At 45.9% G+C, this 72,089-nt stretch overlaps 1 protein-coding gene, 2 long non-coding RNA genes and 2 pseudogenes across 7 annotated transcripts in view; 1 reads left to right on the forward strand and 4 right to left on the reverse strand.

The window, feature by feature from the left end:
* LOC125511476 overlaps positions 1-2,480 on the reverse strand; it is a 4,142-nt gene extending 1,662 nt beyond the window's left edge. Inside the window, exon 1 of one of the 2 annotated variants that reach the window (XM_048676864.1) lies at positions 2,021-2,480. In XM_048676864.1, coding sequence (XP_048532821.1) covers positions 2,021-2,338 — 318 coding nt within the window. In that variant the 5' untranslated portion in view covers positions 2,339-2,480. Of the gene's footprint in view, positions 1-302; positions 1,926-2,020 lie in introns of those variants that run through there. The other variant, XM_048676865.1, reaches the window with a different exon arrangement.
* A 6,465-nt stretch (positions 2,481-8,945) lies between these two features.
* Positions 8,946-12,877, reverse strand: LOC125511475 (annotated as a pseudogene).
* An 18,074-nt stretch (positions 12,878-30,951) lies between these two features.
* LOC125507586 lies at positions 30,952-33,128 on the reverse strand (annotated as a pseudogene).
* Positions 33,129-35,737: 2,609 nt separating this feature from the next.
* On the reverse strand, positions 35,738-37,756 carry LOC125511478. 2 transcript variants are annotated; one of them, XR_007285007.1, is made up of 2 exons: positions 36,336-37,756; positions 35,738-36,240 (listed from the first exon to the last, which is right to left on the reverse strand). It is a non-coding gene; the product is annotated as an uncharacterized LOC125511478 (long non-coding RNA). The 2 variants fall into 2 exon arrangements; XR_007285008.1 differs by having other exon boundaries at positions 36,325-37,756.
* An 11,584-nt stretch (positions 37,757-49,340) lies between these two features.
* On the forward strand, positions 49,341-52,254 carry LOC125511479. Of its 3 annotated transcripts, XR_007285009.1 has the most exons (3): positions 49,341-50,217; positions 50,358-51,084; positions 51,810-52,254. It is a non-coding gene; the product is annotated as an uncharacterized LOC125511479 (long non-coding RNA). The 3 variants fall into 3 exon arrangements; XR_007285010.1 differs by having other exon boundaries at positions 49,341-51,084; XR_007285011.1 differs by having other exon boundaries at positions 49,341-51,084; positions 51,815-52,254.
* The last annotated feature ends 19,835 nt before the right edge of the window (positions 52,255-72,089 follow it).

Here is a 72,089-nt window from a genome sequence, read left to right on the forward strand (position 1 = left end):
GCAATGCAGTTTGTGAAGCCTAAATGTTTGCTCTGAATCCTCTGACCAGCCAGATTGCAAAATTTATGCATCCTTGAATAGCAACATGACAATTTCTAAGAACATCCAAAAAAAAAGCTAGTATGATCTTCTCCAGCGGACGATCCCCAATTCGGCAATCCAATCCGCTGGAAACAAAATCTCCCGGTTTGGAAGCCTACACGTGCTCTGATGCTCGCCATTGTCGCGGCGGCTAAAGCTGAAGTCGCTCTACAGGGTAGCTTAGCGGAGCGCAGGGGAAGCGCGGACCGACGTGTACTGACCAGCGAGGGGCGGATGGTGTCGTGGCGGGAGCCGGTGAAGCCGTGGGAGAAGACGACCTTGTAGCGCGCGTCCTCCTTGCGCGCCCCGGACTCGGCGTAGGCGAGGTGGCGGCCGTCGCTGAGCCGGACCCTGGGCGCCGTCACCGGGGGCCCGCCGGGCGTCCCGCAGATCCGCGGCGGCGGCGGCGGCGGCTTCACTGCCCCGTAGATCCACCTCCCCAGCGCGCCCGCCAGCGGGCCCATGGGCGATCCCGTTCCGCCCCCCCGGACCCTCCTGGCGCCGCAGCTCAGCACCGGCGCCTTGCACAGCAGCTCCATTGCCGGGCTGGCGCGGTGGATGGGGTGGAGTGGACCTCCCTGCTGCCGGCCGCCTCCCCTCCTAATTGGGCACTACTAGGAGGGAGGGAGGGAGGGAGGAGTATGACGTAGTATCGGCTCTCCTGAACTCAAAAACGGTCACGTGTGAGGGGAGATGAGATCCACCCTCGGTCGCGGTGAAGCGGCCGCCATTAATTGTTGCTCCTCCACGCGTTCCACGGGATTTCACAGGTCACCGTCGTGTCTAGGAGATGAAGCTGGGGGAGGTGGGGAGCAAAGCTGGCATCTTTATTTTCCCTGGTCGTCGCCGGCTGCTCCTCCTCCAACCACACGCCGACAGACAAATCTGTGCTCCTACCACACCGCACCGAACAGGTTGAGTCAGACCGGCCGGTTCGAATCCTTGAGACTCCGTCCAGAATAGAACTGCTACTTCTCCATCTTTGAACAGTCCGGCCAAAGACACGGAAGAAGGTTACGTGGGGCTCTGCTCAGCTCGGAAAGCTAAGGCTCAACAGCTTGCCTCTCTGCCCGTTCATGCAGACGGCAACGTGTGCGGATACGGACAGTGATATACTCCTACTACTGTACTAGACTAGAAGATGTACTGTGCTGTGCTGTGCTGGGACGCAAAGAGGAACACGCTGCACCTATCTGGCTCAACAGGGACGTGCCCTGCCTCTGGCCAGTGGCAGTTTGGAACACGTATTAGTCGGCCACCGAGCACGTCCTTTTCTTGTGTTTGTTGAACCAAAATGTTTATCATCGGTTCATCACTGTGCTGCAGATGACGGGATGCTTAAGGTGGCTAAGCCCTTTCTTTCTTTCTTCTGGCCTCGCTTTCAAATTGAGAAATGACTTCGACCTGCCTAAGGAACAAAGTCCCACCAAACATCAACGACTTTTTCCCGGGGAGTTGGGCGCATACGTGCCCGCCCGTTGCCATCGGCGACCGCGCTGGCTCACCCAACGAACGAGCCAACAAGAGAATTGATTCGATTCGATCTCCCACCCAACCCAACGTGCGTCCAGCTTCATTTGATTCTTCAGCTTTATGCACCGACGGCGACCGTCTCCATCACCGCGGACACGGCCGGTTTCCCGTCAGCTAAGCATTAGCTAGCGTACGCGCTAAATCATATCTATCATCGCGGCCAAGTGAGCTGCCAATCATTCGTACAGTTCGGCCACAGATAACCGTACTTTAATCAGTTGGATGCTAGTAGTAGCTAGCTGTGAATGACAGCACAGTTGGATTGGGTTCCTGACCCGATCAAACGGAGACTAATGCATTATTATAGTAAGTAATCGGCCGGCGCCGGAGAGAGATTAAACTAGACATGCGACGCCGGACGGCTAGCCGGAGCTAGCTAGCTAGAGGCACAGAAGGTGAACGGTACCTGGGTGGCGCGGACGCTGTCCTCGCGGGAACCGGTGAAGCCGTGGGAGAAGACGACCCTGAAGCGGGCCTGCTCCTTGGGAACGCCGCTCTCGCAGTAGGCCAGGTGCCGCCCGTCGCGCAGGGAGACCCGGGGCGCGGTCACCGGGGGCCCGCCCGGCGAGCCGCAGAGCTTGGGCGCGGGCGGGTCGGCGGCGCGGGACAGCCAGCCGGCCAGCGACCCCAGCATGGCGGCCGCGGGCGCCGGCGACATCATGTCGTCGCCCTTGCGGCTCCTCGCCTCCTCGTCCCACACCTGCGGCATCGACGTCACCCACATGCTGGCTGCCTTGGTTTCTTCTTGTTGCGTGGGCGGGCGGCGAAGTTGAAAAATGGAGCCGGTGATGGTGGGATTGCTTGTGGGCGAGGCGAGGCGAGGTGGCGGTGGTGGTTCTCGGTCGCTGCCTAACTCGGCACGGGCGTGGCGCTACTTATAAGCACGGAGGCGTGGCTGACCGGAGGGAGAGTTGGTGGGTGAGTGGCCGGGAGGGAGGCAGCTTTCTTCACCTACCGACTACCGTGGCGTGGACGCATCGCACGAACGCGGATTGGACTCCGGCGTCGATGAAATTCTCGAGTGGAATACTATGCGGGGAAGACTCCACTAGCTAGCTAAGCTAGGTAGCCGCTCGTGCGGTCGTGGCATTCTATTCGTGCGCTCCAGTGGATGGAGTGGTGGTAGTGTTTCACTGTTTTGGACAAACACACGATAACGCACATCCCGACCCTCGCACAAACACATGACAAGGCACATCCCGACCCTCGCGTCGTCTACCCAGGGGCGCCGCCAGAGACCCTTGCGCGGCGGCGGCGGGCCCAGCGTCGAAGGAACCGGGATATGGTCGCGGCGGCAATCTCTTGGTGCGGCTGGAGCGTGGCGCACAGCAGCCAGGGCGCGCGGCAGCCACACTACCCTTGATGATCCGCGGGCAATGGTGGGCATGGCGGCAGCCGCGAATCTGGATCCCATCCAGATCAGTCGTTAACTCAACTCTTCATGTGGATGGTCGGCGGCGCGGTGAGGGCTCCGGTAAGGGGATGGAGGATCTCCGCTAGAGAACCGGTGGCGCCATACGTCTTCATTGCGAAGCTTCGGGTGTTTCTAGGCTTCCAGCCAGCCGCGAGATCAGGACGATGCGGCTTCCGGTGAAAACTGTGCCTGACTGTGGTTTTGGTGGACGATGGCGGCGTCTCCGGCGTCGTTTTCTTCTCGAGGCATCATTGTTGCAGGTCACGTCAACTCGATCAGGATGTTTCGGGAGAAACCCTAGATCTGGGTCTACCGGATTGGACAATACGGCGCCTTCGGTGTTGTTCTCTCTTCTAGGGGCATCATTTTGGAGCAAGTGCTGGTTGAAGATGACAAGAGGAGGAGGGGTGTTACATCTATTGCAAGGCTGGCGGCGGATCCTGACGGCATGGTGCGGTGGAGTTTCAGCAACGGGCGCGTATGGATGGATATACGCAGAACAATGGCGTTGTCTGACGCCGTGGTGGCGTTGACGGCAGGCTTGACAAGGTTGGTGTGTCAGTACCTACTCTGGAGATGGATCAGTGGAAGATGGCGGCGGCGGCCTCTGAGAATGCGTCGGGCCGATGTATGACTCAGTCCCGGCATTGTGGCTTGGATGGGGCATCCGGTTTTAGATGCTAGCCTTTGGTGCGTTGTCTGTTTGGTATGGCTCGGACATTCGGCACCCCTTCATCAAGGGGATAGGAGTAGTGACAGGTGTTTCCAAGATGATGGTGTCTTTATGAATAATTAATAAAATAGATATATGCATCGTCCAAATGCAGAGGTCGGGGACATATCCTCCTTTCTCAAAAAAAAAGAGAGTAGTGTTTTCGCCTGTGTGGCGCCATTCCATCGCCGCTGGTACGTACGTGCGCGTGATGTGACAAAAAGAGCCAGGGAACAACCGTGTGTGTGAGTGGGTGGCCACTGGCTAGTTGCCGCCCGCGTGGGTGCGCGACCGGCCGGTGCGCACCACGGCGATCCACGGCCGGAAAAGAATGTCACGTACCAGGTTCCATGCATGCATGCATGCCGTGCATGCGGGCGGCGCGCCAAGGCCACGCTCGTGCTCGTGGAGGCCTGAAGGGAAACAAAACAATCGAGTTCCTCGTTTCTCGCCCCGCCAAGATTAGTATATTCGCCGGTGCGGCGGTGACCATGCGCATTGCCCGGCGAACGGCAGAGATCGATCATGGCGGTCCACCGGCCGAAAAATATATGTATGCAGCCGTTGTGCGCCAAAAGCGGACAACACTCACTCGCTTCCCTCGGCGCCTTTTCGTCGTGCGGGAACCGTGGAAAGATGATCGCACGAGCGCGCGTGATGAGCGGCGCCTTTCCATGATGCCGGGTGACTGGCTGGTGAGCGACGGCTGACGGCGGACGGGCGACACCGGCCGGCCGGGTGACCAGTAGTGCATGCAGTGTGTGGTGGACAGTGCGCACCATGTAGGCGTCCAACACATCAATTGGCATGGAAAACTGTCCGTCTCCGTATGAGTATGATCCCATCCGACTGTTCAACCGGGACCGGCCGGCCGGCCGCCACCACCGTTAGTGAGCAGCCGGAGGACCGCACCTCACGTTATCCACGCGTAGGGTCCGGCGCGCCACCTGCATTATGGGGCGCCAAAGCTGCCGGATATTCTCCTCCCTGCTCATCTCACTTAAAATTGCAATTTTATAGCGTCTAATCGCATCAAAACAAACGAAAGGCGCGCAAAATATGGTGGCAACGGCCGCCGACCTGGGAGCCACCAGAGTGGTGTTTGAGACAGACTCGCAGCATTGTTTTAGAGCAATGCTACACATATGATACTCTTTGTATGACTTTTGTAGGACGATTTACCGTGGCCTTTCATCGCGTCGCGGGGCTGGACCTTTGGATCATCAACCGTACAAGGATCGGAAGGTTAAACATCGCGTGCAAAGCAGCTACTTTACTTTTATGCATGCACATCATCGTACCAACATTTTCCTCACGGCTCGTTGGAAAACATGCAAAAGATTTTTGAAACATTTCAAACATATGCATGTAGTAAGAAAGAATTGTCTAGGAGCATGCCAGGAGACGAGTGAAGCAACATAGCAGCATGTCTTTTTTTTTTGCGAGAAACATATATAGCAGCATGTCGAAGGACGGTTGGATCGACACCCGACAAGTGTCAAACCAACGGCCAGGTGGATCGGTCTAATCTCTTCCTTCTATTGCTTTCTAAGCAAGCCTTTTACGTTTTTTCTCTCCGTGTGAATTTTTTCAAGCCTTACGCTTTGTTAGGGGAGTGGGTGAATGACTCAGCCACTCGGGCTCAACTATTCACAGATGTAAAACACGTGTTAAAAGCAAAAAAAAAACAACTATAAACCCTTTAGTTGAGTTTATTTTTCATTTCACATTTTCCCTTTTTGCCTCGGTTTTTCTTGGGAAGTAAATTGTGATGCCTAGCTCTACAACGTTTTGGACCTTTCAAAGTTGCAAATCCAAAGCAAACCATACACATAGACCAAAAATGCTACACCTAGTCACCTACGTATGAATCCTACCCTTTCTTTTCTAAACAAAACACCACCCACTTTATTCATTAGATAAAATAGATACATCGTCTGTGAGGAAATTCACAATTTCATTCAACACTTCCTCAAACCAATCATAAGTCGCAGAAAATCTCGCTAACCTAGCTAGTTCGTGAGCTACCTTATTTGCTTCTCTATTACAATGTTCAAACCTAGAAATAGGAAAATCACAAGCGAGATAATAACAATCATCAAAAATCACCGCTGCTGCAATCGCATGACCTCCTCCATTGTTCATTGTCTCGATGACCTCTAGATTGTCAGAATTGATAACTAGACGGTTGCACCCTATTCTTTGCGCCAGGGACAACCCATATCGGAGTGCCAAAGCTTCAGCTGCCAGGATGTCTGCGCACCAGTCTATTTTTTCATTCGCCCCTGCAATAAATTTACCTCTGTCATCCCTGAGTACTGCCCCAACAGTGCCCCTGAGCTCATCATGATTAAACGAAGCATCAACATTAAGTTTTACAAAACCCATAGAAGGTCTGGTCCAACCCCCCTTTTTTATCGTCGCTTTTGGAGAGCAAGCAGTAACAAAATTGGTTGTAATTGCACGGATCCCCTGTGATATCTGAGAGACGCTCTGGGTTATTTCCTCACGGACCAATTTATGTCTTTCCCACCAGAGGTACCAGGTAGTAATGGCAATCGTATCTCGAACATTCCTAGTTGCCACTGAGGTCAAATCCTGTTCTGGCATAAGAAGTAAGAACTCCAGAACCGCCTCACCTGCTCGATCAATTTCACAGGCTCTCGTAATGATTTCGTTCAAACCCAGCCTTCTCCAAACCTCTCTTGCTTTGTGGCAGAGAAATAAGGCATGCTTTGTATATTCTGGATTAGAAGAGCAGGTAGGACATTGAGGCGATACCTTGATATGTCTATTGGCAAGCGTAACACGACACGAAAGCGTCCCATGCAGTGTACGCCAAATGAAAATTTTCACCTTAGCCGGACACGAGAGCTTCCAAATCTTATGCCAAATAAGATTTGCATTTGTTCTTCCTCGACCATTCACATGTCGTAGTTTTTTACCGTGTTGATGTTCCCATTCCATGAAATACGCTGACCAAACTGAGAACATACCATTTTTTGTATAGCTTCATGCAACAAAATCCGGCATATCATGTGGAGAGAGAGGGATAGCAAGTACTCGCCGTGTGTCAGTGGGCCAAAGAGTTTGTCTCACCAGTTCCACATCCCACTCATTAGAAATAGGATCAATAAAATCAGCAACCCAAGAGATTAGATGGTTCCCTCTTGGCGTGCTGACTTTTCTATCCGCACACTTTGGAATCCAGGCGTCCACCCAAATATCAATATTCTGACCGTTCCCCACTCTCCATATATACCCACGTTCAAAGAATACCTATGAATCAACTTCAAAAAAAAAGAGAATACCTATGAATCCTACTTAATCTTACACACTTTCCTTTCTCTACCAATCAAAACTTCCCCCTGATTTCAGGGTGGGCCCGTGCGCCCCTAATAACTAATGATAGTCCTCCAAATCAGCCTCTGCATAACATTACGTAAATAAATTACATAGTTGTAGTATTGCTTGACATAGACATAGACTAACCGAAAGAATGGACATAAACTCTCGCGTAAAATCAGACGGTTAGACAAAGTCCAAGACGCCGACCGATGATTGGTGTCATCTTAAACATGCACCCTAGAATTAAAGAGCTGTTGCTGCTGGCCTTCCGTGGACAGGGCACCGGTCAAGAGTGTCACGTCCTTCTGTGCCTGCCTAGCAAGCTGCTCTGTTGACGTGACGGAGATACTTACAAACGGTGTGGAAACGTGTTTGGTCAATCCTGTGAGAATAGACCACTTCTTCAGGGAAAGAAGAAAACAAAATTATTCGTTAGGAAAGAGGATACCACGTTGTTCCTTCCTGACTACCGTGGAAAACTGAATGGTCCTTGCAACAATGACCGGAACCAACCAGCTAGCTAAAGGTTTAATCAATGATACTCTTTCATCATCTTATAACGACAAATAAAAAAAAAACTCGACTGGAATGATGTGTGTGTGTGTGGGCAACTCATGTATGCAGAAGGAAGAAGACTTCGACATCCTAAAAACTCGGGTGTGTTTTTCGATATTAGTGAAGGTGTTTTTGTACATGCCTATGCTACTTACTTAATACTGCGCCGCCCGGAATTATTTGATATATCTAAACGTGCTTGTAGTTCTAAATACTTTCATTTATATCCATTTCTTCGACATGTAATTCGGGATGGAGGGAGTATATATGATCCTTTGACTTTTCAAAATAAAGAAATAAATAACTTGGATAAAGTTGTTGCTTTGAGTTGCATTTTTGGCTCATCGCACTTCGCCAAAGAGTGGTGACCAACCGAACGACTCGTCGGAACACATCTTCTTTTTTTTTTAGAGAGACTTTCTATCACATCTCCGGTAGGTGAATGTCAAATTCATGTGCCCTGTGATGGCTCTCATGAGTCATGAGAGATAATGACCAAAGAGAAAAAGAAAGAAGCGCTGCGCAGCCATGGACAAACACACAAGGTCGCGTCACCAAAAATAGTACGTAGTACTACCAGTGTGTACAAGTCAGCTCTAATCATCTTGTCAGGGTGGGATGGGAACCATTAATTTCGGTCACACCACGGGTAGGTGAATGATAGCACGACACATGAAAAATGAACCGAGGATATATGAATAGGAGCGCAGCCAGGGACAAGCACTGAAGAGGGTCGCATCAGCTAGCTGCCCCACGATGCAATTCAGTTTCTGTCATCGTCGTCGTCTACAATGACACTAACCTATTATGAGCTTGCTACAAAGATCGTCTCCGGACAACTGAGATATAAAAAAGGGAACGTCTTGCTCAACCAGTCGACTGAATCTCGTTTTGAATCAGTCGATTTGGCCTGGATGAATTTGAAGCGTTGGATAGAAAACGAACGGCTCAGATTGTTTCTTCCTCCTCCCAACAGTTTCTTCTTCCTCCCGCACGCCGCCTCCTGCGGCCGGCGGCGCTCCCCGCAACCGCCCCGCCATCCCACCCCCCACCGCCGGTCTTCCGTCGCCCCGGCCATCCCTCTAGCCCCCCCCCCCCCCCCCCACCGAGCTTTTTCTCCGGCCACCGCCCCCACCCTGAACCCTAAGATAGATAATGGGATGATGGCGGCGAGCCCATTCCTTCTCTCTGGCAAGGCCCTTCCTTCTTCCTTCTCCTTCCATGATTCAAAAATCGACTGACCCGAACTCGAAAAGTCAGCTGACTGAAATCTAGCTAAACTGTACAAAAATGTCCAAAGAATGAGTGAAACAACGTGTCATAGTAGCAAAGTTAAATTTGGAACGGCCTGAGAGTATCACAACGCAGCATCATACTTGTCTTTTGGCTAAGGAACGCAAATGAAAAACAAACTTTAAATCCCATCAGAAATTGGAAGCGTAAATTTGCACATACATACCAGCTTGCTTGCCGCCGAGTCGTAGCCACCATACTAGTCATCAGAAAAACCAAAATTCCAAACCTCTTCATAGCTGACTTTGACTAGAAGATGGCTTGGAAACATGTCGATGGCACTCCTCAAGTCAGAGTCCGCACTTCTCTTGTCGGACTCTGAAGCACGGTGGCAGCAGATTTTTGCAGTCAGCTCTTCAAGTGCTAACAATTGCTCGAGGCCGGCAGGTGCAGCCCCAATCTGCTCCGATCCATGTACATTGAATTTTAGCTTCAGCCTTTGGAGCCTGGGCATTGCTCCGGCCTGGAAGGTCAAGTGCAAAGCACTACTTAATAGAAGCTTAAAACTCTTTAGAGCAGGGAATGCTCCTCTCTCGATGGAAATCACTTTGTTTGTGGTTTTTCCGGTCTCTACATCGAGGTGAGTGAGGGCGGGCAGCTCAGCAAGGATACCAACACCATCAGTTAGCAGCTGACCAACTTTGAATTTTAACTGGCAGAGGTTATGGAGTTCCCCCATCCAGCTAGGGACCCTGGAAAACCAGCACCTCCATTGCATGATAAGTCTCTCAAGGCGGTAATGAGTTGGGGGAGGAAACAATGGCATGAAGCCATCTATGCAGCCGATGAGATCGACAAACAGGTTCTCTAGGTGACATAGGTTTCCCAGAGAAGAGCATAGAGCATCCATGCGTCTCTCCCAGTCATCCTTACGAATGCCGCACGTGAGATATAGAAATTTCAGATTGGTAAGCTCTCCAAGGCCCCTGATATTATCTAGCTTGTACAACGTAAAATCAAATCCAAATAGATGACGCAGGGATTTCATATTGCCAATCCCATCAGGGAGCCTCGTCCAAGCTTTCAGAAACATCAAACGGGGTAGATGAATTATATCTGACGGAACCCTGTCACAACTAAACAGCTCAAGTGTCTCCAAGTGTTGAAGCACTCTAATCTGTGTTGGTAGCTGGTATGAACAACCATCACTAATGCATAAATACCTCAGCTGATAAAGTTTACACAATCCAGTGAGGTCAACTTCAGCATCATCAAGGTCAATATGAACAACTCGGAGGAACTTGAACTCTGACAAAGGAGGTGTAATCTGAGAGCTCCCAAAGAACATAATCGACCGAACCTGCGACATACTATTATTTGTCGATACTATTTCTCGGCCATTACTTGCACCATCCAAGCGGATAGACAGCCGACGGACCTTGCATTGCAGTCTTGTAAAGGCATGTGGGTCATCCACTATAGTGAGAAAATTCTCCTGTGCTGACTTAATCAAGATAAGATTAAGCAACATATCATGAACCTTGCATTTTGTCACCGACCCTCTCTTATCGAATTCTACAGGTTGAATAAGGCTTCTATTCACAAGCTCATTGAAATAATTTCTTGCAACCTTCTCCACATCTTGTCCATTTCTATACTGATGAAACCTTCAGCCATCCACTGGCGTTCCAGATTAGACCTCTCTATTTGGTAGTCCTCCGGATACATACCAAGATACAACAAGCATGTCTTCAGATAAGGAGGAAGATCTTTGTAGCTGAGGTTTAAGATTTGCCTCATCCCGTCAAGCATGTGATTGCTTTCCGAGCCCATAGAATCTTGTACATATTCCCACCTTTCCTTTTGGTTGCAATTTTTATTTGCTAGCATACTAGATATACTAATAACTGCAAGAGGTAAACCACCACATTTTTTGAGAATTTCAACCGAAATATCTCTAAGCTGGGGAGGGCAAGCTTCTTTCGAGCCAAATACCCTACCAAAAAACAGCCTTGTTGAGTCTTCGTTGGTGAGGGGCTTCATTTGTAAAATGCAATCACGGGAGCAACATGTCATAGCCGCATCTTGCTTTCTTGTAGTTACTACTACTCTGCTAGCAAGATCATTTTTACTAAAAACACATTTAATAATATTCCATGCTGATATATCCCATATATCATCAATTATGATCAAATATCTGCCAAACATTCAACATAATGTTAGGTCAAGTAGCAGAAATTTATCAAATAATGTATAAAGGTCGAACTAGAAAAACTCAACTTTGTTCATTCAAATATTAGTTGTGATTGAATAACAAAATAGATCTTTACTTAGATCATGGTTCTTGGTAAAGTAAATTTATGGAAGCATCATAATATCTAGAAGTGAAAACTATTAAACACGTTTTGTTTAAGAAATGTTCTTCACCCATAAGAAATGTAGCAACCAATTAGAAGTATAAAACTAAGTTGATAATCTGGTACAAGTTTATTAAATGCAACTAACTAATGCATTTTAAACAATATTTCTTCTTTGTGTTTCTTACGTCATCTAATGATTTCCTCCCATGTTTTAAATTTTTAGACTAAATTATGCATATACACTATAAATGTATCTTTGAGAAATCCTATTATTGGACACAATAACAAATCTCAATACATGAAGCAAGAACTTGTACCTCTTAGTTTGGAGATGTTCTCTGAGCATTTCGATAAGACGTGACTCGCAAGTGTGAATAGATGTCTCTGTGCCAAGTTTGGATAGTAAAGTGTGGAGAATTTTTTGAATGTTAGGCTTTTGAGACACCGTCACGAGAGCATGAGTGTCAAATTCTCCCTTGACCCTACGGTATACCTGTTGTTTTTCCCAGACCTCCAAATCCCACAATTGATACAGCCTTCAACTTCTTCTCCTCATCCATTAACCAACTGACAAGCTCATTCGCTGGTCCTTCTATACCGACAAGGTCAGCCACTTCTGTGTAGAGTGCAGTGACTCGTGGGTCAATGTCAACATTACTTGATGGGGGTATACGAAGCTCATACCTTCTTTGACGTTCACTTGTCTCTAGCACAAGTTGTTTGACCTCTTCGATTTGTCCAGCAATCCGATGACGATCCCTCAAAGTTTTGAGGCGTCGAACAGTATTGCTAACAAGCCCAGTAGTTCTATCATTTTCACCAATGCTTTGCATGAAGTCATCGATGATGTCCTCGATCTCATAAGACATCTCCCTCACCATGTCTCTCCACCTCTTGGTTTGTGGATCTAGCTCATCTAGATCTGAAAGCCCATCAAGAGCATACTTCATGCTGATAAGCTCATTATTAATGAACCTCACTTCTTTTCGCAGGTTCTTCAGCCTCGTAAACTCCTTTCCCACGAGGGTTGTCAGCTTACCCAACAAATAGTTCATCACACCAGTAGAAGCACTCACCATTATTCCAGCCATCTCTTGATGAACAGCTTATCTTGGCCCCAGGTTAACTATACTCCTGCAGAATGGGAATTGCATGGGTCAGAACTTCAGAATAGTTTTCTTCCTAGATGACCCTCATTGGGACTCCAGAGCATGATAACCAGAGGGAATGACGATACCAACCAATCCAATAGAAAGCAATACAGTTTGATGATTTGAAAGCAATTTCACAGCAAATGAGCTTGAGTTTGGAGAGATTTAGTTACCTGAAATTTGCAGCGTGTGCTTGGACTATTCCATGGCCAAAGCAAGCAGCACCGAATGCCGGCTGGTTCAACAGTCTATCAAGATCTGGTCTGTGAGAAAAATGGAATAGTTCGCACCTACTGGTTATGGAGAAGATGGCATTGAATTGCAGCTGCAAGTGAGGTAGACGAAAGAAAGAAGTGAATAACTTAACAAGATACCGGCCCTCTGCAATAATGGAGTCTAAAAAATTAAGCATGTGCAATACTTAACCCAACACGAGACACGCATTCCAACAGGTCTCTCTCACAGGATGGGCCTGCACTGAACTTACCCTACAGAGTTAGTTCCCAGTTGCTTTCCATTTTATACTTTCTTTTTTCCTTGCGAGCTACTAATAGAGACTGGATCACCTCTACGTTCACGCTAGGGCCAACAATTGGCAGGATATTATTAACTATAGTTGTACTCTAGATTCACCCTGCCTAATGTTAACGAGGCTGCATGAATGCAGTTCATAGTTAATTAACTTAGATTAATCATCTAGATCCACGCCAAACCCACCGCAGAAAATAGCCATGCTCATTTCCATGTGCAAGCCAGTGAAGACTTGACCATGCACATTTCTACAGATCATAGATTAATCAGAGCTTTCGCTCTGCATTGTTTCAATATTTCCGAAAGAGCTTACAAATCTCATCAGAGAGAATGCATATGTAGATTGGCGGCCAGGTTTTCTTTTCACTCATGAAATGACACCCATGCTGCTCCTCACTAGTTTCTACCGAAAAATTCTTGGTTTTGTTAGGATTGGTAGCAACAAACTGATGAGGCTGGGCATGCGCTGCAGCTAGCTCTGAAACTTGGTGGGCTTTCTTCCTTCCATTTGTACATGCACCTCCCTGTGTAAGTATACACACACTACTATATCAATATAATACTTGCAAGTCCTGCAGCGCTTTGTAGAAAAGATCTCATCAGCTACTCCGTAATACTAATATGATGAGTTGACCAAGATGGCGTATCAATACCAGAATGCTGATTATCCCTGAGATCAAGGTGCGGACTTGCACAAAAAGGGCAGCCCCAGTGCATGTAGCTCCCGCTTGCGCAGGGTCTGGGGGAGGGTCCGACCACTTTGGGTCTAGGTGCGGACTTGCACACATGAGACATAAAATTAGTGAAGGACATATTGTTTGGTATAGCTCAAATTGCTGATCCATGTGTCATACTGACAGGGCATGTATCTCCCAGGAACTGTACAATACTGGCAGGCTAACCATCACCGGTAACCGTCAGGGAAGCTTTCCATGCCAGTCCAGGAATAATAGCTCTCCCTGGATAAGGATCTGTGTCAAGTAATGCGTCAGGAAACCTCACAAGAAAAGTTTTATGGCGGTTTTCAGTACCTTAATCCGTCGCAGCTTTACACCATCATGAAAGAAATAAGGATTCTGCTAGTGTATAAGCTCCTTCGCCTAACGGCAATCTTTCTTAACATACAGGTCAACTCTAACACATGACATCAGGGCATTCGTACGTCTCAAAACACAAATTAAACAAGGTATCAGATACCAAGACTTGCTATCCTATGCCAGGTCCTCCTGTCATATCCAGCCAACTCTACCATTACTCCACTATGACTGTACATACAAAACAAAAGCAACTTGTTTAGGATGCCTAAAACAAATGCCAGCTGCAAGCATCTATGTCCTATCCACTGTACTAGCACAGATAAAAATATGGCTCTAAACTAACGAGCAACTTGATTAACTTATCCAGGGTCTAACTGTTCCATTATATATCTTCACAACATTCAAAATTTTGATATATATAATGTAATGACACACAAATGACACGATGACAACGATGAAGCAGGAAGCTGCGTTCTGGCTCTACCCTATCATGCAGCAAAAGCTTAGCTTGTGAACACCTATACACGATCCACAAACATCAACAAGTCCCTGGGAGCTCACCTCCACTCAAACAAATACGGCCCATCAGGAAGGAGGATCGTGACCCGAGCTAGAGTAAGGCCCACCTTGTTCGCTCAGCATCTTTTTCCAGACAAGAAAAGTTATTTTTGCCGACGAAGACATGAGAAAAGGTCGATCAGCATCGTCGCACTTGCATTGGCATATTTCATTAAAACAATCAAGTCTTTTCAGGACCGATCAGGAGAGTTGTATGCCAATCGCAGCGACGAGGCAGAGCAGAAAGGAGAAGGAGGACATTCGCGCACCTTGGGAACGCCATTGCGTCGCGGCGGCCGGGGTAATGCCGTGGAAGAAGATGCCCACGCGGCATAGTCGTGGTTAGCAGCGTGCGCGCGCGCGTGGTCCAGGAGAAGAGATGGCGTCTAACGGCGCGGCTGGCATTCCGTCGAACAGCTGCCGCGCGCCGCGGTGTGGATGTGGACGCGGCTGGCAGGCAGCCGTACGGGCGAGCGCCACGTCGGGATGGCTTGGAGCGGATCCCCATGGTTGGTGGAGAGGACAAGGCCCGCTGGACCGGACGGGGTCGGCGGCTGCGGCGGCGAGCGAGCGAGAACGGAACGGCAAATTCCGGCGCGGCCGGCCGACTGACGGGGAGCATTTTGTTTGCTACCTGCAGCTGATTGAACCGGTCGGTGTCCCACGCTGGCCGGCCACGGAGCCAACGATGGACGTCAAAACGGGAATATGATTATGTGGCACCTACGTGTACGCCATGTCATGTGACGTGGCAGCTACGTTTGTGCCATATCACCCCTATTTTTACTTGTTCCCAAAAATTGTGAGATAAGAAAAAATATAACCTCTCACGAAACCATATGTTCTAGTTTAAAAAAAACATATGTTCTACTTTTTTTCTTATCAATATTTCATAATTTTTGGTATCATAATGTTTCCATGGTAAATATTGTAACTTCTCCCCAACGGAAGTTGGCTACCTCATCCGCCTCCCACGACGCCCACACACCCCATGATGTAGGTACACCAATTGTGTGGTTTCACATTTGAATTTGCAAGTTGTTTTTACAAGCCTTAGGGCATCTGCGTTTGTCAAAACAGACATCCTCAAATGTCCACAAACACCCGACCGGCCAAAACAGTTCATAAAATGCCTAGAGGTTAATGACTACCGTGCCAGTCCCGTTGGCCTCATCGTCGTTGGCGGCTGGAGCGAACCCGTTGGAGCCGCCGATATGTGCCTCTTTGGAATCCTCGTCATGTTGCTCCGGCACCTAGTTGTCCTCGCCCTCTAGCACCGCGATAGGGCATCGTGTCACATGTCATTGATGTGGAGCTGGCATCACTTGAGGTCGACCTTCTGTGTGCTCTGCACGGACGAGTACACTGCTTGGTTCTCGTCGATGGGGTCCGGATCCATAAGAAGCTTCGCCACGCCTGCATCATACTCACGCTTCGCCTCCAATTGGGCCTCTGTTGCGCAGTGCTCCTCCAGTAGCGCGAGACAGACTTGCTACTTCACCTCCGTCATGGAGAAGAGGTTGTCTGCCCTTGTAGTCGCGGCGTCACCTGCCATCGCCTCCTCCTCCTCCTCCCCGGCGCCTCCTTCTCCGTCATCGCCATGGAATCATCCTTCTCCTCCTCCTTCACCAGTGCCATGGGATCATCCTCATCCTCGACCTCCTCCTTCTCCTCCTCATCCTCCCGAGCTCGGCTTCGGAGAGCTTGGAGGTTGGCCTGCCTCAACGCGGGCCTGGCATGGGGGCTCCGTCGTGTTTTCGGCGCGGCGCTGCGGCATCAACATCTTATACCACGTGAACTTGGAGCGAACCATGGTGACGACGACTGATGGGAAGGTGGATGAGGAGGGGGGCTCCACTAGTGCAGAACCGGGCAATAGCACCGGTTCCTAAGGCCCTTTAGTGCCGGTTTGGTAACTGACGCTAAAATGTAGGCACTAAAGGCCCCCCCCTTTAGTACCGGTTCAGCACGAACCGGTGCTAAAGGGCAACCACGTGGCACGAGCCAGCTTCGGGGGCAGGGAACCCTTTAGTACCGGTTGGTGTCACTAATCGGTATTAAAATGTTGGGGGGGTGGTTTGGGTTTATGATTTCTTTTTCATTTAATTTTGTGTTTTTCATTTAATTCTTTTTCGTTCGCTGGTATTTTACGATACTACATATTGTACACGTTATGCATATATATATAAATAGAATTTCTAGTAGAATCGATCATTATATATATATATATCATCGAATGTCTCACAACCACCATTAATTAATTCACACATATATACACACATGTGTATATATATATATACACACACACAATTTCTCTTAATTGGTGCCTTCGGAGCCAGTGGCATTAGCCTAGCTAATTGGTGCCTTCGGAGCACGATAACAATTGGAAGTGGTTCATGGGGGCGGTAGCGGGTAATACTATTCTCCTTTGGGATATATGACCTGGTCGAGCAAAAATCCCGCTATTTCCTCTTAAATTGCTTCTATGCGGTCCTGTGCTAGGAGCTTGTCCCGCACCTCTTTGAACTGTTAAGAAGGAGATCAATATGCATGTGTATTAGTTGTGTGACTAGATATCGATAATAGTGTAAAAATTGTGAATAGTATTCTGACAATCAATATCGTACCCACTCCTGTCTTTGAGATTTGCTCCTTTCGGACGTCATCATGCGAATGTTCTCGCAAACGTAGTATGCACATAGATCATTTCCTGGCGCCTGCTTCAGGGCCTTTACGAGAATGGAATTTTGATCAGATAATAATTAATCAAGCATGATAATTAAAGAGATGGCAGCTAGTTAGTACTACTTAATTACTTACCTTGGGTCGATACCATTTCAGACGTTGTTTCCATGGGCCTGGAGTGGCCCTGATGAACTTTGCCCAAGCCCTGCCCGCCGACAAAGAAAATGAATAAATGGGTTATTAAATAGTTGTTATCAGGAAATGACGAACTAATTAAATAGGCTGAAATATAGTTAAAAATGATTGAAATTACATGTTGACTATCCCCTTCACGATGGTGTAGTCACTTGCTTTCTTAAGTAGCGAGTCTAGTACTTTAACTGTTCCTTCATCAACTTTAATGATTAACAAGATCCAGTAAAATCTGCATGCACACACGTTTGCATGTCTTAATTAAGCGTGCATATGTAAGCAAAAACATGTAGCTATAGCTAGTAGGGAAAAACAGAATTTGTAGTACAAGACGGTGTGACTCACTGGAAGTTGTAAGGAAATAGTATATCTTCATTGTATTTGAGTTCCTTAAAGAACTGTAGCATGTTTTCCTCTACACATTTTGCGTGATATGGATCTATTTTCCATGTGTATTCATTAATGGTATTTGGGTCAACGAACCCAATGCCATAGCGTCCACCTTTTTTCATTTCATAAATCTTCATCCTGCATAATACCACAGAAAAGAATATAGTGAGGATAATTACAGGTAATGATTGATCAAAATGATCAGCTAGCTTGAGACTTAAATTACAGAAAGAAATCACTTACAGACAATAGCAACTGACGATAGATTTGTCGAGTGCGTCTTTATTGTATAGCTGAAAAAGTTCTGAATACTCAACGGTCACAGCTTTCTTATGGTAGTAATGCTCCTCGTTGACATTCACCATGAGGGACTCTCGATTGAAAATCTTGGTAATGTCCATGTACCATTGATGCAATTCATACATTCTCGTTGGGAGCTTATTGACCTCCTCTGGCTCGACCAAAGGTTGGCCTCGGGCATATTTCCGTTTTATTTCCTCCTCTCTAGTCGGAGACATGGGCTCGATATCGAGGAGTTGTCCAACAGTGATCCCGATCGATTCAGCCTGCGCAATATGCTCTTCGGTTATTACCACATCGCCCAGCCCGGGAACGTTAACGGTTTGCCCACAATAATATTGGGCGCGCCTACTCTCATGTGTTGTTGGCACAACAAGTGGGGGGATTGATTGCGCCCCCTATTCTCCCAGCTGGGGAACGGTTTTACCGCATTTTTTGCCAGCTGATTTGCTCGAGCTCGAGCTCGCCTCTTTCTGTAGACGTGCTCGATTTAACTTCCTGAGGTGGCGCTCATAGTCTGTGTCAACAGTCTTGGGAGCTGGTGGTCTAGCCATACGAATGAAGTGGTCAATCTTTTCCACAAGCACTTTCTCCCTTGACGGCGGTGGCGGTTTCGGTGCAAAATGGGCTTCCACCTCGGCCTTTGATATGGCTACGTTTTCCTCCTTGGACTTGTCGTAAGGCCTCTGCGGAAGAGGCGCGAGGCTTGGACCATATTAAAATCGCTTGCCTCCGCCTGTACCTGCAGTACTACCTCGACTTGTACCGCTACGCACCATAGCTGAGGCGGCTCTCTTCCGTGATTGCTGAGGCGGCGAAGACGGCTGACGTGGCTGAGTTGAAGGAGGGGGAGTGGCCTGAAGCTGTGCCGGACTTGGAGGAGGAGTGGCCTGAAGCTGTGCCGGACTTGGAGAAGGAGTGGCCTGACGCTTTGCCGGACTTGGAGGAGGAGTGACCTGAAGCTGTGCCGGACTTGGAGGAGGAGTGGCCTGACGCGTTGGTGGACTTGGAGGAGCGGGAGTCTGCTGACTCGGTGGCGGACTGCGACGAGGAGTCGGATGACGCGGTGTCGGTGGCCTTTGAAAGATGATGCAATCCTTTCTCCATAGGATGATACGATGGTTGGCCTCTCCTAGTGTGTGCTCATCGTCACCTCCAGGAATGTCAAGCTCTAGCCCTGAATATTGGTCCACCACCTCATCAACCAAGACATGAGCATAGCCCGCTGGAATCGGGTTGCAATGGAAGGTTGCCTCGGGGGGATTTGTAAAAGCAAGGGCGTCCGCCACCTTCATGGATATGTTCTTCATTTTGAAGTGTAGCTCGCAGTTAGTGTTCTCCATGATGTCATCCACTGGGTAGCTATCGAGCAATGCGTCGCCCGGGGCGGAACCCACGCTACTTCTCGGCATGGATGGGACGGTGCTATCCATTGGTGGATCATCCGCTAGCTGCTGAGACCCTCTTTGCTGGCTAAGTGAGTCGATCTGCTCCTGCTGCCGCTGGAATTTGATTGCCAAGTCCGTGTGCGCTGATTCTAGGCCTTGAAGGCGTTCATAGTCTAGCTTCCTCTGCTCCTCCTCCATCTTCCTCTTCTTCTCCTCCGCAATCTTCTTTCTCGCACGGGTTCTATAGTCGGCGTTCCAGTCCGAAAACCCCTCATACCACGGAATAGCGCCCATGCCTCGTGTTCTTCCCGGGTGTTCAGGATTTCCTAGGGCACGCGTAAACTCGTCGTTCTCTCTGTTGGGCTCGAACAACCCGGATCGAGCCTCTTCTATTGCAACAAGTAGCTTATCTTCGGCTCCGTCCAGACATGTCTTCTTCGAAACTTTGCCTGTCTTCGGGTCCAACTCCCCCCCATGCGCATAGAACCAAGTCCTGCACCTGGGGGGCCAGCTCAATGTTTCTGGAGTGACACCTGCAACCAGCATCTCTTTCTCAGACTTATCCCACTTAGGCATTCCCACTGCACAGCCACCTGGCCCCAGCTTATGGAACTTATCATTTTTTGCGGCATTGGTCTTGTTTATTCTCGACCGTTCCTTAGATAATTCTAAATCCTTGAATTTCACGAAATCGTCCCAATGAGCACTTTGGTTCTCTAGTGTTCCCTCGAATACTGGAGTCTTCCTTCCTCCGTTGACGTACTTGGCCCATTCACGAATCTTGTGGTTATTGAATGCAACCGCGATCTTCCTAAGAGCAGCGTCCTTGACTTTCTCCACATTTGCATCTGTGAAATGATCTGGTAGGGTGAAATGTTCCATGAGCGTTTCCCAAAGCAAATGTTTTTGTCTATCGTCGACAAAAGTAACTCCTCGACATGGCTTTGCTGGCTCTCTCCATTCTTGAAGGGAGATCGGGAGTTGGTCCTTCACAAGAACTCCGCACTGACGAACAAACTTGTCCGCAATCTTCTTAGGCGCGAATGGTTCGCCATTAGGTCTGATTGCCTCGATATTGTACTTTACGCCCTCCTTCAACTTTTTGTTCGGGCCTCATTTCGTCCTGTTGCCTAAAGATTTGCTCGATCCAGATGGCTGAAAGAAGAAAGATCGATTCGTTAATATATCTTCAAGTCATTTAAAACATGTGATGATCACCAGATGTCTGCTTATATAAATATATATACCTCGCCGGTCTTTGTTGTTTCAAGATCAACATTTTCTTCGTCATGTTCATAGTTCATGACTTCATCAATTCGGTCGTCGCGATCGAATATCATATCACCCTCCCCGGTGTTGTTTAGATATTCGGAGCCGTCATAATCTTCTTCATTCTGATCATCATCTGGCCCGCGAGGATTGCGTATGATATTGAATAGGGCCTCTTCTCCCTCTCTGTCGGTATTGTCCGCCATAGGTTTTGTTTAACTAATCCAAAAGAAATATATTCAAATTACAATGCATGGATGCAATCAATTAATAAGGAAAAACTGAATCAATCATAGTACATAATAAGCATCATCGAATATAATCTCGAATACGTCGTCTCGAATAATAGATATAATCTCGAATACATCGTCTCGAATAATAGATATAATCTCGAATACATCGTCTCGAATAATAGATATAATCTCGAATACATCGTCGGATCATGCGGCGCGGGCGGTGGACACCCAAAGAGAAGGAACCCTCACATGATTATAGCTGAAGTGAGATCCCTGAAGAACTGCCAGGTATTGGAGAACCTGCCGCCCTCTAACGCAACCATGTAGCGATGGACGTGCTCGTCCTCCTCCCTGACACGACGACGTACCACCTCCGGCGGGGCCGGCTCCCTCCGCACCAAAACTGGCCCACGCGAACGCCACCAAACGAGATCAGGGTCGACGACCGGAGCCGGGTTCCTCATCAAGCGGCGCACCCCTCCAGGCAGCACCTCCCAGTGCCAGCCCGGCGGAGCCCAGTCCCGGACATGGGTCACCCGGACGTCGTCGCGGACGGGTCGACGGCGAGGATGCGGGTCGGGCATCGTCGAGAACAAATACTAGCTATATGCCCGCAAAAGTAACATTTTTTTAATGATTGGATTTTGATAACTAAAATTTCTAACATTTCTATATAACTAACATTCCTATAACATTTCTAACAATGCTATATAACTAACATTTCTAATACTTCTATAACTAAAAAACAGAAAAAAAAATTATAACATTTATATATATATATAACTAACATTTGTATAACATTTCTAATATTTCTGTAACTAAAAAAAGAAAAATTTATAACTTTTTTATAACTATTTCTATAACTAAAAAACAGAAAAATTCCTAACAATTCTAACTTTTCTATAACATTTCTAACAATGCTATATAACTAACTATTTCTATAACTAAAAAAAGAAAAATTCCTAACAATTCTAACTTTTCTATAACATTTCTAACAATGCTATATAACTAACTATTTCTATAACTAAAAAAAGAAAAATTTCTAACTTTTTTATAACTATTTCTATAACTAAAAAACAGAAAAATTCCTAACAATTCTAACTTTTCTATAACATTTCTAACAATGCTATATAACTAACTATTTCTATAACTAAAAAAAGAAAAATTTCTAACATTTTTATAACTATTTCTATAACTAAAAAACTAAAAAATGTATGTGTGTGTGTGCTCACCGGCGAGGCGAGAGGCGACGGGGGCGGCGACGGGGACGGCGACGGGCGCGGCGACGACGGGGATGGCGACGACGGGGACAGGGACGGGGCGGCAACGACGGGGACGGGCCGGGGCGGCGACGACGAGGACGGGCCGGGGCGGCGACGATGGGGACGGGGCGGCGATGACGGGGACGGGGACGACGCGCGGGACGGGCCGGGACGGCGCGGCGGTGACGACGGGGACGACGGGGACGGGGACGACGGGGCGGCGACGACGGGGACGGGGCGGCGACGAGGGATATGGAGACGGGGGCGGCGGGCGACGGGGCAGAGGAGAAGAAGCAGATGAGAAACTAAAATTTTTGAAGTGTTTAGTTATGTAGGATGGACCTTTAGTACCGGTTGGAGCCACCAACCGGTACTAAAGGCCTGTTTTGGCCAGGCCAAGCGGCAGGAACCGCACCCCTTTAGTACCGGGTGGTGGCTCCAATCGGTACTAAAGACCACCCCCTTTAGTACCGGTTTGAGCCACCACCCGGTACTAAAGGGGGTGCGCTGGCGCAGGTGCGGTGCGAAATGTTTAGTCCCACCTCGCTAGCCGAGGGGCGTCCGCACTGGTTTATAAGCCCCAGTGCGATAGCTCCCTCGAGCTCCTCTCCAAAGCAGGCCTACTGGGCCTAAATGTTCTGTGCTGCCCTGTGGACCTACTGGGCCTTTGCGGGCCTGCATCCTGGCCCAACAACAGGTTGGGTTTCTAGTCGTATGCAGGCCGCTGTGGCGCAGTAGGTGGGCTTTTTTTTCTTATTTTTTGCTTTATTTATTTTTGTTTTATTTATTTTTAAGTTGTTTTTTTGCTGTATTTAGAGTTTCTTTGTGAATATTTTTGCTTTAGATACAAAAAATTACAAACTTTCTGTTAGTACCGGTAGTTTACAAATTTGAATAGTTTAAATTTTGATTTATTTGAAATTTGTGTGAATCACTAGTTTGTGAATAACTTAACTTTGAGAATAGATTTTTCAGTGATTCTTTTTTATGTTTAATATTAGTGTGTTTTATCATTATATTCAATTTGGTAATGCTTAGGTTATTTAAAAAATGAAATGTCTTTTGTAATGGATGAGTTTTCGTCCAAAACCCTGATACTTCGAAAGAGATTGTCCATTTTGTACACAAAGTGCATTCAGTTTTTGCGGTAACCCTCTCTACTTTTTTGCACATGCTATATGGGTGAAATTATGATACCATGCCAACTTTTAACCTTTTCTGAGTTCATTTGAAATGCTTTTCAATTTCAGGGTCATTTAGCTTAAAAAAATTAGTAAACGCATGAAAGAATTTGTTTGCACATAAAATTTCTTCGCGTTTTAAATGCCAAAACACATAACTACCCTAACTATTACAGAGATTCCCTCCTGGGTGTGAAACACAGAAGAAAGTGATGATAGTGAAGCCGATCACATCCCAGATATTTGGGTGTGAAACTTTTTCTTCGCGTGTGTCCCTTTGCGCTGTAACCATGGAAAATCTTCATCATTTAACGGGATGCTCGGGTCAATATTCACTGTGAATGGAGCAATTTCATCAAATTTTTCGTAATCTTCTGACATGTCTGTCTTGTCATCCACTCCCACGATGTTTCTCTTCCCAGAAAAAACTATGTGCCGCTTTGGCTCATCGTACGATGCATTTGCTTCCTTATTTTTTTTTTTCTTGGCTTGGTAGACATGTCCTTCACATAGAAAACCTGTGCCACATCATTGGCTAGGACGAATGGTTCGTCTGCATACGCAAGATTGTTGAGACCCACTGTTGTCATTCCGTACTGCGGGTCTTCCATTACCCCGCCTCGTGTCATATTGACCCATTTGCACCGAAACAAAGGGACCTTCAAACCACGTCGATAGTCAAGTTCCCATATGTCCTGTATATAATCATAATATGTTTCCTTTTCTGTCTTGGTTTCTGCATCAAAGCGAACACCACTGTTTTGGTTGGTGCTCTTCTTATCTTGGGCGATCGTGTAAAATGTATTACCATTTATCTCGTACCCTTTTAAAGTCATTATATTCGAAGATGGTAACTAGGACAACAAGTATAGGTCATCTTCAATAGAGGTGTCATGCATGGTACGTGTCTGCAATCAGCTGGCGAAACTCTTGGTTTGTTCACGTGTAATCCAGTCATCAGACCGCTCCGGGTGTTTGGAGCGTAGCAAATTTTTGTGTTCATCCATATACGGAGCCACCAAGGCGGAATTCTGTAGAACTGTGTAGTGTGCTTCAGTGAGAGAATGTTCGTCCATACATATTATTTGTTCCCCTCCTAGCGTGCCTTTTCCATCCAGTCTGCCCTTATGCCGCGATTCAGGAACACCAATCAGCTTAAGGTCAGGAATAAAGTCAATACAAAACTCAATGACCTCCTCATTTTCATGGCCCTTGGAGATGCTTCCTTATGGCCTAGCACGGTTATGAACATATTTCTTTAAGACTCCCATGAACCTCTCAAAGGGGAACATATTGTGTAGAAATACAGGACCCAAAACGTTAATCTCTTCGCATAGGTGAACTAGGACATGCGTGATGTTGAAGAAGGATGGTGGGAACACCAACTCGAAACTGACAAGACATTGCACCAAATCATTCTCTAACCTTGGTATGATTTCTGGATCAATTACTTTCTGAGAGATTGCATTGAGAAATGCACATAGCTTCACAATGGCTAATCGAACGTTTTCTGGTAGAAGCCCCCTCAATGCAACCGGAAGCAGTTGCGTCATAATCACGTGGCAGTCATGAGACTTTAGGTTCTGGAATTTTTTTCTCTTCCATGTTTATTATTCCCTTTATATTCGACGAGAAGCCAGACGGTACCTTAATACTAAGCAGGCATTCAAAGAAGATTTCCTTCTCTTCTTTGGTAAGAGCGTAGCTTGCATGACCCTGATGTATGCCGTCTTTTCCGTGCATACATTGCTAGTCCTCCCGTGCCTCAGGTGTATCTTTTGTCTTCCCATACACGCCCAAGAAGCCAAGCAGGGTCACACAAAGATTCTTCGTCACGTGCATCACGTCGATTGCGGAGCGGACCTCTAGGTCTTTCCAATAGGGCAGGTCCTAAAATATAGATTTCTTCTTCCACATGGGTGCGCGTCCGTCAGCGTCATTCGGAACAGGTTGTCCACCAGGACCCTTTCCAAAGACCACATTCAAATCCTTGACCATATCATGTACATCAGCACCAGTACGGTGGCGAGGCTTCGTCCGGTGATCCGCCTCACCTTTGAAATGCTTGCCTTACTTTCTTACGGGATGCCTGCTCGGAAGAAATCGATGATGTCCCAGGTACACATTCTTCTTACAATTAGCCAAATATATACTGTCGGTATTGTCCAAACAGTGCGTGCATGCGCAGTATCCCTTGTTTGTCTGTCCTGAAAGGTTACTGAGAGCAGGCCAATCATTGATGGTCACGAACAGCAACGCCTTTAGATCAAATTCTTCCCCCATGTGCTCATCCCACGCACGTACTCCTATTCCATTCCACACTTGTAAGAGTTCTTCAACTAATGGCCTTAGGTACACATCAATGTCGTTGCCGGGTTGCTTAGGGCCTTGGATGAGCACTGGCATCATAATGAACTTCCGGTTCATGCACAACCAAGGAGGAAGGTTATACAAACATAGAGTCACAGACCATGTGCTATGGTTGCTGCTCTGCTCCCCAAAAGGATTAATGACATCTGCGCTTAGACCAAACCATACGTTCCTTGCGTCATCTGCAAACTCCTTCCCGTACTTTCTTTCGATTTTTCTCCACTGCGACCCGTCAGCGGGTACTCTCAACTTTCCGTCTTTCTTACGGTCTTCTCTGTGCCATCGCATCGCCTTGGCATGCTCTTTGTTTTGGAACAAACGTTTCAACCGTGGTATTATAGGAGCATACCACATCACCTTGGCAGGAATCTTCTTCCTGGGGCGCTCGTCCTCGACATCACCAGGGTCATCGCGGCTGATCTTATAGCGCAATGCACCGCATACCGGGAAAGCGTTCAAATCCTCGTACTCACCGCGGTAGAGGATGCAATCATTAGGGCATGCATGTATCTTATGCACCTCTAACCCTAGAGGGCAGACAGCCTTCTTTGCTTGGTACGTACTCTCGGACAATTCGTTGTCCTTTGGAAGCATATCCTTTATCATTACCAGCAACTTTCCAAATCCCTTGTCAGATACACCATTCTCTGTCTTCCATTACAGCAATTCCAGTGTGGTGCCCAGCTTTTTCTTGTCACCTACGCAATTCGGGTACAACAATTTTTTGTGATCCTCTAACATGCGCTGCAACTTCTTATTCTCCAAATCACTTGCGCAGTTTCTTTTTGCATCGGCAATGGCCCGACCTAGATCATCAACGGGCTCATCCGATGCCTCTTCTTCAGCTTCTTCCCGCATTGCCGGCTCAGCTTCTTCCCGCATTACCGGCTCAGCTTCTTCCCTTATTGTTGTATCATCGTATTCAGGGAACCCATGGCCAAGATAGCTGTCGTCGTCCTCTTCTTCTTCATTGTCTTCCATCATAACCCCTCTTTCTCCATGCTTGGTCCAAACATTATAGTGGGGCATGAAACCGGACTCAAACAGGTGGACGTGAATGGTTCTTGACGTAGAGTAATTGCGACCATTCTTACAGCCAGCACATGGACAATGCATAAAACCATCCGCTCGCTTGTTTGCCTCAGCCGCAAGCAGAAAAGTACGCACGCCATTAATGAACTCGGGAGAGCATTGATCATCGTACATCCATTGTCGGCTCATCTTCAATACACAGCACCGAAAACATCAAATTAATACAATACATAAAGTTCATACATAAAGTTCATACATAAAGAGCATACAACACTTCAATGCAACAAACAAATAACTCTCTAGCTAAAAAATTTAAATGCAACAACAAATGCGATCAAGATCGCAACTAAGGTAACAATTGATCCAACAACATAATGATACCAAGCCTTACTATGAATGGCATATTTTCTAATCTTTCTAATCTTCAAGCGCATTTTCTCCATCTTAATCTTGTGATCATCGACGACATCGGCAACATGCAACTCCAATTCCATCTTCTCCCCCTCAATTCTTTTCAATTTTTTCTTCAAATCCTCGTTTTCTCTTTCAACTAAATTTAACCTTTCGACAATAGGGTCGGTTGGAATTTCGGGTTCAACTACCTCCTACATACAAATATCTATGTCAACTTGATGGGCATAATTTGTCATAAACACGAAATGCAATGAATAGTTTTAAAAGAGAATATACCACATCCGAATCATAACCCGGACGAGGGCCGACGGGGACGGATATCAAAACCATGGCACTACGCATAACAAACAACGTATGGGTAAGATAATTATACGAGTAACTATATATCCAAATCACACAAACATCATTTTTTTTATATAAAACTTCATGAACAAGAGGCTCACCACAAGGTGGTGCCGGCAACGGGACGTTGCGAGTGATCGACGGTGGTTACGACGGAGATTTAGAAGGTACTAAGTAAACCACACCTACATATGCAAAACTAAGTGTTATTTTTGACCTCAAATTGCATATAAATCAAATACTAGCACATATATATAATTCCTCCCAAATTACTAAACTCAAAAATCAATCACTATATAAAGCATTGCACGAGCTAATCTAGCAATGAGAGATGAAAGGAAAGAGTTGCTAACCTTTGTGATCATTTGAATGGATGGGGGCCTTCAAATCTTGGGCAAAATGTGTGATGAGCTTAAGAGGAAGAGGGAAAAGAATAGAGAGGAGAGGGGAAAGGGGAAGAACAGAGCGAGCTCGGGTGGACAAAGGGTCTATGTAGGACGACCTTTAGTACCGGTTCGTGATACGACCCGGTACTAAAGGTGCTGGAGGGACCCCGGACTCACAACATCCTGCCACCACTCACTTTAGTACCGGTTCGTGGCATGAACCGGTGCTAAAGGTTCGCCACGAACCGGTACTAATGAGAGCGGCCCGGCTAGCCGTTAAAACCGGCACTAATGTACACATTAGTGCCGGCTCAAATTCAAACCGGCACTAATGTGCTTCACGTTTGACCCTTTTTCTACTAGTGCTCTATTACGGTCGACAATGTGGATGAGTGGAAATGAGAGAAATGTGATGCGGGCTAGGGTTGGGTTCGCCGGACACCATTTAAAAGCCAGACTAGGCTCCTCAGGCGAATCATCGGCTGTCCAACCATGAATGCTATAGGCGGAGTGGCCAAGCTTCAATGTGGGAGGCGAATGGGGTCAAAAACCGTGGCGTTTGCTCAGTCTGCGATGGGATCCGATTGTAGCATGCAGGTCATGACATGGAAACATCTTACCTATATTGTGACATAGTGCATCTTCTGTTTCACCATTTGAAAGATATTTTTGCTCTTTTATCATTTAAAACATTGCATATGCATGCCACACGCTAATACAGAAGTGGTTTGAGTTAGTAAGCAAGCTGAAATGGTTTTCTACAAAGCTGTCAATATATATCTCTCTCTCCAAACTCGAAATACATAGAGAGTTGAGTTCCTTTTCTGTTATTTGGAGAGTTCTAGAGTAAGGAGAAAATTGTGGTTGTTCGATTTACAAGTCCACCTAAATTTGGATGTTAAAGTTGAAGAATTGGAATCTCTCTTGTCGACTTCTACTCCTCAATTCGTACCTTTGTACTTGATTATAGTGGAAGTTTGCTCGTCACCATCTGTGGATTTGCCTCGCAAAGGATTTCTACGCTAAACATATATACATGCTTTTGTTGCAGTTTTATCATCAATGATTCTTCCTTGTGTCTTTTGACGTTCCTTGTTTGCCGATACTATGACGTAGTAATAATGTTGTGTTAGGAGGTTTTTTCTCGAATACGCCTAGATGGCATATCATTGCATTGATAGGGGAAAAAGTTAGAAAGTACAGGGGGTCACCACAGAGGCGTACACAAGATTGGCGACGCTGTGGTGACGAGAGGAGCAGAAAACAGAGGGTTGCTCAGCCCCCAAAATTCACATTCAGGTTACAGTTAGTCCTGAGTTCTTGTGAAGAGAAGAGAGACGAAGAAGAGCAGTAGGGCACATGATGATCATCCTCACGGCGCCTTGTCCTTGTGGTGCTTGCACTCCATGCAGTGACCCACTCGACAAACATAGATATCTGTGCTGATACAGTGCTGAATCAATGCAAGCAGAGCCCCATCTTTTCCGAACTGAAGCAAGCAATGCACCTACATCGGGCCTGTGCCATTTGCCAATCTCATCGCCTTCTCCTTTTTCTGAGACGAATTTACCAAGTACCAACCCATCTTGGCCATGCAGTTACAAGAAGATGAGGGTTCCCAAATCGGCACTGGCTACCGGCCGGCCTCGTGCTCATCTCTGCAGTCAGTGCGCGTACGTGTCAAGCTGCGATGGGCTGGCCCGTGGCATGCACAGCACACCACCACAGGAGGAGGAGGAGGAGGGGGAGCTTCGTTCCGCCCATGGAGTTAGTTGGGCTCTACAGTCAAAGTTCCTTTGTAGCTCAGGCTACATGAAACTTCTTATCCTCAACCCTCCACCCTTACTTTGAGATCCGTACTCTTCAACTAACTAACAACAAGAAGATTTCTTTTTTTTGTTTCTCGAAAATTGAGCTCATCTCGCTGTTGAATTCATCATCGTCCAACCCCTCCATTCCGCAAGCGATTCGGTGCCGGCTTCTGGTGCAAGGTTGCCTGCCAGTGCGCGCGTTGCCTTCTCGTGCAGGTTAGTAGCAGTTCCTGCGTGGTTTCGCCGCACCAACGTCACATCTCCAAGAATCATTTTACTACTAGTGTACTTTGTTTCGTTTCTGCTTGATTTACAAGGATTATTTCTTCTTTTGACCACCTTTTTACTGATATATGATTTCATATGACATGGTGTTCTTCTACTATGAACTTGTGACGACGAACAGAGATGAAGACAGGACGCGCCATCACCATCTTCAGCCTCGCTGCCCTTTTGCTGCTGCTGCCCCCCTCCGGTATGGAACGTAACCCCACCCACTTGATCGCCAACCCACGGCCAACTGCGGCCTACCCACAATAGTACGTAGCTCACACACGAAACCATCTGAATTTCAGGCATGGCTACTCCGACGGCGGCAGAGGTCGATGTTCAGCACTACGCCGACGGGCTCGGAATGTGGGTCTGCACGGTGTACGCCCGCCCGGGACCAATCGACAAGCCCAGCTGCGATTGGATGTGCAGGCTGTCCAACAACTCGACGACCAGCGGCGGCCTGCAAGTGCGGCTCGGCGACGACTACGATTGTTGCGACAGAGGCTGCCGCTGCTCCTTCTGCGTCTCTGTCTACACAATTGGTGCCGGACATGCCGCCGCCGCCGCCGCTGCTGTGTGGCCGATTGCGCTGTCCAGCCTCCTTGTGCTGGTGGTGATGCTGGTCTAGTTCAGAGTTACCCCCCGTAGCAGTGCACTGTGAGTGAGGTTCAGAGATTTCTTCAGGATGAGAGTCAATTAGACATAATAAAGTTGATGAGAGTCAATGAATGTAGACTTGTGGAGTGCCATTCCTACTCTACCACTTGATGAAATTTCAGTTGTCATCCAGAGCAGGGAATGTGAATGGATGGTATTGTTAATCCCAAGCCAAGCAGAATTAGGCAAGCACTCTGTCCCATGTTTCTGAACTGCAATGCTTGCACAGTACTCAGTTTTTGGTTTTGCCTCATCTTCCACACAGTGATGCCTGCAAAGTGGCCTGACTTGCGAGCGCAGAAATCCCAATGAAATTCCTTCCTCTCATCAACTCTTTGACGAAGATAGCATCGGACAGCACCACTGCAGATGCCTCTGCCTCCATGTACGACTTGATTGAACCTATATATGACAGTGCCCATAGCATCAGAGTGAATAAGTTGCGTGATTACTCTGTTTCTTTTAAAGAGTCTCAATGTTATGAAACAAACACTTGGAGGTTGCTACTTAGACACAAACAGAGCATAGGGACCATATTCGAAAAAAAATGGTCAAGGAATTAGGGACGATGGATGCTACACAAGGGCACTTACCTATGGTAATTCCTTGCGAAGCAACCATTGGTATAAGAGGAAATGGTTTCTTTAGAGCAGACATGTACATCTCTCCACCCATCACTGAAACTGGGTAAACCTAATTAAAGTAGACCACACAAACAACCTAAGTGTCAGATGCCCATAAGCAGAACACAAAACTAACACATTATTCATCACAATATAAAGAGACACATTTTGCTAGTTAGTATGCAACCAGAATGGTCATAGAAAAGTACACTGTTTAACAATGTCTGACAGAAGTAATCATTTAAATATATTGTAAATGCTCTGATCTGCCTCTACTACTACTACTACTACGATAACTACAAGAGGAGGGGTATAAGTCCTGAAACCTTAACGACTTTAGCACCAGCATTGCAAGCAGATATAACCTGCAAACACCAAATATAGCAAACATGTGGGAATAAAAATTAGGTCATGCTACTCTGAATTGCAGAAATGAATTTTCATGCAAGTTCGTATCGTATGTGGCATGTGGCACATACCTCAGTTGGTGTCAGCAATCCTGGAATATATAGAACTTCACTTCCGTCAAGATCATGAAGTATTTCTTTAAACAATAAGATTGAAAGAATTAATTAACATTTATATGCTGTATAGGATACAAACAGTACAATCACTAAATCAAATTTCTATTAGATATGTTGAAGTAATTGGAAGAGAAGTGATCGAATTTGCAAATCAAATTATTGACACCCTAAAGCCTAAAATGCAAGCTTATAAGGATCTCTGATATCAAATATGTTACATTGACAAAGTGTATAGGGAATGTCCCTAGTGACCACAGACTATAGAAAGATGTTCATTTCTAGTACAATAAACATCGTTGCAAATGCAATAGTACTGACTCTTACCATGATTGTGCCAGGGTTCTTGGGTAAATTTAGAGCTTGCAGAGGAACCTCAGCCAGGCCCGCTCATGAGAAACTGTGCACCAGCTCTAATGGCTTTCCTTGCATCGTCAGCATTTAGGACTGTACCAACCTAAGTACAGAGTGCAGAAAGATCAGAACGTATCATACTATCATTAGCAACTTAATACTGTTGCTTATAGTTAGCATAACTGGGTTGTGAGGGGCAGCTTTGATGGAGTAGTAAATTGTGAGCATTACACTGTTACTTAAAAAAACAGTGGCGCATTGCCGCACTGACACGATAAGTTTGAAAGTTCAGATGTAAAGGCTGTAAAACTATGGTTATCACGTTTTTAAGATTATGTTGAAAGTGACCAGGCTTGATGCTATAAAGCAGTTAGCTGTTAGCTGACAAGCCATATATGTAATAGGCAATGATGCAAAAGTCTATGACGTAATGCCAGAGACTCAACCCAAATGTCAAAGAAGGGTGCACCGGCAAAACCAACAAAACCAACGAGTGCACCGGCAACTACACACCACGGAGACGCCCCCACGAACGGCCGCGTGGGCTGCCTGCATCGCCGACCCGCGGCTGCAAGGGAGAGCCAAGAACAAAAGGGTCAGCCAATCCTTGGCCTCTGCTCCGGTGAGGCCAAGTGCCGAATAGGTGGCGAGCAGCACGAACCGGGTGAAGCCGACCTTTTTCCTTGCTCTTGCGCGCGGAGGCAGGCGATGACGCGTGAGCATAGTATGGCGGCGAGTGCTTTCGGTGGCTGCGACGGATCTCGCCAGTGAGGCTGGGAGCCAAGAAGAGGCAGTTGTGCTGTGGCGACGAGCATCTTGGTTCTTTTTTTCCAACTGGGCTCACACCCCTTTCCATTAATTTTGCAATTAACGAAAATACATCAGTCTGTTTCAAGTCTTATTCAACCACTTACTCAAGGGAGATAGACCCCAATAAAACCAACTGCAAGCAAAAGGAGACGAGTTGGCCCCACCGCAGGACGACCCTGAAACGGATCATCTGCTATGGGGCAAAAACCTGACGACACTTACAAGCCATTGCCCAACCTAAAAGTTCAAAGGATGAAACTAGTGGCATACAGATGCCAAGCAAAATGCTACTCGAGAGCCTCAAACTAGTCCAGCGAGCATCAAACCCCAGTGAAAACAGGAAACTAAAACTAGCAATGACCACCCTAGCTAGCCGATATGAATCCCGTCCCTATCTTCCAGGAGAAGTCTGCCACGAGGGTAAGATCTGTCCGTCAGAGCAGCAACCGCGTGAGCCAACCTCTTCAACCCAGTCTGGAACTTCACCTTGTCCTCCTCTTTAAGCAACCCTGCCCAATACAACATAAACGAGCAAGTAGTGAAAACAACCTCCAGTGGAGTACGAGCAACATATTTGTCAAAAGTAACTTTATTGCGGAGGCACCAAATCCCCCAACAGATGGCAGCAATCACTAGTGCAGAACCGAGCTATAGCACCGGTTCGTAAGGCCCTTTAGTACCGGCTCTGTAACCGGCACTAAAGGGAGTACCGGTTCTGCACGAACCGCCGCTAAAGGGCCACCACGTGGCATGAGCCAGCGCCGAGGACGGGGAGCCCTTTAGTACCGGTTGGTAACACCAACCGGTACTAAAAGGTTTGGGGGGTTTGGGGTTCATGCTTTTTTCCTTTAATTTTGTGTTTTCCATTTAATTCTTTTTTGTTTACTGGTATTTTACGATACTACATATTGTATACGTTATGCATATATATATATATAGTATTACAACCTATATTTTTGTTTTTTTATACCAAATTTTACATATTGAATCAATATATATGTAACTATTTATATTCTAAACGTAATTTATTTGGGAAGCGATCGTAAGATTACCTCGGATGAAGAATAACTTATTCTGCACCCTGGGTGATATATATATCAGAATAGTTATTCTGATAACACTTCCACACTGCATGCTCAACGCGAGGGCACTGCACTTTTTCTTTAGCAAGAGCACTGCATTACAGAGACTAGTGAACTTCGCGTTGGGAAAAATTGCGCGTAGTGTTTTTTCGGTACTGTTTTTGCTCTAATTTTTTAACCGTTCATCGGAACGAGGCGTGTAATATACCGTTGGAAAGCTACGGATTAGGCGCAACTTCGCCATGTTGAACATTTTTCGAGATTCCCCGCGGTTTAAGAGCAGTTTCAAAAACGATGCGGCCCACAAAGAGTGGCAGCGAGCGTTATTTCGCGTTTTTTTCTAAACCGCTCGTCGGAATGAGGCAAATGATACACCGTTGGATATATATCGTCGAAGCGCATCTTTTTCATAACTATTGTTTTCTCTAATTCGTTATGGTTTAAGAGCAGTTTCAAATTTACTAAATCGCGGAATTCTGTTTTTAATTTTTTTTAAAATTTTCGGTACTGTTTTCGCTCCAGTTTTTCAACCGTTTGTCGAAACGAGGCGTGTAATATACCGTTGAAAAACTATGGACGAGGCACAACTTTCATATGTTGAAATGTTTTTGAGATTCCTCATGATTTTAAGTTAATTTTAAAAATCGTACGATGGATGACGAGTGACAACGGCCGTTTTTCGCGAAATTTTTACAAATTGATTGTCGAAATGATTCAAATAATATGCCGCTGGAAAGATATCGATGAGACGCAACTTCTTCATGTAGAACACTCTCTCTAATTCCTTACGGTTTAAGAGCAATTTTAAATTTACCGAAATGTGGACACTCTGTTTTTCGCGACACCCAAATTGACGTGGGTACTTCATCCGACTGAAAACCGCACTGCATCGAACGGGTAAGAGAACTTCATGGTATCTATTATTCAAACGTAATTTTTTCAAGGACGAGAAAGTAGAGTGCACTTCACATCGGGTGTAAATGAACCACAACACTATCAATAAGTGAACCACATTACTTTTCTTCGCTTCCGTAACAATTTTTTTTCACTTACGAGATGAACAACATCATACGGCCGACCGCACTGCTTCATACTGAAAACCGCACTGCATTGGACGTGCAAGCGTCTTGCATAACTTATTTTGTCGGACATAATTTTTCCAAGACGAGGAAGTGGACCGTGCTTCACGCCTGGGCATAAGTGAACCGTAGAGCCCGGGCATAAGTGAACCGCAACACTACCGAAAATGAACCTCGACACTACGAAAAGTAAACCGCATGAGATTTTTATTGCTTTTTCCATACTTATTATTTTTCATGCGCATATACTGGGAAAGTGGACCGCATGGACTGGCCGAGTGAACTGCATCTAATAAGAAATGAGCTTCTTTTCAGATAACTACTTGAGCAATGAGCCACATTTTTTTTCTTATTTTACGGGGTGTACCACATAGTTGCGGCAAACGAACTACATTTATTAATTAGCTTGGAATCAAAATGAACCTCATGAAAGTTTTTTCTCTTTTTACAAACAAAAAATACAAACATTTATGGACTTCATGGTCAATGTTAGTTTTGCACGTGACAAGATAGTGCACTTCCGGAAAGAAAAAGACAGGGGGCCGATGAACAAGTGAACGACACACATTTAAAAAATGAACAGATTTTAATATTTTTGCAGCCAACATTTTTTGTATATGCATATTTTATGCACAAAGTTTTCACGACCGAACTGCTCTATGACCCCTGCACGCACTGCATGAGACAACAAATGATGCAAAAGGCTGCACATACAGGAACCGACTAACTGCAGAAACTCTTTTCCTAAAGGGATACAGTAATGCAAGTTTGCAACGCTCTCACTACTGAATCGCGCTACAGGTAACCAGCAACTGCACACGACACACCATAATTCAGATCCACCATGGGAGCTTCTCGTGGGAGGCCCCACCTCAGCTGATGCGGACGACCTTGAGTAACTGCACACCAGAAAATCAGTGAGCTGCACCTGAAGTGCACTGCACCGCACTGAAAAAGGCACATCAAATTCTGAAATAATGTACTACAACACGCCATGGATAGCACGTCCATTCCCCCTCCGGCCACACCCATGCAGTGCAGACCCCATGCTGGCGTTGTTGTCCTCTCGTCTAGAAAACATGAACAAACGTGGGAGATCGAAGTTGGCTCTTTTAAGCAAGGAAGTGAAACGCGAGCAGGGGCGGCAAGTGGACCTCTAACTGACCATGAGTGAACCGCAGCGTGACCAACAGGTCCGCGTCATCGCCGAAGTAGTGAAAGGCGGGGGACGGCCTCGACGGTGCGAGGTAGAGGCACCTGCAGGGACGGTCGCCTTGGCTGACTCGGCGGCGGGAACTCCATCAGGCGAAACATGCCAACTGCACGGATTGGCGAAGAGAGCTGCAAGTGATACGGAACTCGCCGGATCCCACATGAACGCGGAAAGCGCTGCCCAGCTCGATGGAATGGGAGGGGGAGGGGGCAGGAGCACGGACGGGATGACACCGGAGCTTGTCGCGAGGAAGCAGGGCTCGCTGGGGAGGTGCGCAACCACTGGATCCATGCAGAAGAGGACGAATGGGGAGGTGAGGGAGCTGTGGGTCGACACTGCATGCCACCGACGAAGCTAACTGCAAGATGAAAAGGGGTCCAGACAACAAATGGGATCTCTGGAAAATAAAATAGCAGAAACAATATGCAAACAACCGCTGTCGAAACTGCACGCCGGTGGGCCGTGAGCTGCCCCCGTTGAAGATGTGGGCTGCAGCAAACTCCGGCCGAGTGGAGCCATGGCAGTCGGCATCTCCATAGGAGCCATGTTGGCCGCGCTAGCCGGAGCTTCCCCGCAAGCTGGAGGTCGCCAACGTCCAAGCGGAAGCGCCTCCCTCTCCCCATATTTTTGGTTGCTTGTGCTGGGGGCGGCCCTCCCAGGACCTCTTGGCCGCACAAACAAAATTGTGTGTCGGCGGACTGCATAGATGAACGAGACGACCTGCGTCGGGGAGCAAGTGCATCAGTGCAGAGGCGAACTGCACGCGCGACCATGACATACTGCACTTTGAGAAGGGGGCGCCAGCGACCTCACGCGTCGAAGCTCTTCTCCCTACCTCTTTGGGGCCTGTTCACGGGGGTGAGCTCCGGCACATCGTGGTCGCGTGCTAGGCCCCGACTGTCAGCTCGTCTTCCACGGCAACCGGAGAAGACGAGGGGGGGCTGTGGCTGAGCGGGGGAGAGGAGCAGAGGCGGGATCAGGGACTTTGGGCCGTGGTCGGAGAGGAAGAAGCCCGGGCTGGATGCAGCGGGATGGGAGGGAGGAGGTAGAGGAACGAGGAGGAGAGAGCCACCGGCGACCCCCGAGCTCACCGGCCCCGCTAGGCGCATCCGTCGTCGGGAAGACGCGGGAGGACGGCGATGGGGCAGATCCAGCACCCCTCGACCCGGTGGTTGGCAGGAACGGCGACGCGCGGATCCGACGCCGGCGACGCGTCGGAGGGGTGGGTTGGTTGGGCGACGCGGGGGTGGGAGGTGGTGGCGCGCCGGGGTGGTGGGGATGGTGGGGGCCGCGGGAATTGGGGGCAGTGCGGCGCTGGAGGGATGGTTGGTGGGGCGCCGGGTGGTGGTGGTGGGGAAGAAGGTGGGCAAGAGGGGCGGTGGGTCTGCGCTCAGTTCGTTTTGTTGGAGAGGTGTTATCAAAATAAGGCAATAGTGTTATTAGAATAAGGTTTTAAAAGGTGTTATTAGAATAGACCCAAATGATTTTAGAGAAGAGATTTAGCCAGTCAGCAACATTTGTTGCCTTCACTCTGATGGAATATGGTGGTGTTCCTCGGTACTTCACTCTAGCATCTCTTTTGAAAAAAGCTCTCCATGTCATAGGTTGTGGCTACGAGGACAAGTCTGAAGAGGAACTAAGGTAGCATAACAATCATTCCAGTAATTTTCATTCATATTTTTATATTACACAAAATTTGTGCAAAAACATAGAAGTGAGGTGTCAGTATGCAAAATTGTGGATCACTTCATTCCAGTAAAAGCATAATGTTTTTTATAGCTTGATTCCAGTAAATGGGGACCTACGGTAACATATCATTCCAGTAAAAGCATGCATATGTGTATTTCATCTTTAAGGGTCCACGACGGGAGTTTAGTTGTTTATTCTTATGCTTGGAGAACTTGTTCAGTTTGCACGGGAGAACTTATTCTATTCCTGTTGCTCGCAAGATGTTTGTTGATATGCCTAGAAGAACTGAAATAATCTTTTGTGATGTTTCTTTGTTGTTAAGTAAAAGCTAATTTTTATGGACATGTGGACTATAAACATTTGTTGTGGAGCAGTACATTATTTAAACTTTTATGTGGACTATAAACATTTGCTATAGTTCACCTTCAAAAACTTTGTAAGTACAGAGATATGACCTAGATGTAAACATTTGCTATAGTTCACCTTCAAAAACTTTGTAAGTACAGAGATATCACCTAGATGTAAACATTTGCTATAACTCACCTGCAATAACTTTGTAAGTATAGAGATAATATCTATATAGACATGTGCACTATAAAAATTTGCTATAGTTCACCTTCAATAACTTTGTAAGTGCAGAGATATCACCTAGATGTAATATGGAACTATTTATTGCAATCCGAGGAATGGGTGTGTATATTGTAGTCTCTGCATGCACAGCCGAGATTTGTTCAGTCCAACCCCATGGCATTAGGGAGGTCGAGTTCGTCGCGAGCAGCAGTACATGGTTGTAAGCTTCAACTTTCTTCCACCTAGGTTCTTTCACTCCTTGCAGCTTATATTTTGTGTAGTTTGAACTTAGGCTGGTCTCCCTCTCGTACTTCAGTTTTTCAGTATTGGACTAGTCAGTATGGTGAAGATGAAGTTCCTTTTTGAACTTCTCCGGTTAATATACATGAACTTGGTCATCTTTTTCACATGTACTAACATCAGCTCATTCGGGAGTTGTTCGTGTACTTCTAACACAAATCATTATAAATCTTGAGAGAGGTAAGCTCAAAGCAAAATAGAGGTGTTTGAAGCCAAAATGTTTGCATATGTTTTGTTGAATCGAGTTCCTCCCAAAAAAAGCACTAAAAGAGGTTTAAAAACATGGTTGTGTTTGCTTATGTGGTTTTCCCCTTCAATTACAGAGAAAAGTGCAACTACGTATATGACAACGTTTCAGATACAAAAGATACATCAGTTCAGTGAGAAAAGAACATCAGCTCGAAAAATATATAAAGGAGGTTGTGAGCCCAAATAACTGATTTTTTGTTGTGTTTAATTTTTCAACTGAAAAAAGAGAATAATTTCTCTCATCCTTCTTCTGAGAAGATTGGGATGGGAGTCTACGGGGCAGACAAAGTGTGTTGTTGCTTCTACAATTTCAAACATTAATTTGAGAAAAGTTATTACTCGGCTAAGTTTGAAATATGCCATTTTGTGAAGTTTAGCTACTCAGCCATGAACTACTAAATGGTGGACTTGCATTTTGTTTCTTCAGTACATACATGAGTTGAATGTAATACATGGAACATATGTCAAATCTCCAAGATAGAGTTCATATTTATTTTCTTCCAAGTAGCAAATATTTCCGTGGATCAATACAACTTCTGTACGACCTTTTGTTCACAAATCTTGTAGTATTGTTTCTAAATGAATCTTTTTAGTACTTTTTAAAGCAAGTATGGTCCATTTGTAAAAGCAAGCATTTTTAGTACTTTTTAAAGCAAGCGTTTTTGGTGGCCAAGTGTTATTGATTTGTGAGAGCTAAACAAATTTCCTATTCAAGTGGAAGCTCCTAGTATATGATGGATGTGGGAGTTATTTTTACATTCACTGTTCAGTGCTTCTCTTTGTGTAATGTTTTATGTTTTTAAGTGCTTGTTGAAAATTTATGTTCCTAGTAGTACATGTATTACTGCGTGAGGAGTTCATGTGTTATTGCCCAGTAAGTAAACTATTAATGACTCTCAAGTGATGAAAAAAATGGACAGTGATGAAAAAATGGGCAGTAAACTGATGACTAAAAATATCATTCAGTTCAACGTTATAAACCATGCAAGTTCGGGGACGATCATATAGTAACCGTTGAGAAGTTACGAGCAAAACTCTAACAAAAACATAGTAAAGTCGAGTCTGTGAAAGCACACGTTCAACACAAACTACAAACTCATACGGAGATCAGTTCGAGTACTATGTTTCCGAAACAGAAAAAAAAGCACAACCGGCATCACCGTATTCAAAACTACTCTGTGAAAAATACCTCAGTACAAACATAGTCATACATCAATACGAGTACTCTGTTTTTTAGACAGGTAAAAACAACGAGTACTCTGTTTTTTAGACAGGTAAAAACAACACGATGGGTTTCACCTTATTCAAAATTACTCTTAAACGGTTGTGAAGTAGAAAAAACGTTCAACATGACTAAGTTTCGCTTTTTCGATAGCTATCCAACGGTATATTATTTGCCCCATTTCGACAATTTTTTTAGAAAAATCGCGTTCCAAATCAAATTTGACCGTATTCGAATTCGAGTTTAAACCGTAAGGAATTAGAAAAACATTTTTATATGAAAAAGTTGTGCATTTTCCATATATTTCCAACGCTGTATCATTTGCGTCAATCCGACAAACCGTTTTCAAAAAAGCACAAAAATACATTTCGCCCAAAATTTTACCGTTTTCAAATTACTTTTAAATTGTATAGAATTTGAAAAAAGAATAGATATATGAAAGAAGAGGATTTTGACCAGCTTTCCAATGCCATCTTATTTGCTCAATTCCGAGAAACCGTTTGAAAATTGAGTCCGGAATACGATTCGCGTTTTCGGTTTTGAAAAAAACGGTTTTTTCAAAACTGCTCTTAAACCGTGATAGTTTTGTAAAAAATCTTATACATTTGTAATGTAGTTGTCAAGAGCTTTCCAACGATATATTACACACTCCATTCCGATGACAGGACGATCAGTTCGACAAGATAAAAATCATCAGTACAACCGCCTGAAACCATCAGTTCAAGTAGGGTAACAGAATAATATTCTGTTACACGAAACAGAATAATGCGTTACAACGGGTTAAAATCAATATCACACGCCTAGCCAATTTGTTGTTTATTGTGTTCCCCACACTTGCCCACGATAGTTGTGATGTCTGGGTGATCGCAATGCACAAAAATGTGATCAATCCCAAAATGATGAGTTGATCTAGCACATAACACACTATTAATGTAAGCTAGCATTGCCTAGAAAGCTCATGTGGAATTAGTGACCACACTGTTACGTACCCCAATCTACTCTGATAATTTGGGAAGGAAGGAGACGGAGATGGGAAATCAGCGAGATCTGGGAGGGAGTTGGTAAGAGGAAGGGGAAAGAGTCGTGGGAGATCAGCTCCTCACGGTCCAGAATTATTCAGGTAATACATGATAGTTTCTCCCCACACCACGCCACCTACTATATAATTCTCACCATCACACACGCACACGACCCTCTTGCACGTCTCAGATTGGCTCCTCCCTAGCCACTTTGCTCTGGCTCGCTGTCAATGGGCCGCCCTCTAGTACTGTTGCTGGGGTCCATGCCATCAGGCGTGACATTCTCCCTTCCTTGGAGTCTGGCTTGACCCCAAGCCGGCGTGGTTGGAAAGCGAAGTTGCAGGTCTTCAGGATCCTCCCAGGTATCCAGAGATGGCGGCCAGTCGCGCCACTGGATCAAGAGACGTTCTACAGGAGCGCCCTTGACCATCACTTGCCGACTGTTGAGAGTGTAGAGAGGTACCTGCATTGCCTGCAAAACTGCATTAGCTGGTGGTAGCGCTTCTTCCACTGGTGTGTCTACTCCGAGGGCCTTTTTCAACTGAGACACATGCACAACTGGATGGATTTTGCTTGTCACCGGCAGCTGCAACTTGTACGCGACCTTACCGACTCGTGCCTCGATCTTGTATGGCCCGTAGTAGCGGAAAGCCAACTTTTGGTAGGGGCGCTGAGCAACAGAGGTCTGAATGAACGGTTGCAACCGGAGAAAGACAAGGTCGCCCACCTGAAATTCTCTGTCTGTCCGATGCTTGTCTGCTTGGTGTTTCATCCGATCCTGCGCTTTCTTCAGTTGTTGTTGCAGCAGTTCACGCATTACTTCACGTTCCTTGAGCCATGCCATCAGGTCGGGTACAGAACACTCATCCACTTGAAGCACGCCAAACTCTCTGGGCAGGGTACCATAGATGACTTCATACGGAGTTCTTCCTGAAGTGGAGTGGGAGGTGGTGTTATACCAGTATTCTGCCAAGAAAAGCCACTTGAACCAATTCCCGGGGCAAGCATGAACTGAACATCGGAGATAAGTCTCAAGGCACTGATTCACTCGTTCCATCTGGCCGTCCGTCTGGGGATGGTAAGAGGAGCTCATGCGCATTTCTGTCTTGGAAAGTCTAAACAGCTCTTGCCACAAGGCACTCATGAAAATGTGATCGCGGTCCGAAATTAAGGCCGCTGGCAGGCCGTGGAGTCTGAAGATATTTTGCATGAACACTGTGGCTACCGTCAGAGCTGTGAACGGGTGTTTCATCGGTATGAAATGAGCGTATTTGGAGAACTTATCCACCACCACCAAGATAACATCATATCCTCCAGATTTCGGCAACCCCTCGATGAAGTCGAGCGAGACCACAGCCCAAGGTTTTTTTGGAACTGGCAATGGCTGGAGGAGCCCGGCCGGTGAGATCCTCTCCGTCTTTGCCCACTGACAAACTTGACAGGTCCGAACAAATTGCAACACCATTTCCTTAAGGCCCTTCCAAGCAAATAGGCGACGGACCCGGTTGTAAGTCGCATGGAATTCGGAGTGCCCCCCCGTCGCGCTATCGTGCAACGCCTTGATTAACGCATGCTGGGTGTCTTCATCTTGTCCGATCCAAATGCGCCCCTGAAAGCGTACAACCCCATCTTGTAAGGTATAGCCTTCCTCACTGTCAGGGGCGAGCGCCAGTTTGGCGATTCGCTGCTGTGCTGCTGCATCTTCTTGATAGCTCCTGAGGATTGCCTCCAGCCACATCGGGCGACAGACCGGAACTGCCCCGAGCTCTCCGCCTTGTTCATGTGCTCGCCTGGACAGAGCATCCGCTGCTCTATTTGCCGTGCCTGCCTTATACTGTATTTGAAACTGGAGACCCACCAATTTGGTAAAAGCGCGCTGTTGGATGGGGGTATTGAGTCGCTGATCTGTTAAATTGAGTAGACTCCGCTGATCCGTATGAATCACAAATTCAGAGTGTTGAAGATACGGACGCCAATGATCTACCGCAAGAAGCAGTGCTAAACACTCCTTTTCGTACGCCGACAGTCCCAAGTTCTTTGGTGCCAACGCCTTGCTGAGGTAAGCAACAGGGTGGGAATCTTGCATCAGTACCGCCCCGACACCGGTGGCACTTGCGTCGGTCTCAACAACAAATTGTTTCTTGAAGTTAGGCAACGCGAGCACTGGGGCTTCCATGAGAGCTTGCTTGAGCGACTGGAATGCTGCCTCGGTGGTGGGTGTCCAAACAAACAGCGTATTCTTTCTCAAAAGATCATTCAATGGTCTAGAAATGGTGCTGAAATTGCGCACAAACTTGCGATAGTATCCCGCCAGCCCCAAAAAACCTCGCAGTTGTTTCACCGTCTGAGGTTGCTTCCAAGTTTTGATCGTCTGGATGTGTTCATCCAGCGTGGCCACACCTTTGTCACTGATGCGATGGCCCAAGTAACTGATGTGTCATTGTGCAAATGAGCACTTCGATTGCTTTGCATGCAACTGATTGTCCTGAAGTAACTGGAGTAACTGCTCCAACAAACTGAGATGGCTGGGATACGAGCTCGAGTGCACCAAGATATCATCCATGAAGACGAGAACTCCGTGCCGAAGGAGAGGCACTAACACGGTGTTCATTCCCCCTTGGAATGTTGGTGGACCTCCTGTTACTCCGTACGGCAAAACCCGGAACTGGAAGTGCCCTTGGTGGGTCTTAAAGGCTGTTTTCTCCTCGTCCTCTTCCACCAACCGTATCTGATGGTACCCGGCCTTTAGATCAAGTTTTGAAAACCAAGTGGAACCACTCAATTCGTCCAGCAACTCCTCAATGACAGGCAGGGGATATGTGTTCTTGATTGTAATGGCATTCAAGTGGCGGAAATCAACGCAAAACCGCCAAGTCTGGTCTTTCTTCTTGATGAGTAAGACCGGTGATGAGAATGGGCTAATGCTGGGCACAATGAGCCCTGCTCGCAACATTTCTTTCACTTGCTGCTCAATTTCAGATTTTTGCTCCGGAGTGTAACGGTAAGGTCTAATGTTCACTGGCTTGGCTCCTGGAATCAAGGGAATTTTATGGTCCCAAGGTCTGTGTGGGGGCAACCCCTGCGGTTCTTCAAACACCAAGTGAAAACGACTCAGCAACTCCTCAACCTCCACTGGAACTCCAGTCTGTTCTGTTTGGTCACCTTCCCTGTCCTCCAAGACACTCAGGACTACCACATGGGCCACAGAGTTGTTCTGTTCCAACATTTGCAACTGGTCAAAGGAGATTGGATCCACTTTGGATGTAACACTCTGAACTCCAGTGAGTAAGATAGTCTGCCCTTGATGCTGAAACTGCAATCGCTTAGCTGCCCAATCAATCCACATAGGACCGCATTGCTCCAACCAATCCATCCCGACCACCATATCATAACAACCAAGTGGAAGCACTCGCAAATCAGTTAAGAATGTGTGTCCTTGGCTCTGCCAAGCACAAGCTGGAATGACCCCTGAGCATATCAATACCCCACCATCAGCAATCTTGACCGAAGTTGGAGGTACTTGTTGCACTTGATCAGTTAGTCTGCCTGCAATGGCTTCACTGACGAAACTATGTGAACTCCCTGAATCCACCAGGATAAGCACTTCCACATCTGCTACTTTGCCAATCAAGCGCACCGTGCGCGGTGTTGTTTGTCCCGTGGTGGCCAGCTTGGAGATCGACATCAGCACTTCCTCGTCCGCGCCATCTTGCTGCAACGGTTGCTCATATTGTTCTGCTTGAAGAAGTTCCAGTAGTTCTTCAACCACATGGAGTTGAACAGTAGCGGCGCACTGATGGCCCGCCCCCCAGCGCTCACCACAGGTGAAACACAGGCCGCGGGCACGTCGATAGTTACGCAAGGCCGCGACGCGACCATCAGCCCGCGCGCCCCGGTCTGGTGCCCTGGCTGCATCCAGTCCGCGCCGATCATCCGCCGCAGCCGGCGGTCCGGGCAGCACTTGTCGCGGTGGGGGCACGCCTTGTGCCAGAAGAGGCCGAGGGGGCGCCCGTTGGTATGCCCCGTCCTGACGCCGGTGCTCTCGCCGCGGAAGCGCTTCCAACAATTCCTCCTGCATCAAAGCCAAGGAAAACGCAGAGTACAATGTTTTTGGTTGATGGAGCATCACACCAGCACGAATTTCATGCTTCAACCCTTCTAGGAATTGTGTGGTAAAGTAAACTGGATCAAACCCTGAGTTATGTGCTAAAATCTGATGCATCAACTCCTCAAACCTAGACATGTATTCATATACAGTGCTCGTCTGTCGCAAGGTATGAAACTGACGGATGTGAGCCTGGTACTGCTCACGCCCGAATTTGTCACACAGGCTTGTGCATAACTGATCCCATGTGAGGGTGGTGTTTTGAGACTCCAACATTTGCAGCCACCGTGCAGCATTACCCGTGAAATGCAACGTAGCTAACCGAACCCATAACTCTCGTGGAACATTATAAACATCAAAGTACTTCTGACATCTCATCTTCCAAAATTGTGGGTTGTCCCCATCGAACAGTGGGAAATCCACCTTCGGTAAAGCCCAGTGAGCAAAATGATGTGGCCTCGACTCACCCCCGTGATCATATCCTCCCCAATCGACACTACGACGTGGTGGAACTGCAGAAGTAGATGGGCACGCACCGTTGACCGGAGGCGGCGCCAGGGTGGTGACCACCCCGCGTGCCAGACCCCCGGAATCGTAGAGCTCGCCGTGGCCACTTGGCCCGTGGTGCACCAGGGCGTCTTTGGACGTCGCCGGCGCCTTGTGCCCCACCGCGCCCTCTTCGCTGGAACCCGGATCTGGATCCGCGGGCGCCGCCAGCGCCGGGTGCAGAGCGATGCGGCCGACTTGGCTACGCAGCTCATCCACCTGCTGCTGGATGTGCGTGACGGCGGGACGCCAGAGCTCCAGAGAGGTCTGGATGGCCTCCAACCTCGCCTCGTTGGCGACTTGCCCATCGCTGATGGCCTTTGCTAGCGCTGCAAGCTGCTCTTCCATCGCCGCCGCCTGCTTCGCCTGCTTGGTTTGGTACCGCGGTTTTGGGTAGGCAGTCTCCAGGTCGCTGACCTCTGATACCAGATTGTTACGTACCCCGATCTACTCTGATAATTTGGGAAGGAAGGAGACGGAGATGGGAAATCAACGAGATCTGGGAGGGAGTTGGTAAGAGGAAGGGGAAAGAGTCGTGGGAGATCAGCTCCTCACCGTCCAGAATTATTCAGGTAATACATGATAGTTTCTCCCCACACCACGCCACCTACTATATAATTCTCACCATCACACACGCACACGACCCTCTTGCACGTCTCAGATTGGCTCCTCCCTAGCCACTTTTCTCTGGCTCGCTGTCAATGGGCCGCCCTCTAGTACTGTTGCTGGGGTCCATGCCATCAGGCGTGACACACACATGGATATAATTAATAGCTAACGACCTAGGTTATTTCCTGGCAAGCATATGACACGATTAAAAATGTCACTCTAAGACGGGATCCAATGCAAGAGTGTATAGAATCCTAGGCAAATAGCAGAGACGATGCGACAATTGCCAGAATTTTATAGTGTCTGACTCTAGGTTATTTGTAGACGCCGTGAAAATAGCAGAGACGATGTGACAATTGCCAGAATTTTATACCTTGTGCCCGCATTGTATGTTCCCTAACCAAGTTTCAGGTGGCAAAATTACATTTAATTTTCTGAAAGAACCTGAGATGGCTTCCCTGAACTCCGCTTGATCACCTACATCCATGTCATAGGGGGCCTCCAAAAGCTCACAAGCAAAAGAGCAACCGGGGTTAGGAAACATATGTTTGTTCCGTTATGGACATCTTACTGTGGAGACGAAGATGCTCCTCGATCTGCATGGGTATGTTTCATTGAAAAATTGATCATAATCAAAACAGAGTTGGTCATAGTCTAGCTAATATTGATTGTTCTAGAGGTAGCATCACTTGTTAGCTGAGTCAGGTTCCAAGCAGTGTATTTGAGTTTGTATTAGCATACTGTTATTGAGGCATAAATTCATATTTTTCTTGTAAAAAATATGTTTGCTGCTAATTGGTGGAGCCAAGCAGCTGGTCGACACAACCAACGATTGCACTGACAGTGGTAGTGATGACTTGAAGAGGGCATCTTGAAAAAAAACCATTCAGACATAAGAGCAAACACTTGGCATACAAAGAGATATATAGAGAGATCATTTCTACCCTCTTGCCTAGAAATTATGAGACAAAGCGGCAAAAAGAGATCCTAAATAAGCTACAGTAATTATAACACACTACTCAATCCAAAGTTTGTTTGTATGTGAACATGGTGCTCTCTACAAACTGGCTGTAGCACTTTTTTTAATGACATTGCTGTGGTCATATATAAGCCATCACTCATGCTATTAATTTTTTTGCTATTATTGTTAACAAGGTCAACGAAGGTACACCTTTTCTGTTCATTAACATAATCCCCGTTTAATTAGCACAAACTGATTCCCATGCGTCCATAATTTATTTACTCACCTTCCACTTTTGTCACACATGCAACATTGTTAATTATTCCCGCGGTTAATTCTTCCGTAATTTTTTTTTTTGAAATGGAACACATCGATTCCATACTTAAACTGGCTCAGCTAATCTGCTGGCCCGTCGAACATTTACATCGCCAGGTAGGTCCTCAGACCACACATGCGAGACAGGCTAATGACTAGCACCGTAGCCCGCTAGAGCGTGCGCAAGATTATTACATGCCCGTGGGGCAAAAACGAAAGAAATACTAGTAAAATTTAGATAGGCAAACTGACGAATCTCCTTAAATAGCAAACCTTCAGGTGCACGGTCCGATTCAATACCTCGTAGCGGCTTTACCAGAACTTGACAATCCGATTCAACCTCCACATTTGTCATTCCCCAATCTGATGCAGCATGCAGAGCTGCGAGTCCGTAATTTGCTCACCTACCACTGCTCTCACCCATGCCACGCAATTAAATCTTCCGAAATTTACTCACCTTCCACTTGTGCCACTCATGCAACGCAATTCAAATTTGAGGTGGCTTGCAGATTTAAAACCAAAGACGAATATAAACTGGTGCAATGGATTGTAACGGAGCGAGGAGGGACTATTAAACAAATAAACGAACCCTTTCTTCTGGACTCATTGATGACTTTGCTCGGTGGAACGACTCCTACGCTTCTGCAAGGTAGGTCGGGAGTTCGATTCCCTCATTGGCAATTTTTATTTTTCATTGCCAGGGCCGCCGCTGCAGTCGGGCCGTGGCAGGCTAAGGCCCAGGTGCACGACGTAGCACAACAAAATTTGTTTCGTTAAATTGGATGGACGGATGAAAAAAATAGTACCACCTTGGATAGAAGAAAAGTCTTCAAAAATACTATGGGTGAACCGATGAAAAAATCAACGAAACACACCTTGCTTTAATAGTAGGTATATGGTTATATACTCCTGGGAGTACGTACTCTCGCTCCTCATATACCACATAGATGAATCTTTTACAGCTTATTATTATTTTTAATATACTTCATTAATAATTACTAGATACCCTAAAATGGATTTCATGAAAAAAATCATGTGTGCCTCATATTTTCAAAGGTTTACGTATATACTGATTTGTTTGTACGTGAAAAAGGTATATTGTGAAAAGTTGGTCGTAAATGATATTTTTTCAACAAAACTTGTATTAAGGTATCTTAGAATATTTAATGAAGTATATTGAGAATGATAAGGGGTATAATCAATGCATAGACGAGGTATATTGAAGATGAAAATACATACTCTTAAAAATATAGAAAATAAATTTTATATATATATATATAGTGGGTCTATTCTAATAACACCTCTTTAAGTCTTATTCTGCTAACACCTGGCCAGACTCCTAAAACCGAACCCACCCACGCACCCCCACCTCCCTCCTCCTCTGCCACGATTCCCCTCCCCCGATCCACCTTCTGCTCTGCCAGGGCGCGCCGCCCCATCCCAACTGAGTTCCCCCCACCGACGCCGCCCCACCCCAACCCGCTTCTTCCCCCGCCGGCGCCGCCCCACCCCCATCCCGCTTCTTCCCCCGCTGGTGTCGCCGCTGCCCGGCCACGGCCTTCCCGCGCCCAGCTTCTCTTCCTCCCCTTGTTCATGGTGCCACCACACCCGGTCCCGGTGTAGTTGATCCTCTGCCTTCCCCTCCCCAACCCGGATTTGCATCCACGGCGGTCAGATCCTCCTTCCCACCCCGCCTCCGCGCCGGAACCTTTGTCTCGCAGCCGGCGGAGGCCTCACCGCCGGAAACGCCCTCGGTGGTTGGTCGCAGATCGCGCCAGCACCAACCTCAGCTGCCGGGGAGATCCACTGTCCCCTTACATGGCGAGCTCTGCCTCGCGTGGGACTCGGACCACCCCCGACCAACCACCAGGCCTTCTCTCCCTCTTATCTGGTCACCGTGGAAGACGAGCTGGCCTCCGGCCTCCACCTCACCTATGATCCCTCCATAGACGAGGGGTTCCCACACCGACGGCATCCCAAAGCGCGCTGAAAGAAAACCATGAAGTTCGTCCCGCACGTCCAGTGCGTCTCTTTCGAAGCTCCCGTGCAATGCGCATGTGCGTTGCAGTGCAGTGCGCTACGGCAAGAAAAGGGAGCTTGTCAGCGACGGGGGACGCATCGGCGGCGTTTGCGTTGGAGGCGATGTGCAGTTTGCCGGCGCATTCCCTGGATGCATGCGAGGGGAGTCAAATGGGGGCACCGATACCCCACGGAAGAACAGTAGCGGCGCTTTACAGTTTAGAACAATGGTGCATTTTTTGCTTTCGATTTCGGTGTACTCAGTGCAGTAGATTCCTTAACGCAGTTCGGGGATTCAGCCATCTCTTACTCTCTACTGATGTCATGCAGTTCGCTACTGTGATGCGTGGTGTTTGATTTTATTTTTCAGACATGCTCACCCGTTCCCGACAGGAGGACCACACCAAGACGTTTCTGCAGCACACCCACTTGCAGTTCAGTCGGCGGAGGGTTGAGGGCCACCAGGAGGCTGACGACGAGGCAGCCGCAGCGTTCACTACTGCTCGGCGGCAAAGATTTATGCACCAGTGTGGACTTGCAGTTCGCCGACAATCCGCTAGCGGTTGGAGCAGCAAGGGCATGCAGTCCACTATTTCCTTTTTTGTTTGTCTTTTGACATGGTCTCGGCCGAGGACACAGTGCCTTTTCTTTTGCAGTCATTAACTTGTATTAGCACAAACTAGGATTCGCTAACATGGCCAGCTTTGGTTCAGCTTTGTTTTTGTTTCAGTTACAAAGAAAATGGCTACCCTGTTAAACAATTATTAGGATATTTAATTCTGCAAAGTTGTGCTACTAGTAAATGTTATGTACAAAGTGGTTCAGGCATTTGTGATGTGAAAAAAATGAGATATATGTCTGTTAGTTGATGACATTGACACTTTTTTAGTATATGTTGTACAAAGTAGTACTAATTGATGGCTTTTGGTTATCTGGAGATTAAGAAGTTCTAAAGATGGGTTTGAACATGCAGCTCGCTAGCTCATTACACGCGGTTCCTTTAGCGCGGGAAGCAGTACACGGCCACACCCGGTGCTTGTGTCTCCAGTAGTTATCAAGTGTATTCGGCAACGACGGCAGCAAAAGCTTGGTCTCCGGTAAGCTCCTTGGACATTTCCCCTGTTTCGTTCCTTGCCTGAATTACTATCTTTAGTTTGGTCAGATTTGATGCTAACATACTATGTTAACGCCATCATCCAAAAAAATCATAATATGTTTTCTACAGCTAGACTAGAAATAATGGAACCGATTGCATCTTATTGCCGGAAAGAGGTAATAATACAAGTTCATTAGACCGGGTAGTGTTTTCACCTGAGAAAAGGCGATGGGAGTTCAGACTAAATACTTTTTTTGCGGGGGGAAGTTCAGACTAAAAACGAACATGATGGGTAGTTGCTCAGTTTATAATATTGATTCAGTTACAGCCACATCAACGATTCAAATAAAATTCTCACAAAAAGATGTTGAACCCTAGCCTATATAATGGTCACGTGCATGCACTGCTATGCTGCTAGTCAATTGGACTTCTGGGGCCATGGGGTGGGCACGTGAATGTGTTGGCTAACTTGGTTGTGGCCAAACCCCGCTCTTTTGTTTAGACTAAGCATACTTCTTAAAAAACACTGTATTCTCAACCTCATGTCTAGAGATGTCCCCACAGTAAGCCGGACATGATTGTGTGAATCACATTTTGTTCTCTGTGTTGGAGGCTCTCGGTAGCGCGGCATGCAGCGTTTGCGTGCCCTCATCTTTGTTGTTTATTTTCTCTTTTTTTTTGTAAGATTGTAGTTTGCTTCATTCCCTCATATTTGTTGTTTTGTAGTCCAGAATGGGGCAGGAAAAGGTTTGCCTCACAATACTGCGGGATTCATTCCTTGTCGGACGGGATGTACTCCGGCTGCTGCGTGCGTGCGGTTCCCAGGCGTGGGGCACGGCGATGCAGCCCAGCTGCTGCTGGCGTGCGGTTCCCAGGTACGGGGCACGCCGATGCAGTCCGGCTGCTGCCGGCGTGCGGTTTTGCCCGTGTGCACCGAAGCCCCGCTAGGAGGACCTGCAGTGCTCGACGAGAACGATGGCGAGTGGCGTTGACCATGCAGTACTCCGATCATGTCCCGTGCAGTTCGACACATGTGTGAGTGCAGCTTGGCATGTAAATTTTGTGGGGGTTGCATTTTTCTTCTTCCGATTTTGATGTGCCATGTGATGTGTGGTTGCTGGATGTACTTCTTTTTTGAAGTTCTATTGTTTGTGTCTAAAGGTTCGTTTTACCCTAGGCGAGCCACAAGCGGTTTACTTCCTCATCATGTGGTTCACTACTCGTCAGATTTTGGATTTTGGATATGCAGTCAACTGTTGTGGTTCATTAGATTTTTTTAAGCTCACTAACTTGTTTACTTAGTTCACTCTCGAATAAAAAGAATGGGCCAAGTTTCTTGGCGTGGCATCGGCCGTGGGAAAAATTGTTGAATGCAGTCCACTCGCACCTTTCATGCAGCCTAGACTACTAAATAGAAAAGTTTAATTTGAGCTCTATTAACATCACTTGCAATGCCTTTTGTCCTCAGATGTGGTTTACTTTTGAGAGTGATGCTGTTCACTTGCTCCCAACATGAAAGTGCGAAAAAATTTAGCGAATCAACAAGATAATAATGCGGGTCACTTCGATATATGTCACGGTTCACTTGCCCATCTCTGCGGTACACTCTCGTTCATAAAAAGGTAAAAAAATACAACAAAAACTCATATGAGAAAAATAACGTCCAACAAAAGAAATTATGCAGCTCGCTTACCCGTCCGATGCAGTGCGGTCTTCATTCTGAAGCAGTGCGGTCGGCCGTGTGATGTTGTTCATCTCGTAAGTGCAAAAAATTGTTACAGAAGCTAAAAAAAGTAATGCGGTTCACTTCTTGATAGTGTTGTGTTTCATTTACACCCGATGTGAAGTGCACTCTACTTTCTCGTCCTTAAAAAAATTATATTTGAATAAAAAAACCATGTAGTTCTCTTACCTGTCTGATGCAGTGCGGCTTTTTGTCCGATGTAGTGCGGTTTTCAGTCGGATGACGTACCCACGTCGATTTAGGTGTCGCGAAAGCAGAGTGTCCGCATTTCATTAATTTTAAAATTGCTCTTAAACTGTAAGGAATTAGAGAGATTGTTCTACATGAAAAAGTTGCGTTTCGTCGATATCTTTCCAACGACATATCATTTGAATGATTTCGACAACCGGTTTGGACAATTTTCGCGAAAAACGGCCGCTGCCACTCGTCGCCCGTCGCACGATTTTCAAAATTAACTTAAAACTGTAAGGTATCTCAAAACCATTTCTACATATGAAAATTGCGCCTTGTCCATAGATTTCCAACGACGTATTACACGCCTCGTTTCAACAAACGATTCAAAAACTAGAGCAAAAACAGTACCAAAAATTGCAAAAATTTCAAAAAAACAGAATTCCGCGATTTAGTAAATTCGAAACTGCTCCTAAACCGTAACGAATTAGAGAAAATAATAGATATGAAAAAGATGCGCCTCGACGATATCTTTCCAACGGCGTATCATTTGCCTTATTCCGATGAGCGGTTTAGAAAAAATCACGAAAAAACACTTGCTGCCACTTGTCATCCGCCGCACCATTTTTGAAACTGCTCTTAAACCGAGAGAAATCTCGAAAGTGTTCAACATGGCGAAGTTGCGCCTAATCAATAGCTTTTCAATGGTATATTATACACCTTGTTCCGATAAACGGTTAAAAAATTAGAGCGAAAACAGCACCGGAAAAACACTGCGTGCAGTTTTTTTTGGCACGAAGTTCACTCGTGTGAGTACTGCAGCACACTTGGTTCAAACAATGACGTGCACTTGCACTAAGCATGCAGTGCGGAAGTGTTATCAGAATAACTATTCTGATAATATTATCAGAATAGACCGGCTATATATATAAGGGTCGCGCTATTCGTCACCCTGGGTGAGGAATAGTTATTCTTCACCCCCTCTATTTTACCATCAATACACCGTAATTTTACGTTCCATAAGTTTTGTCTTATTTCCGACGCAAAAAGAGACCGTAAGAAAATATATAATCGCCGTACAAAATATTTTATGTTATGTAAAATTACAAACGTAAAACATAGTCTAAAATACACATAACTGTAAATTTTCTTGTCTTATGACCTATATTTTTATTTTGTTATGTCAAATTTTACGTAGTGAATCAATAGAAATGTAACTATTTGAATTCCAAACGTAATTTAATTATGAAATGATCGTAAGATTACCTCGGGTGAAGAATAAATTATTCTACACCCTGAGTGATGAATAGTAACACTATATATTATGTTGATTTCCTAGCAATAATCCATTTCCAAATATTATGTTGATGTATTAGACCTAATGAAAATATACACACACGCGGGCTATTATATCTAATAAAAATATAAACGTACCATAAGTATTGTTTAATGAAAAATATTCTGATCACAACCTGAACTTCCCATATAACGCGCCTGAACTTCCCTGTGTACGAACCCGACCTTCGGGCTATCTTCGCAACCGTGGCTTCCCCCGCGAATTATTTCGGTCGGTAGTGTTGTCTGGGATGTGACTGTAATCAGATACTCATACCTGCATCTAAATGCTCGTTTTGATTCATAATTTTGCATTTTCGCGGATTCACTCTCGGGGCGGATGAACTCGTGTCTGTTTATAAGTTTAATGCATTCACTGGAAGTTCTGGAACCTCTAACATGATGGTAATTTGGTTTAAGTACGAGTTTCATGGGCAATTTATCGTTAATTTCAATGGATTTAATTTCAGGCTCTGTGTTCTTCGTCCGCGGGAGTGGTTCCGCGGCTTCTGTGGATTTGTTATTTTTATTTGAATATAGAGGGCGGATTTGATTGCAGTAGTGAGATTGGACCGTTCATGCGTTGTTAATTCGATCGGGAAGGCAAATACACCCCTGAAATTGGGTGATTGGATCTTGTGTCGACCCGTGCTGGTTTTCGGTTCTTCAATGAGCCAGCTTGGTTGATTTATCGTTTTGATGTCAGGGTGCAATAGGATATCGTTCGAGGTCGCGGACTGAGAAGGTGTAGTCACCCAAGTGATTAAATCTGAAAAGCAAATTCGATAATGCGTTTTTTCAGTGATTCTACTGTCTATGTTACAGAGTTGGACTTCTGCACCTTTTGTGCTTGAACTTCCCTCGTTTTAATGCATGTTTTTTGGGTGATGCTGCAATACGATCTGTTCGGTTGGTGTTGTTATAAAAATTTTGTGTACGTTTTTTTGTTTTTCAGAGTACTCATATACGTAAATGTGGAGCTGGTCCATAGATACACAAATCATCCTTTTTATATTTATTCTTTCTTGGGGACTAGTTTTTTGGACCATCCACATTCTGTGGTAGTAATTGGACTTCTATGGTACCAGTGATTGAACTTCCTGATTTCCACATTGCAAGGTGGTGCAACATTGCGCTCTATTTTTTTTCTTTTTTTGTAATTTTCAATTTTCTAATTTGGGTTTTAGTTTGTTCCGTGGCAATTATGGGATTATTCCCAAATATGCATGCATACCTTACTTATTTTTTTGTAACATGTTTGCATACTTCAAACAGTGGTAGAACTTCAGTTTGTGTTTAACGTAAACTTACAAGATTTTTGCTTCTGTGTAATTTGTCTTTCTACATGTTCATTTGATGTTTTTTGAAAACGCCGAACTTCTGTGTTTTTACAACTTGAACTTACCTTTATTTAGAACATTTGATTAGTTAACTTACAGCTTGTGCATTTTGTTTCTTCGACACTAAACATTATTATTCCTCAGGTGCTTCTTTCTTGGTTTTTTATGTCACAGCAAAACTTTTCTTGAATGCGGGTTCATCTTTTTGACATTGATATTCCAAGACATATTACATTCCAGAAATCAAAAACCCTTAGTAGATTTCTTCTGCAATTTGTTGTAACTAGTGTGTAAGTGTGGAGCTGGACCACAGGCACTATCTTCAATAGGATCTGGACTTCTTTTTTATTAATGGTTGAACTTCTGGTTTTGTAGATTTCACTCCACATTGGAAGGCGAAGGTGCATGATGCTCTATATTTTCTTTGTTTGGTTTTCTTTGTAATTTTAATATTCCAGATGTTTTTTAGACTTTTGTCTCGTGAGAAATCATGGGATTAGCCCAAGTATGGGCCGAGACAGGAACGAGCCGAAGCAGGCGACGACGCGGCATGCCGCGTCGTCGCATGCGGAGGCGAGTCCGTCACATCCGTGACCCCACTATCTATCTTAGGGTTTTTAGGGTTTAGGGTGCGTGCGGTGGGGGTGGAAACAGAATAACCGCATTGCATCCTGTCAAATCCTAGCGCGCAGCAATGCGGTAGCGCGAGGCCGAGCAGGGGGGAGGGGGTCGGGACCTCCCTCCCCTCCCCCTGCGAGGCCGAGACAGGAACGATCCGGAGCAGGCGACGACGCGGCGTGCCGCGTCGTCACATGCGGAGGCGAGTCCGTCACATCCGTGACCCCACTATCTATCTTAGGGTTTTTAGGGTTAGATATGAACTTCATCTGTTTTTGTACTTGAACTTCTTCTTTTTGTTTCTTTATGGTTTATTTATTCTTATTCCTTTACTTCTTTTATTAGAGTACTTGAACTTCTGTTCTTTATTTTTCGAACTTCTTTTCTCTTGTTTTTAGGGGCATATTTATGTATGTATGTTTCTTCCTTTAGTAGTGTATTTGCCATCTATTTTTGGTTTTGAGGATATCAGCTGTGCTGTTTTGTGATCTTATCTCATTATAATAGATGCATTCAAATGGTGCATTTATTTATCTACACATGTATTTACTATCTTAGCTGTTGGGGGGTAAAACTGTAAATTCAGTGGCGCTGCAAGTCCCATGACAGAGAGGCATTAAGTGACCATCTCCCTCGCCACCACCTGTCAGAAAACTCCTCTCCCCTTGTCGCTCGCTCTCTCCCCCCTCTCCGTCGCTTTGCTGCCTTCCTCGCCTCCAACTCCCCCCGATTTCTCCGCCCCTGTCCCCTGCCCTCGTGCTGGAGTAACCGGCGCACGCCCCCGCTCCTATTTCTCCCCCATGCCCCGCTCTCTCTCGCCCAGTCCGCTCTCTTCTGCTCTGAAGCGAGGGCGGCAACTGCCTGCGCGGTTGCAAGGTGTGCGTGGCGTCGTGGGGAGTGGAAGAACCGGCGCGGATTCGTGCGTGCGGGGGTCGTCTGGAGAGGTACAAGTGCTGCCCCCTCCTAATGCTTGCTTCTAGTTTCGCCAGATCTATCGAGTCTGCCTCCTGTGTGCTCTCGCGTCCGCGGCCTACCCCCTTTCTTTTGATGGTTTGGTGGGAGATTAGGTAGGGTTCTTGTTTGTGTGGTGGGTGGATTCCATTCCCCCGTGGTCAGATTTGTCTATGAGATGCGTTGTGTGTGCTATTTTATCCGTTCAGAGATGAGTGGATTTCATTTCCCCTTAGGTGATTTTCAGCATTCAGTTGCATGTAATAGAGGGTGTGGTGTGATGGTTGATGGAAAATCTGATGTATATAATTGTCTTAGTATTGTTGATTTCGAAGTCTACATTGTGTCTGTCACATGCTATTTAGTTTATGGATTCTTTTTTTGTTTGTGCTTGCCTATATGTGCTACTGTTCATGTTTTCATACTTGTTGATATGTTGTAGTTGTTTCATCCTAGGGTTTCATTTAGTTGTTTTTTGTATTTGTTGTATTATTTTCTACCTGCTAACTATATGCAATCAATCCCCTGTTTTTAGCAGGTTGTTCTAGTGTTTGGAGTTGCATTCATCAAGGCGGTTGTGTTGTCATGGCTTCAAAACCTTCTCCAGGCATCTTAATGTAGTTGTATCTTGTATTTTAAATAGCATTATTCTCATATATGTCTTCCCATATCTTCACTTAGTATTCATGTTGGACTGCCATTCTTAATAGCGTGAACTTCTAGTAATGGTTATGTGTATGCTTTTTACCATTAGTTTGAGTTAGTAGAGTGTTTGCTTACTTTGTAGTTGATGATTTTGCAGGTGAAACTTTGTCACCAAGTGTTGTTGGACTTCCCAGATGTTTCATTTTTGTAGTGTATATCTTTGTTTTTTTTGTTATCATGTTGATGGTATTGATATTTAGTTTGCCTGTGAAATACTGTTTGTGGTCATGCTACATATTTTTTATGTGCTACTTGCTTGGGTCACATAGTTGAACTTCTGGTTTTAATTATTGTTTGATTGCAATGAAATTTGGTTGAACTTCTGTTATCCACATTTTGTTTTACTGCTTTGTTATGTATCGTTAAACTTCTGGACATTCATGATATATGTAGTAGCCCCTCTGGTGTAGATTGTTTTTATATTTAGTTTGTAGATTTTTAGTTTGTTTTTTGTGTTTACTGCTTTGTTAGGTATTGTTGAACTTTTGGGTATTGGACATTGTTGTAAAAGTAGAAGTCCCTTTGGTGTAGGATTGCGGATTAGAACTCAGCTGCCTTTTTACTTGCATTTTTTGTAGTTGGTGATGAGTTGAATAGTTCTGAAAAAATGCCTGCGATCAAGATGGAGCTTCAGAGGTTAATACTGATGCTCCAATATCTGATGCGGCTAAATCACCCATTATCCCTTTGACTGTGATTGCCGAGGTTGCTTCGAGCCTTGAGAATTTTTCAAGCCTTGAGGATCTTGCTTCTGCAGCTCTTGCTTCACCTAGTATGTGAAACCCCTTTTCTTTTCATTTTAAAGTTTTGAGCCATGTTTTTTTAGCTTGTTCATGTCGTTTGTTTTTGTTTTTGTTCCTGGCTTTTTTATTTTTTGCTTCGATTTTTTGTGTTCTTTGCAGATGTGTCCACAGAGGAGGAAGGTGTGAACACCATCAACGATGTTTTATCTGAGTTGGGTTTATCAGAAACCCCTGCTGCTGCTGAGGAGGGGGTCCGTCAGTCAAAGGTTGTGATTCTGTTCCGGATCCTTTGTGCTCTCTTAAGATGTCAGAGACGCAGTCGCAGTCTGTTGATGGCACTGAACCTGTCACGCAAGCCGAGCATGTGCCTCTTCGGCTTCTCCTAGAGGACCAACGTAAGAGGAAGAAGCAAGAAGATTTTGACAAGAAGAGGGCGGCCCGTCTTGAGAAAGGTTATGATGTTCCTGGATCTGTTCATGCGGCTGAGCTCACTGTTGAGGAAGACGTGTCATGTGGTAGTGATGGCAAGGTTGTCCCTGTTAAGAAGAAAATCAAGAAGACTGCTGCGAGGAAGCTAGTAGTTGGTGAAGTTACTCCTCGGAGGAGCCCACGTGTTTCAAGGCCTGCAGAAGTTGTTGAAGATGAAGGGTTAGGCCTTGGTGGTACGCCACGCCGTAGTCCTCGTGTGCTTGCCACTGCCGCACCTACACCTTCTCCGCTTGGTGCTGGTGCATCTGGTAAGGGGAAGAAATGCGGCATGAAGCGCAAGGTTCCACCTGCAAAGCTCAACAAGGGTGTGAAGAAGCGTTCTCGTGTTAATCCAAAGGACAAGGATGATGCTGATTTCAATGCTGATGATGAGGACGACGTCGATGCTGCTGCTGCCGCTAATCAGGTATGAATGTCTCATGTTTACTGTTTTTAGAGCATTTGTCGCTATTGCTGTAGTTTTATTGTTTTTAGCAATGCATTGGTGTACATAGCTGACCTTCTGCTCCATCTCCATATAGACGAATAAATTAGCCGACGTGCTTTGCTTTTATGGTATTACTGCCTTTGTGTACATAGTTCGACTTCTGGGTATATACATGAAGAAATTAGCTTAACTTGTTGGTATACATGTTTCATTACTGCCTTAGTGTATATGGTTGAACTTCTGCTTTTTAAATTTCCAACATTTTTGAAAGCATGTTAACTAGTGTTCATACATGGTTGTACTGCCTATGTAGACATAGTTGGACTTCTGAGATACATGTTTGATTACTGCCTTGGTATACATGGTTGAACTTCTGCTTTGTAAATTTCCAACAATTTGAAAGCATGTTAACTTCTGGTCATACATGGTTGTACTGCCTATGTAGACATAGTTGGACTTCTGAGATGTGGTGCGTATGTAGGCATTAGTGGAATTTTGGTGAAGCTTGTGTGTCTCATTGTTCTGCCTTATTTCCTTGTGAATGTATTTTTTTTCAGTATCAGCTTGTGCAGCGGCCTGAGAGGAGGAAGAGAGGAGGCAAAGCGCTCGAAGAAGGTGGCCAAGGAGGAGGTGAGGCGAAACGTTTTAACAAGACGGTTCGCTGCTCACTGAAAGAGGTCAAGACGTGTGCGTAAATGCTACAACTTAGGCACAAGACGAGGGTTATCAATGCTGCTTTTGGTTGTGTGTTTGACTTGAAGGTTGATTCCAACATTTCTCATCCTTTGATGGGCAACATCTACACGAGGATTGCCCTTCAACTATGATTTTGGACATGGATGAGGTGAACAAGGTTCTACGTATTACAAGTGATGCTATTCACCATCTCTTTGGGTTCCCTCAAGGTAATCGTACCCCCCCCCTAGGCCCTCGAATGATGGTTTCGATGATGCTGTTATGAGGTTGAAGGGCAAGCTTGGGTATGCTAGGAGTGACGACATCAAGACAAAGGATTTGCCGAATATCCTCGCTGAACTTGTGAAGGATGAGACGAAGGATGATCTTGCTCTGTAGGTGTTTTACCTTATTGTTTTCATGAAGGTGGTTATCCCTGGAATGTCTACACGAGTGTCCAGGGAGGCAGCAATGGCCGAGAACCTTGTCTTTGAGGACATGGCAGACATGGACTACTGCCAGTTGGTTGTTGACGATATTCGGAGTGCTGTTGTTAGGTATCAGCAAGATACTAGCAGAGGAAAAGCTGTCACAGACCATGCCATCGTGCCGCTGCTTATGTATCTGGACTGCCTTATCATTGGCAAGACGCCTAATATTGACTTGAGGACCCCTCGCATCAATTTTATGGATCAGGCCAAGCTTCTTGAGCTTGCTGCGGCTGACTTGGTCACGAAGGATGATGATGACCCAGCCAACTGGGTGTTTGGGAGACTGGCTGTGAGTGTTTTCTATGCATTATTCTTTCCTGTGTAGTTTAACTTGAACTTATGGTATTGTCTTGTATATTTTTTGTTCCCATGTTCCTTCATTTGTTTTCTGACGCGTTGACTTTTGTTTTTGTATGTAGTGGAAGACACAGGCTGAGATTGTGTTCTTTAGGGTTATTGAACGTCCTGTTCTAACTATGCCTCGTTCCGCCGGCCTAGGGAGTGGAACTTCCCCAATATTTGAATTCTCCTGGGATGTTAATACCGGTGCCCCCCTGTAGATCCAGGAGGTTCTTCTGCCCGTGTGAGTGCTGCAGGTGGCGTTTCTTCCGAGAATTTGTTTGAAGCTGCCAATGTTTCTCTGGTTAGGATTGACAGTCTTCTTGAAACTGTTTGTGGGGAGTTGGCTCGTGTTCCTTCAACTACTGAGCGTCTTAGTCGCATTGATGGGATTCTTCCTCCCGGACACGGATTTGATGCTAAGTCTTCGAAGGGGGTGTTATATATTGAAGCTAAATTTCTTGAAGAGCTTCGTGAGAGCACTTCCCACCTCCGGACTAGCGTTGGGCTGTTCAAGGAAATGCAGGATGCTCGTTGCAAGCCTTTTGAAGATGAGGCAAGTGTTGTTGTGAGACAGATTCAAAGGCAAGATTCTGTCCGTTCGGGTCGTGAAGGAGGCCACGTGGAGCATACCAAAGAGGTTTGTTTATGTTGGCTTTTGATATTTCTTTGCAGTAATGTTCAATGTTAGCTTTCAGTTATTACTGTTTGTAGTCATAGGCGACCGTTATTGATTTCATGTGTCGTAAACCGTTTTTAGCACAAGTGTTCCTATGTGACCTTCTCTGTTTATAGAACCTGAACTTCAACTGCTACATCACCTGAACTTCCATGACTGACCCTTTTTTGTTCCCTTTTGTATCTTAGAGTAGTTGGATATCTGACCTGCTATGTTTACTGTATTTGGACTTCCGTTATATGTCAGTTGTGATAGCTGACCTTCACTGATTATGCAATCTGAACTTTTGCTGATTAGGTATTTGTTTTCTACATGATTTTTTTGTAGGCTGTTGATGATGATGCTAGGGTTGAGGAGGATGTTTTACCTGCGCATGAAGCTACTCCTGTGCATGAGGCTGCCCCTGTGCATGAACCTGCTCCCGCTAGTGGCGTAATAGTTGATGAGGTTCATGGCAGTGAAAATAAGGTACCATTTTTTTCTTGTCCATTTGTCTTGTTGCCCCTGAGACGGACTTGCTGCCCCTGTGCATGAGGTTTAGTCAATCCTTTGTAATGACTTTTTGTTTCTTTTTGCAGCAGCAGAATGATGATGTTAGTGTTGCTCCAGAGAAGGTTGCAGACATGTCCGTCTCAGGCACCGGCTGCTTCGACGGGGTGGTCTTGATTGAACCTCAGTAGTCCATTGGTGCTGAGGTTTCTGATGCTGAGCAGGGCAAGACAACTGGAGACATCATTTTGGAGAAAGATCATGTTGAGTCTGCTGTACAAACTGGTGGTAGTGCTGCTGCAAGCCTGGAGAAGTCTCCTGCAGCAGAGCCATCAGTTGATGTTGATGCTGTACAGGCACAACCAAAAGTTTTTCTTGTTTCAGATTCTCCAGTTGCTCCAGCTGCTGCTGGTGTCCTTCCCGACGACGCTGCAACGTCTACTGGAGACGACGATGAAGATACCGAAAGCGATAGCTATGGAGAGGAGGTTGATCATTCCAGTGCTGCCACTGGTCTAGGCAAGGATCCATGAAGAGAGGAGCATGCTTCTCTCTTCTTTCCCCATCCCCTTCCCTCTTTATTGTTTGGTTTAGTCCATGATATCCCCTGTGAACTGCCTGTGTGGTCTAAGTTGAACTTCTGGTTTTGTTGTTTGTCGTGTGGGTTGTAAGGAATGTTAAGTGAACCTGTTATCTATGTGGGTGGAGGTTTGTAATGCATGGGTTGTGAGGTCTATGATGATGTGGTTTTATATTTTCTGATGTAGCAACTGAGATGTGCTTATGTTTTGAATGTTTGTGCTTGAATGTTGGTCTTAATTGAAACTGTCGTGAATCTATGTGCTTTGAGTGTTGCTGTTAATTGCTATTTTTTTGGTGAGCAGATAGCGACCTTGCTGTCGTCCGAAAGAAGGTTGATGACTTTTATTACAGTGTAACTAGGCTTAGGAATGATCGTTCCAAGAGGTGAGTGCAGCTGCTCAATATTTACATCATCCATGTACCCACTATGAACTGCCTATGGTTTCTTACCTGAACTTCCCAACTCTATGTACCTGAACTTCTTGTTTTTACTTCTCTGGTGCTGAACTTCTGGCCTCTTTTGTACTGTACTGCCTGTTGTGATATAGATGTACTTCTGTGCCTGCTCAATATTTACATCATCCATGTACCTCCTGTGAACTGCCCGTGGTTTCTTACCTGAACTTCCCAACTCTATGTACCTGAACTTCTTGTTTTTTACTTCTCTGGTGCTGAACTTCTGGCCTCTTTTGTACTGTACTGCCTGTTGTGATATAGCTGAACTTCTGTGCTAACATGTGTTATGAACTTCCTGAGTTCCTGCTGCTAAACTTGTTTTACTTTCAATTTGCTTGTTTTAGATCAATGACTATGCTCCAAAACAAGGAGTGTGAAGCTTCTGTTGAAGATGTTGCAATATCTTTTTGTCCTCGTGGAATGCTTCGATCTAATGTGGCTGAGTGTGCACTCTACTGTCTACGTGCAAAGTACCACGGATCGGATAAACTCATCCTGCCGTATTGGGTTTGTGTAAGTCAACCATACAGTGATTTCTTTTCTGTTTTGTTCATTACCATTTTAGGTAAAACTTGTTTGTCTCATTTTTATATTTTTTTCATATGTTGGTGTTGTCTGCATTATTTTAGGGCAAGATTTTCAGAGGTCAATTTGATTCCCGTGTGAGGAAGTACTTCATGGCGAGTGGTTCAGATAGCATGTATGCACATGATTCGGTATGCAATATCTTGTTCTTTGCCTCTGTATTAGTTTTGCAGTGTGATCCACTTTGTTAATATTTATTTTATTTTTCTTTGTACCGTTCTGATGTTAATTCTCAGTTTCTAATGATTCGTGTGTTTATGATGCTTCAAGTTGTTTTCCCCACTTTTGACCCGCCTGAAATTCCTACTTCCATGGGTGGTGTTGGTCATTGGGTTTCAATATTTCTTGACCTGAAGAATTCAAGGTTCCAGCTTCTCGACTCCTATTATGGACCAGGAGATGAATGTGCGGTACGCCTGTTTCGGCGGATGACCGACAACATCAAGAAGCTTTGGAAGGATGCCAGCAACGATAGGGAGACACCCTTCAGTCCTCCCTCCGGATTGGATTGATGTCCCCCAGCAGCAAAACAAGTATGAGTTCCACTTTTTCTCCTTATCACATCTGTTTAACTGTAGTTGTACTTAAGCTGCGACGTGTTTAATTCATTGGCTTTTTTTCTGTTCTAACACTATTCTTTTACTTCGTTTGATGGCAGTATCGACTGCGGATTCTTCATGCTTATGAATGTTAATTCGTATCATGACAGGGTTCTTGCAAATTATTCCCATGAGAATATCGGGGATATCAGGAAGACGTGGCTGTACTCAATCGCTTCTTCTAACCTGTTTGAGACAGACTTCCAAGCTCTGTTTGGCTACTACACATGTAAGTATTTGGAACTTGGACTGCTTACCTGCACTGCATCATTTATTCTACCCGAACTTCATTTTTCTCTCTGAACTTGGACTTCTGCTTGAGATCTGGCTAGGCTGCTGGTTTCGGAAGGATAGGAGCATTTTATTTGTACATGAACTTCATTTCTATCTTTTTTAATTTTGCTTGTGTGTTTTGTTTCAGTAATTTCTGTCCTTTTCCATTGCTTAAATGGACATGATCATTTTATTTTCTAATTGAACTTCAGAGATGATGCATTTCTATGGTTTTGTTTGCTGTAGTTGAATGATTTCCAGTTCATTGGTTTTATCTTGAACTGTGCCTCTGGTTGTGCCTGAACTTCATTTAGTTTTTTACTGCAACTAATTTTTTTAGGTCAGCTTGAGTAGTAAACATGTCATCTTTATTAGTTGGACTGCACATTGTGATGTTCCTGAACTTCAGTTGTTTTTAATGGTGATGTTTTCTCTTCCTTTTTTCTTTGACAGTGGAACCGTTGGAGTTGACTGATTACCACTACTCATTCCCCGGGTCACAGGAATGCCAGCCTAGGGAGGAACCGATGAGTACAGCTCCGATAGAAGATGATAGACCTCGGACCCTTATTCCTTCCAAGTTGGGGAAGCAGGCTGGTGGTATTCGTGGTACTCCAAAAACCCCTTGCTACAGGAAGGCTGATGTAGTCGAAGCAGCCGAAGCAGAAGTGATTTCGTCCGATGATGATTTTGAGAAGATTGCTTACCCGAAGGATGGTAAATCTGCTGCTGGTGCTGTTGCTGGTAGAGGTGGGAAGAATGCTGTCATCACCAGGAGGAAACCGGCAGTTGAGTCTGGGAACATAACTTCCTCCAAGAGAGCATCAAGATTGCCTTTTAAGTGGCGTTCTCCTGTCGCTCCCCTGAAAAAATACAGTTACCCTTATCTATCCGAGGCCCGGAAGTTGAAACAGTATGTGCTGAGTAAAGACGGTCTGGAGAAGTATTCTGAGTGAGTTTTCTTCTTCTTTAACTTTGTTGCTGCCAGAGATGCTACTCTGTGTCTGAAACTTATGTTGTTGTATAGTATGTGGGCTTCTCTTCATTTCTCCCTTGCCTTGGAGTTATAGTGTCTGAAGTTCTGTTTGTTGTATTATCTGAACTGTCGTTGTTGTAGTATCTGAACTTCTGTTTTATGTCTCCTCTTTGCCTTTTGAGTTATAGTGTCTGAACTTCTGTTTGTTGTTGTATCTGAACTTCTAATATTATTTTTACCATCCTTTTGTATTCTGCAGGACAAGCTAGTGCATGTTTACCATCCCTGCGAATGTGATTGACCTCACAGGACGTGTCCTTTATACGCTTTTCGGTGAGGGGCAGTAGATGGAAGGATACATAATGGATTATCTCATAAATTTGTGGAAGGATAAGCCGGAGACCTCTGAGATATTCACTAGTGCTGACAGGGTTGTACCTAGTCCATACTTCATACAGGTTTTAGTTCTTTGCACCCCTATCTCCTTCTTTTTGCCTTAGTTTTGTTGTAGTGGAATTTGGGAGGTGTTTTAATTGTGTTTTTGTGAATGCACAATACTGCCTGGAGTATGATTTCTTCGGTGCAACAGTTCCAAAGTTTGATGCAAAAAAATCTTCTGGTCTCCTCTCAATGTTTGTTCGCAAGGAAGAAGACCTTCTTAACGCAAAGCTGGTTAGTTTTTCATAACTCTTGCTTTTTTTTAATTTCATGTGCATCCTTTTGCTGAGTTTTTCAGGAAGTTTTTGTTCATGCCGGTTCTTCAGTACATATGCTTTTATAGTTTGTGTTCACCGGTCCTTTCATTCTTGGTAGGTTTTCTTGATTCTATTCAAGCCAATTGGCACAATGGCGCACTACAGTGTGTACGTGGTGAATAGATATCGTGGGAGCATTGACATCCTTGATTCACTTCCTTACGATAATATGAAAACGTCGCGATCGAGTTTCCATGGTGACTGCCAAAATATCGTGAGTGTTTCTTAGCCTGAACCTCCTTTCACATTCTCTTGTTTGACACGAAGTTTATTATGCCTTGTGTTGACAAAATATGTTGATGTCTCTATTTTGGTAATACTGCTTGAACTGACTATCATTTAGAAGTTGAACTTCTGCTATTTTGTTTAGGTGGATCTTATGCAAGTGTCGCTTTTTTATGTACCTGAACTTAACTATTTTGGTTAACATGTTTTTGACTTCATCTAATTTTTTTATTTTCAGGAGATAAAGAGATTTGTTGGGTTGCTCGAGGAGGTGTACGGCAAGGCTGCGTACAAGGCGAGCAAGCAGCCTAACTGGGTGACTATTGCAAAGAGGCCGACTTTCATCGATGTTCCGAAGCAAAAGAGTAATGATTGTGGTTTCTTTGCCATGAAGTTCAGCTCTTCGTATGATGGCGACGAGATTGTTGAAGATTTTGGTGATGTGGAAGTATGTTCTGTCTTTGTTCTTATCTCATCATCCTTTGATTTTCTTGTGTGTTTTTGCTGAGACGCTCCTACTGTGGTTTTAGATATCCGTTACTAAACCATCCTTTTCACCTTTCTTTGTTTGCAGGCTGCTGCAGATGACTGGAAGGCCGAGTTCATGCACACTCTGATTTTTAGCGAGAAGAATGAAGTCATGCGTTCAGAGCTCCCTAAAGAGATCCAGTCCTTTGGCCCATGAATTCGAAGCATTAGTTTCATTGTAGATTTGATCTCGTACAGATTTTTAGGTTTGATAATGATTGGAACAATTCCGTAAAGATTTGGTTGTAAGAATATTTTTAGTGATTTGTGTATCTATAGGTGCAGCACTATTACTTATGATATTGTGGACAAATGTATTTGGTGTGAAGAATGATTTGGCTTTGTGAATTTCAATGTACTACGTCGTTTTTCAGTATCCATGTGTTGAATGTTTTTGCCCCAACAGATGTACCTGAACTTTTGCCTCGGTTTTGGTTGAACTGCTTGATTTTTTTGTGTTGTTTATTTTTGGGCCGCCAACATATGATCGTAGACTTGAACTTCTGCTTTAAGATGTGGCTGGTGTTGGGGATATTACTACTGGATGTAAACCGGCCAGGTGTAGCCGGGTTAACTCCTTGAAGATTAGAAGCCCATGAAGATGCAAGGATGATGGCGCTTCACGAAGGCCCAAGGCCCAAAGGCGGGTTAAAGCCTGTAAATGTAAACCGACATAGTCATGTAACTTGTGTTGTAAGATAGGAAAGATAGAGATTGAACCGGACACGTTTATGATCCGGCTTCAGGACTCTGTAGCCCAGCGGGCGTCAACCTATGTATATAAAGGGACGACCCGACAGCGGTTTAGGGACAGACAACTCGAGATCCAGACAAAGCGGATTCGCTCCCTGGCCTTCGAAACCCTAGCAATACCAATCACAACTAGACGTAGGCTTTTACCTTCCTTGAAGGGGCCGAACTAGTATAAAACTCCCCATGTCCCCTTGTCCGGTTTAACCCCTTTGAGCTAACCCGTAGCGATGGCTCCATGACTAAGTCCTTTCACAAGGACATTTGCCGTGACAAACCCACGACAGTTGGCACCCACCGTGGGGCTATCGCACGATGGTTTTGAGTTCTTGAAGGGCAGCTTTGATGGACTTAAGGGATACGCTGTGGGCCGGATGACGAAGAGTCATCGCGGCAAGCTCTAGATCAACAATGTAGGATGGGGTCCCGAGGCCGATTCAATCGAGTACGGATACTGGGTCCCCTTCGGTGGGATTCATGTCTTCATCGGCAAGACCGGCGAACCGGCCCCTGAGCCGGACATCTGCACCGACATCATCGAAACGGCTCGGCGTGCATGTTCTTCGCCGGTTCAGCCCACGGCAAAGCATGTTTTCATAGGTGTCATCCATGGAGCGAGATATGAGGATGGGCCGGTGTCCGATGGAGAGACCGTGGTCTGTTCTGATGATGAGTCTTCTGGAGAGACCGAATCACTTTACCAGTTACAGGACGGCCGGATTGATGGAGGATCCGAGGGCAACAGTATTCCGGATTCCCCTGATCTGCCAAACCGGGCTGCCATCTTCATGGCCGACACACAATCAACACCTCATTCATCGGCCGCTGCAGCAATACTCTCCGGTTCAACAACGGCCACACCGACAGGGGCAGGAAGCTCTGCGCCGCCTCTGGCCCAAGTCCTGTCCGATTTGTTCGACGCTTTGGCAACGTTGATGGCCGCGAAGGTGGATGCAGTGGCCAGGGATCACCACAATGCGGAGATTGCAAAGGTGAAAGATCAGATAGCTCAGGCTAAAGCAGACCTGGCGACAGAGAACGCTAGGATGGCTACAGAACGGGCCAAATTGGAAGCACAGGCCTACCGGATTAGGCTGGACCAGAATGCTTCAGAGGAAGTCATGAGAAGAAGGTACCGATCGCGTCTCCCATCGGTTTATGAGCCGCAGAATCTCTTCAACACACCAGGAGCAGGAGCTGGTAACCAACCCATACTAAACCGGGCGGAGGCACTGGGAACAAGAGCGCCGGTTCAACCACGCACGATGGACCCGCCTCGCTATAACAACGTTGTGCCACAGTATGTACCAACACCTCCCGAGCATTATTCCAACCCGTTGAACAATATTGTGGCCACCGCTTCACGCCTGGCAGCCCTCCCAACCGACAGCGAGTCACCAGTTGCGGTTGAAGCACGTCGGGCTAGGGATCTCCTTCAAACAACGCTAAATCAACAGCAGGCATATTCACACAGTCGTGAAAGGATTCATTCCACTCACCGTCCAAGCCGGAGCTATAGTAGACACGTTGAGGACGAATCGGCTGTGTCCAGCAGTGCGCGTCGCCGAAATTCACCGCGAGGAAACAACCCGGCAGGGGGAGGCGCTAATGCGCAGGATGTTGTGGACCACGGCCGCGCGCGTCGGGAGGCCGAGTTAGCAGCTCGACACGGAGCACGACAACATACTCCGGTTCACCCTACCGCTTCAGTAGAGCCAGGTGTGGTGTTCAGTTCCTTAGGGGTGCCGTGTCTCACCCCCGCTTTGCGTAATGTGAGACTGCCCAAGAACTTCAAAGGACCTCATAAGGTACCAAATTACACCGCTGATTTGCAACCAGAGGCGTGGGTGGAAAGCTATGAGATGGCAATGGAGTTGTTAGATGTGGATGAGGCAGTGTGTGCTAAATATTTCACCATGATGTTGGAAGGAACAGCTCGTACTTGGTTGAAGAGCTTACCAACTAACTCTGTCGGATCATGGGCTGAATTGAAGCACCGATTTATCCAGAACTTCAAAGATACTTGTAAGCAGCCAATGTCAATCATGGATCTGGCCGCTTGTGTCCAAGAGGAAGGGGAGTCCACGACCCATTGGGTCAAACGGGTCTCAGTGGTTTTGCACTCATCAGATCGTATCAATGCAGACACCGCAGTGTTAACAATAGAGGGCAATTGCCATTTCCTACCGCTCAAACAGAAATTAGGAAGGCTCAAACGTCACTGTAATGATATGTCAACGCTCATGGCTGCTTTGGTTAAGTACGCCGATTCAGATAATACCAATGACCCGGATTCAGAGGAGGATAAACCGGGGAAAGGGAAAAAGAACGGTAATGCCAAGGGTCAGCAGCATAATCCGGCCGGCCATGGGAACAACGGTAAGCGCAAGGCCGATAGCAGCTTGGACTTTGTTGCTAATACCAATGCTCAAGAGAATGGCCAGCGCCGTAAGGGAAAGCAGCCCCAGAGGGGTGGAGGTTTAGGCCCCAATTTTGAGCGCCTGTTGAATCAGCCCTGTCCAAAGCATGGATCAAAGGAGAAGACAACATCGCATCTTTGGAAGGACTGTTATATCATGCGGGATTTCAAGAATTCTAATATGTTCCAGTATGATAACGGCCCGCCCGGCGGTTCAGGAGGTCGTTTCCACAGGCCGGGCTACGGAGGTGGTGGTTCCGATTTAGGGTTCCAAGGCAACCAAACCGGACACATCAATCAAGGGCACCAAGGCAACCAGGGAGGCTACAACCATCAGGGGAATCAGTAGCAACAACAGCAGTCGGGTTACCAGAGCAATCCCAAGCAGCTAAATAGCGAGCAATATCATGTTTTCACTACTAGTTTGTGAGCGTGATCAGAAGCTTCACAAAAGGGCGGTAAACTCTGTCGAACCGGCAGTGCCTCAGTATTTGCGCTGGTCTGAGCAACCCATTTTATGGAGTAGAGAGGATCACCCAACCCGGGTTGATAATTCGGGTCACTTGGCCCTGGTGGTAGCCCCGCAAGTCGGGGGATACAAGTTTACTAAAGTGCTCATGGATGGCGGAAGCAGTATCAACATTCTGTATTATGACACATTCCGCCGTATGGGGTTGACAGATAAGAATCTTAAACCATCAAATACTGTTTTTCATGGCGTGGTGCCTGGTAAGTCTGCATATCCTGTTGGCAAGATAGCCTTAGAGGTGGCTTTTGGAGATGATTATGATTCAAGGTCAGAAACATTAACGTTTGAGGTGGTAAAAATCAAAAGTCCGTACCACGCCTTGTTTGGGCGGCCGGCTTATGCTAAATTCATGGCAAGGCCATGTTATGTTTATTTACAGCTTAAAATGCCAGGTCATAAGGGGACTATCACAGTACATGGAAGCAGAAAGATCGCTTTGGAATGTGAGGAAGGTGATGCGGCTTATGCTGAGTCGGTTTGTGCCACGGAGGAGCTAAAATTCTATAAGGAGCAAGTTGATCCGGCAGACATGACTTCTTTGAAAAAGCCAACCACGGAACACGATCCGGCATTGAATTTTAAATCGGCCACAAATACTAAGATGGTTGACTTTGTTCCTGGCGATTCATCCAAACAGTTCAGCATCAGCGCTAACCTGGATCCCAAATAGGAAAACGTGCTCATCGAGTTCATCCGTGAGAATCGGGACATCTTTACATGGAAACCTTCTGACATGCCAGGTGTACCGAGGGAACTCGCTGAGCACACACTCAACATTGATCCTAAGTTTAAACCGGTCCGGCAGTTTCTCCGCCGCTTCAATGAAGAAAGGCGTAAGGCTATGGGTGAAGAGGTAGCCCGTCTATTGGCCGCATGGTTTATTGTAGAGGTCTTTCATCCAGAGTGGTTGGCTAATCCGGTGCTGGTTCTTAATAAAAACGGCACTTGGCGTATGTGTGTGGATTACACAGATTTAAACAAAGCTTGCCCTGCAGACCCCTTTGCTCTCCCTCACATTGATCAGATAATTGATGTGACGGCAGGTTGTGACCATTTGTGTTTTCTGGATGCGTATTCTGGTTATCATCAGATCAAGATGGCAATTAAGGACCAGGAGAAGACAGCTTTCATAA

Source organism: Triticum urartu, chromosome 5, assembly GCF_003073215.2.
Source record: "Triticum urartu cultivar G1812 chromosome 5, Tu2.1, whole genome shotgun sequence".
Classification (NCBI taxonomy): Eukaryota; Viridiplantae; Streptophyta; class Magnoliopsida; order Poales; family Poaceae; genus Triticum; species Triticum urartu.